The sequence below is a fragment of the Schistocerca serialis genome, chromosome 3 (genome assembly GCF_023864345.2).
Source record: "Schistocerca serialis cubense isolate TAMUIC-IGC-003099 chromosome 3, iqSchSeri2.2, whole genome shotgun sequence".
In the NCBI taxonomy this organism is placed as follows: domain Eukaryota; kingdom Metazoa; phylum Arthropoda; class Insecta; order Orthoptera; family Acrididae; genus Schistocerca; species Schistocerca serialis.
Window position 1 is genome coordinate 70,968,369 of NC_064640.1, and position 72,089 is coordinate 71,040,457.

A 72,089-nucleotide genomic window follows, 5' to 3' on the forward strand; every position below is an offset into this window, starting at 1 on the left:
GGAAACTTGTTACAATTTTCTTCAATAACAATGTTATTAAATCATGTTAAAATGTTTGTGTATTCTGGTATTGTAACACATTCTTTTTCTAAGTAGTGTTTGTTAACTACATCTTTTGCACCAATTGGATTATTTACATTAACAAGTCCTCTATTTTTATAACCAAATTAAACCTTAGTTATTTAAAATTAATATAAAATTTTTTTGAAATTGTTTAATTGCATTAGTAATCCTTGGATCTATTAATAATTGAAGTTATTTAATACTATTTTCAATTTTTTAAATTTTTCCTAAATTGAATATAGGTGTATTCATCACTTGTTCATTTTATTTTTTTTAATGTATCTTATATTTAAAAATGTCCATTTATTAGATCTAAAACATCTAAAAATTGCAATTCTCACATAACAATTTTAAAACTAATACCCATAAATGACCACATATTACATCATCAAAATTTTGTTTTCTTTCTGTACTGCAGTATAGTTAATTTTTTCGTAAAAAGTTAACTAATTGTTTTGGTATATTACCACCAAAAGAATCAAGAAACAAATTTGTTATCATTATTTTTAAAATAACAAATCTAATGAGTTCCAGGATTATCAGATGTATCTAAATTGACTATACCAAATTCAATTTTTAATGCCTTATTTGCTAATTCATCAATTGTGTAAGCATCCCCAAAAATGTTTAATATTTAATTGTTTGGCAAGTTTTTCTATATCAAAATTACTTAATCTACTAGGATATTTATCAATTAATTATTGAAATTTATTGTTTTCTTTATTCCAATACCAATCTTTTTTGCATTAACACCCTTTATTCCATATCTAAGATATGTCTTTTTTGGTCTTCTAAATCTTTATCATTTTTTTGGTGTAATACTGCATTTGCAATTGCTGATGATTCTCCAGCTATTGAACCAATTGTTGCTAAATAAGGTAATGCAGCTAATAATAATGGTAAAATCAACCTTCATGTTGTGTCATTCCCATAACATCATTTTTCTTGTTACATATTCAATAATTTTTTTGACAACAGTAATAGCTATTGTAACGAGCAAATTTCCACAGACTTTCGTTTCTTTTTTGCTTTTTTTGAGAAACTGTTAATACTGGTTCAATTGCATTTAATTGTTCGTTATTTCACTTTAATTTAGTTAACTTTGGTTTAGTTTTAACACTAGGTAGCAAAGTATAATCAATTGTATAATTAATCATTTATATAGTTAGCAATTTTATTAAAATATGATATAGTTGAATATTTATACAGTTAAAAATTTATAAACCTTTTATACTGTTTAAGAAATGTATAAAGATTTTTATATAGTTAAAAACAATATAAAAATTTTATATATATTTTAAAAACTTATAAAGACTTCTATAACCCCAACCATTTTCATCAATATTAACATTAATTTCCATACCTAATTTTCTTTTTCCATCCAACAGTTGTTACTGCAACTCTTTCACCAAAGATGTCTCATTTGCATACATTCTTCCTTTCGCAGCTAATTGAAGTTCTTCATCAGCTAGCTATCTTTCTTCTAAATCTTTATTATCTATATAAGCAATATCTTGTTTTTACTAACTTCATCTAATTGATTTATATCTTTATCACCTTCAGCTAATCTATCTTCTAATTTTGTATGTGGACCATAATAATTAAAACCTGGAAATGGCATTTCAAATGGTAATTTGTTAATTAAAGTGTTTACTAATAATTTTCCCTATTTATCACTTTTCCAAAATGTATGTGGAAGTGTATTTAAAAATCTAATTAAATACGGAATTCCTTTTGGATTATCAATTATAAAATCACTAAATTTATATGTTAACATTAGGGTGATACTAAAATTTTTCATCATCATAATTTTTATTGCCAGCTAGTTCATCACCATGAATTACTGCTAATCTATGGATTAACTGTCTAATGTCATTTAACCAAACATATTCAATTGATTTATCTGTATATTTTTCAATTAAATCTCCATCTATTTTTTGTTTTGCAGGAGAACTAATATCTGAAGAAATTATAGTTGATTTTCTTCTTAAGTTTGGAAAATAACCATAAACAATTGCTTTTATTAACTAATTATATTTATTATCTCTACTTGAACATATTTTATTCTGGTTATTATCAGAATAAATTGTTCCTGAATTATATAATATATCAGCATTATTTGATCAATCTACACCATCAAACTTTTCATTTAAATCATCTATAGTAATTTATTTTTCAACGATAAGTCTCATTAATCCATTTGTACCTTCATATCTTTTTTAACCAATTTTTAATTTATCACCATTAAATTCTACAGTTAAATTACCAACACATTTAACATACCTTCAGGTTTTAAACCAAATACTTTATCTTCACTATGATTAATGTTCTTAAACATCCTTTGACTAACATTTATCTTCTTAGTTTCGTTTATTATTTTTACTTTCTTTTTCTTCTTGGTATTTATTAAATGTATCTTGAATTTCTGTCACTTAATGTATAATCATATTTTCCAAGAATATCATCAAACCAATCTGTTAATTTTTTAATTGGTGATTAATCTTCAAAATCTTCTATATTCTCATCATATGGAATCAATTGTTTTTCAACTTCTCTATTTTCTTCAATTGCTTCTCAGACATTATCACCTTCAATACCTTGTTTTACTTTTTCAATAGCTTCAATACCAGGTTGATCTTTCTTTTTCTATTTCCCATATTCTGTTCTAGGTTTCTTTTTCAATGCTTACATGTTTCTTTTAGATTTTCAGCTTTCTTTATATTTTGTTTAACTTGTTTAACAAATTTTTCATCATACTTTGCAAACATTTATTGATGAAGAAAAAACATTAATTTTGTTTATGTTTATGTTAATGTTAAAGTTAATGTAAATGTTAATGTTAAAGTTGAACTTAAAGCTAATGTTAATGTTAAAGTTCATGTTTAATGTTTTTATTTAATGTTTGATGTTTTTATTTAATGTTTATGTTGTTAAGAAATGTTGTACTTTATTTCTAAACTTACCTTTTTTTGATCTTCTTGACATAACTATTGTTAAGAAACCAAAGTCACCATTCCAACATTTATTGCATATTTCTATAAAAGTACTAAACTTTAAATCTCCACCAACAAATTCGTGGTAAATATGATTTAAATTTGTATCATCTTCTCTAAAAATATTTAAAATATTAACATTGTAACTAAGAGTTTTGGTATTTTTGAGTAAGATTGTGCTAAATAAAAACAATCTGTATCCTTGTGTCTACCCCTAGTAAAATATTCTCTTCAATATCTTCATTTTCTAAAATAAAATCATCAAATATAACAAATGAATATCTTCACATTAATCTAAAGAAACAATTTCCCCATTACTTTCAAAAAATACAATGTTTTCATTAATTTTAACTTCAATTTTTTATACTGTTTTATATATTCTTGATATTTTGGTTGTTCTAAACATTTTGAATAAACATACAAATGTTTAATTTTATTCCAGTTTAACCATCCTGCACCTACAACATATTTATCAATCATTACTGTTGGTTTTCCATAACCACTTGGTCCAATTAATGCGCATCTTATAGAATTTGGTAAAAGTTTACCATGTTCTTTTTTTTTAATTATTTTCTGGAATTCTTACTTTAGGTTCCCAATCTGTTTTGTTGATGTGTTAATATTTTTTCCTTTATTAATAATTTTTCATTTATTAATATGTTTTACATGTATTAATAATTTTTCAATAGTAAGTGAGTAGATTATTTCAACTGTAACACTTCTAACACTAAATGTAACTGGGTTTTCCCTTTTGATGCTAGTCAATTGCCAGGATGAGCATTACTGCAAAGGGCATTTGATTCTAAAACATTCTGTCAGGGTGAAAATACTAAATTAATTAATTTTTCTCTCTTAACAACATGTGGGAAAGGTGGGTTCTTCCTTGGCTCAGGTATGAGGTAGAGTGAAACAGCATTTTTACATAATATAACTTTTGTTGCAAGCTTCGTACAACTGTTTCCTTACTTGATATTCTGTCTCGGAGAACGGCAGCTGTGTCGTTTGCCATGCCTTCTGCTGTGGCAGCGGCGGCGTCTGATTATGCGTGGCAGTGTGTATCTCGTGTCGCCGTCTAGCCCAGTTGATGGGAGATGCGCAGTACGAGGTGGCCGTTTAATTATTGCGAGCAAAGTCGTGTATCGTATGGTGATACCTTGGATGTGGTGTCCCTGAGTTTCTCTTCTCTAAGCGGCCGCATGTGTTGTGCGTCGGCCAGCAGAGCGGTGCGGCGGGGTAAGGCCAGTGTCCCGGACTTGAACAATGGACTCCCGCTTGCCAGTCTTGGGCTGTCAGATCTTCTTCCCAGCTCACAGGTGACTGCTGATGTGAGGCCGTCTCCTTCCCGTCCTCACGAGTCACCCGGGTACGTAAAAATCAGACTTCAAATACCTTTTAACTTCTGTCTTCTGGCGCCGAGGCTGCTGCTTGCTATTCCATTAAAGCGGCGGACTTGGTGTGTCTGTGTATGATGTAGTCTCTTCTTGCATGGCGGTCCTCAGCACCGAAACTGACTGAAAACTACTGCTACTCTTCTTCACTTCTTCGTCTTCTTCTTTCTTGTCAGGCCCACTGCGTCTCGCATATTTATTCACTTCAGTTCACTGGAGGTGAAATAACTTCACGGTCATTGCCTGGTCTGTCACATTGAAAAGCTTCTCGAAGAATCTTCTTAATGTCGGTCATTGGCTCTTGGAATGTAGGCGAGGGCCTTTGCTCACATGTGACAACTGAGAAACACGTGAGCTGGTCGGGCGATGCCCTGAGGGCTGAATCGACAGTGTCCGCTTCTGTGGAACTTGCTGACTTCGTGGTCATTGTCTATTCTGCTCAGTTCTGCCCGCAGTTTGCCAGTGTGTTATTTTTCTAAACTAAAATAAGTTTTTCATTTATATTCTAATTTCTACTTCACTTTGATATCACTAATTTATTTACTTAAGTACCACTCAACACAACTTAGTGATAAATCTTCTAAACTTACAAAAAGATTAACTAATGTTTCATAAGTTGGTATTTACTCAACTTTTTTAACACCAAGTATTACAACAAAAAATAATAAACTTTATTGTGATGGAGAAACAATAGAAATACCTTTAGGTCAATATAGTTTTAAAAATTTTAAAAAATTTATACATTTGAAAAAACCAATATACACATTAAAGCACATGAAATTTTAAACAGAATTGTTATTGAGAGTGATCTAAAATAGTATATGGATATAACAGATACTATTGAAAGTTTACTTCGTTTTAATAATCAAGTTGCTGAAGCTAATGAAAACGTTACAGCTAAAGATGTTCCTAAAATAATTCCTTTTGAATGAATAGATATAAATTTTAATCTTGTTGCTGGAATTTATGTAAAACGTAATGATCATTTTCATAAAGAAACTAATATCATTCCTTCATTTAAACATAATGCAAAATTTGGTGGACCAGTAATTTATGAAGCAAATTACTCTGTAAATGTTCCAGTTTTTAGTACAATTCAAGATTTAGAAGTTACTATACCTGATGATAATGATAATTTAATTGACTTTAGTGGTGATACCGTAACAGTTATTTTAAAAATATCTTAATACACATTATTCTTAATAAGTAAGTTATTGCTAAAACAATAATGAATAAAATTGAATGTTATCAGTTTTGTTCATTCCTTGTTAATGAAAAAACTAAAATAATTTAAATTTTCGTAACAAAGATACAGAAATTGAAATAAATATTTGTGAGGGTTGGCTTCAACCAAATTATGCACAATTACACATGAATTTTAGTATTATTGAAAATGATGGTACAGATTATCCAACTTATGATGGAAAATCAAACAAAAATTAATTGATAGTAATGTAACTAAATTCTTTGACTTTATAACAATAAAAAAAGGAAATAATATATTATCTAGAAATGAACATCCTTTTATTTCATCAACAGTTTTACTACATTTAATTTCATCTGTTACTGACAAAATAAGTTTAGAAGGGCATATTCTTAATACAGGAAAAATAAATAGAAAAGAAATGAAGTACTTTATCCATTGTCAATGCTTGGTGGACTTTTTAAACATTATAGAGAAATTATGTTTGTAGGGAACTTAACTAGTTTTTACGTGTAGTTCATCTTCTGGAGATGCAATTTTACCTTGGTTTCATAAAAATGATACCGGTTTTGAAATAAAAGATATTCTTCCAAAAGAAGGAAAAATTATTACAGAATCTGGGGAAATTCGTGTACCAGTTGTTAAATATGAACCAAATTATGAACTTGAACAGAGTGAAAATATTTTTAAAAATCCTAAAATTCTTATTTCTTTTTATGAATTTCAAACAGAAGAAATTGCTGGTTTATCTAATAAAAATAGTTTTGACCTAGATATAAGAAATGTCGATAACTCTACAGAATTTGATATGCCATATTTTGTTTTTGTTGTATTTCAGACAAATCGTACAAATTATCAATTAGTTGATGCATCATTATTTGATCATGTTAAACAACAGAATATATATTTAAAAAATAGTAAAAATGAAGTTTTTGCTCAAGAAATGTGGAATATTAATCCACCTTAAAATTTTCTAAAAGCATATGATGCATTTCTAGATTTTAAAAGAATTACTTTACTAAAATCAGATATTGATATTAATCCATTTAATTTTATAATTAATTATCCAATTTATTTAATGAATATGACTTGTAGAAACAATGTTATAACTAAACAAAAAACAAATATCAAACTTTGTGCGACTTTTTATGATAAAATACCAAATGATACAATTGCTTTTGTAATTGTGTATGGAAAAAAGTATCTTATTAACGATCCACAACGTAGATTACTTAGTGAAAATTTTTAATTATTAGTATTTGCTTCTATATAAATGAATGAAAAACTTAAATAATTTATAAAAGTGTTAACTTCTTGCTTATATACATTTCTGAAAAATTTTAAGGATGATAGAAAAAATATGAACTGAAAATTTTAATATTATTTACTTTTGTTAACTAATAAATTTTAATTAATTTACTTACATTCACAATGTAAAATTTTTAAAATAATGTACTGCTCTTAACTAATACATTTTGATTAATTTACTTGTGTTCACAATGTAATTTTTTTAAAAAAATAGCTTACTTTTATTAACTAATACATGTTATGATGCTACAATCACGTAGCAAATTAAATAATGAAGTTAGATATCATCTGTTTATTGTGTTTAGTTATGTTATTGTAAAAATAGTTATTTAGTTAACGTTAATAAAATCGTTTGATTTTATTAAATATACTGAATTTTTTATTTAATTTCTAAAAATCGGTTGTTTTATATGTAAAATACAGAATTTATTTTAACATTGAGTTAGTTAGCCAGAACATACAAAATTATTCTTCTCATTTTGGTCCGATTGTTCATCACTGATCCTGACAGGTACCATAATTTCGTGTTTAACTATTTTCTTATTTTTCCCTGTGGCTACTATAATATTTATGCAACTCACTGGCATTATAACCACATCCTTATTAGCACTATCCAGTAAAATAGGAACTTTCTCATTAAAAATAGCAACTTCTATTATAGGCTGTCCTGCAGCTTTTTCTTTGGCTTCAGAATAAGGTTCGCCTACCAAATCTAGCACTACATCATGTCTATTGACTCCCAGACCTTCTTTGGAAATTATGCACGTATTCACGGAGTCTTCTTCCTCTCTAACGGTGGAAGCTTTAATTAGTCTGTCCACTACTGACAAATCGCAACAATTCTCCAAACTCTCTCCTTCCTTATGAATAATATCAGATTTTGCAACTTTTCCTATCGTGTTGTCAGAATTATCAAAATGGCCCCCTGCTTTCTCCACTTCTGTTCCTTCTTCATCATTGTCAGAAACTACTCCTTCTAATCTTTGTAAAACTTCCTCTGCCCTTTTATATTCTTTCTCAACTACTTCTTATACCGTTTCCCCTATTATCATGCTAATCCCACAGTTCACTGTAAGCCCCTTATCTGCATTTCAGTGCTGACTCACACTAATATCCTGTTTTATCTCCTTATTTTCTAATAACGGTTCATCATTATCCTGGTTCCTGGAATCACCTTTTTGATCTTTTCTTTCGCAAAAATCTACTTACTCCCCAGAAAAACACAATTTTTAACAGTGTCCCTCTCCCCTGTAATATTTGTTTCTACGATATCACCTCCAAGATGTTCAGCTGATGGCTTCCTTACGAAAGGTTTTGCTAGCAGATTTAAACTACGCTGCTGCAGCCTGCAAGCGCTAGCACCATTACAGACTGCCATTGGTTTTCCCCTCTCCCGTATGTGGTCATTGCCACTGATATTCCTTTTGGCTGGCGGTCTGCGCCACTCATCCCTGTCAGCGGATTGCTGCTGTCTATATTCAGTGGTTCGATCTCTGTTATTATATCTACTTCCAACAGGACCCCCTCGCCCTTTGTATCTGCCTCTGTAATTACTAGGTCTTTGCACTCCTATTCTGTTTACATGTATCTCAGCTCTGGTTTCATTTTGCCTAACAGGAGGCCTATAATCCTTTCTAGCATTCTCCTCCTCTTTTAAAATATTTTATACCCTCTCAAGGTAATGAATAAATCTATCAATATCATCTTTAGGTGCCGAGATTATTTTATTACGCCAGTACAAAGCCAACTTATTCTCTATCCCCATAATGATCTTTTCTGTCTCCACTTTAGAGCTGATATACGACAAAGTTACGACCCATTTTTGTAAAAAACTCTTAATAATCTCTTTCCTTGGATCATATTTTCACCTGACCAGAATTTGTTTAAAACTTCCATCTGTTTTCGTTTGCCCGAATATCCCTCAAAAATGACTGTTTAAAATCCCCTATGTCGTCATATTTATCTACTGCCCCATTTCCCCAAACTCTAGCTCCCCCCTCAAATTTGATGTAATGAAACTAATTTTTTGTTTATCATTCCATGATTTGTGCAAGACGTCCTGAAAATCATCCCAAAATTCCTTAGAATGTACATTTTTATTTGGATCGAGTTGCAAAAACTGCCAATGTGTCACACATGCAATTTCTGAAGATTCTACCTCACCACCTTAGATATTAAATATCCACTATTGTTAGGAACACTTTGTTCTACTCTTTTTAGTCTACCATCATGGTTACTCAGTTGTTCATCTACAGCTGTACTAAACTGATTTATGTTAGCTTCCAGGTCAGAAAATTTAGCAGCCACTTGCACACCAAATTTCGCACACACATCCTTTCCTTCCTTGATTTGATTTTCCATTATAATGTGACTGTCCTCACATTGTTTTCCCACATTATTTACTTGTTCCTGGATTTTATTTAAAGCTGTATTTACTTGTTCATCTGTTTGCTGCCAACAGCAACTTGCTTAATCCGAGACGTCAATTCATTTTTTACAGTTACAACATCCTTATTACATTCTTGTTTTACTTTACTAATGTCACTTTTTGCACTGTCAGTAAACAAAGTCATATCGTTTTTCCATGAATACCTTAATTTAGAAATTTTGTTTTCCATACAGGATTCCATTTCTACTGACAAGTTATTAATCCCTTGATTAACATCAGAATGCAACCCATTCGTTTTAGTGTTCATTTCAGAACCCGATCCATTAACTTCAGTATTCAAACCATTCATTTTAGTGTCAATATCAGAACCCATTTCCTTCATATGTATCAAAACATTCGCTAACATTTCTGAAACATCATCTTTCTGTTCAGAAGCAATTGGCAATGGTTCCTGGTTTATTCATGTAACAGTAACAGGCATAAACTTGACATTGGTTTCCGCCATGTTTTGTTCATTGTCTCTCTCCCCGCAGGTGTAGTTTCTGGGTCCACACTCCGTCCTCTACTGCCAACTGCTGCAGACACCCAGCTGCTGTTGCTCGTTGTCACGCGATGTTCAACTGTTGCCGACATCATTAGCCACCTTCTCCACAGGTTGTTCTAGCCGGTAAATCTTCCACTTCGCTATTGCTGTCCTTTCTGAATCACCTTTCCCTGGATCACATGGTTCCTCTGTCTTCCTATTAAAGTTCATTTATGCATGTGAGGGTCTTTCTTTTATTGGGTGAGGACAGTCACATTATAATGGAAAATCAAATTAAGGAAGGAAAAGATGTGAGTGCGAAATTTGGTGTGCAAGTGGCTGCTAAATTTTCTGACCTGGAAGCTAACATAAATCAGTTTAGTACGGCTGCTTTTAAGGTTAGCACTCACTTGAACTTCACATTTCCTGGACGCTAAATGCACCAATTGTGGTGGGGCAGTGTTGCTTGTCTTTGTTCACTCTATCACTTATCGAAAGTCCACCTACCTCGATATTCCTTCCTTTCGACGTCCCTTCACTCTGTAGTAGCAGATACATGCTAGGCAGTGTAAAGCAGCCTTGATGAAACCACTACCTAATACCTACCACACAGAGGCTGCATAACTCGAGTTGAAAGTCAGTTCCTGAAAGTTTATATTTAAAAAATCGGACGTTCGGAGGATGCAGTCTACTTCCAGAAAGCATTTACAAATTATATTGAATCTGCTTTTTTATTCATATGGAAACACATGAAATGGCTATCAAGTCCGCATTTAATATGGTAAACTTTATCCTCCAAAATTCACTGTCTGTAGAACAAATTTTCACTCGAAAAGCAGCCAGAATTTTTGCAAGCCAGACCTGACTAGTTTTCACCATCTAACAGTCACAGACCCACCACTCTTCACGAGTTAAACATTGGGTTGTTTCAGTGGTCTTCTTAGCAAGAAGTGATCACCAAAGTATTCCTTACAGAGCACGAAATATGCCATATGGAATTGTTACTATAACCAGAAAGTTCACATGCTCACAAATCTCCAGTTATTTAATTTAGAAACACCAAACTTTCATTAAAATGTTCATAAATCCAGTCATCTCAGTCACGACATGTTCTAACCAAACTGAACTCACTAGTTCTTCATCTTACAAACTATTTTTAAGGAGCTATCTAACATGGTGTTATCCATAGGCCGGTTAGCAAGCGACTATCACGAACTATTATATTCACTGCCCACTCCACTATATTCACATGGGAACAGCTTAATTCTGTTGGCTGCTGATTTAAATGACCAATCAGAATGTTCCTTCCAAATCATTCTCACGGCGAAACTTGCCTTTCCAATCACTAATCTGATAGTAATAAATGTCATTAAAACTTCAATTTCTAGTATATTGTTTAATCAAAATAAGAAAAGTTCAAAATATTCTCCTAATTGATAAATAAACTTATTCTGCCTCTAACTTTCATTCTGGCTGCTTTTATACAAAAGCAAGCTCACACTGACATACGTCATCTGAATCGTGGTGGCACCTTAACTTTCCTACGGTTCGTTTGTACAAGATCTTACATAAAATCACATTAAGTTTTAACATATGTTCCACATACACTCTCTCAATCATTCTCATGCTCTCACACAAAAAATTATAAGCAAATAATAATTTTGAGCGATTTTTGTATTATGTAACATAAAATAACTAAAGTTTTGAAAAGAAAATTCAAATTAATTGATTTTATCCACTGAAAACTTTGCAATGGCTTCAAATGATAATGAAAGGTTTTAGGTCTTTTAGGTAATTTTTATTATCTCCAGAACTATAATAAATAAAAATCTGAAATTTTGACAGCATTATTCCATTAATAACAGAAGGCTGTGTGCCAAATTTGAATAAAATGGAATAGTAACTAATACGGATTATTTAGTTTCGTAGAGCATATGAATTTTCATACCGACTGAATGTTGCTCTATACAGTTCTCACGGTAGGCAGTGCCAATTGCGCTGTGAACGATGCAAAAAAAACGTAGCCATCCTGCAGCCACCATACCAAATGGCTGCATGCCTTACTGCAACAAATGCCATCTTGTAATAACTTGCTACATTACAACGAGTGTGCAATATTTCTTGCCTCAAAATGACATATTTTGGATACATACACTCAGTCCTCGGTTACGGACTCATGTTTTGGGGAACAAGTGATGGAAATATTGAGTCTGTCTTCAAGGTACAGAAAATAGGTGTACGGATAGTAACAATTGCAGAAATTGGGCCCATTGTACTGATTTATTCAAAAAACTGCAAATTCTGACTGTCTCGTGTGAATAAATTTTCCAAGCTGTAATGTATGTAAGTAAAAATATTCATTTATATGCTACAAACAGCTCAATAGATGGCCATGAAACTAGATCCAGCCACTGCTTGTACCTAAACAGGAAAAACAAGTCCAACACACAGAACAGTATGCTATATAATTACCTAAAACTGTACAACAGACCCCACAAGAACTAAAAGGTGTAAATGAAATTCATATTTTTAGCCATAAGCTAAAGACATATTTTTTTAAGAAAAAGTTTTTACTAGGTATATGAGTATTTAGAATAATCGTAGATAGCTATTTAGTAGACACAAATACCACATAGGTCTATATAAAGTGACAGATTATGGCATAATTATAAATACTGTAAGAATTGACCTTTAAAAATTGTAGGAATTGAATTATGAATATTGTAAGAACCCATGCATGTTTTTAGTACATAGGACACAATTAACAGCATCCATACAATTTGTATTGTTGTATGGATGAATAAACATATCATATCAATCAATCAACAGTTTCTATCCTCAATTTGTTCATCAAAACACAAGCTACAATATGTCGAAGATCGTCACTGTATTTTTATTACATCCCATGTATATGGCCCATCATTGAGATAAAAATAAGGAGAACTGTCATGATGTCAAAAAGTTGAAGTCGATGTCTCTCATATTAGTTGCCCAAAACATTACCTTCAGGTACGATGTTGCAGTGCCTGTATTGTTAAGAAGAATGATGCAATGTTCCTTCAGACATTCATGCACGTTTGGAGGAACAAGCACTGAGGCGAATACAGCCATTATGAAATACCTACATGAAATGTAATTGCAGTTGCGAATATGAAGAAACATCAGCTCTATGGAGGAATGACGACAACGAAAATTCATGCCAGGTAGGGACTCGAACCCGGATTTCCCGCTTTATGCGAGGGGTCCCCTTAACCGCTTTGGCTATTCTTGCACTACTCACGGATAAATTCGAACTTCCATGTGTCGTCGTTTCTACGTCACAGACTGTGCTCATACACAAATTATGTAATTCCCATACAGTGGAGTATATTTTACTTGAAAGTCTCTATGTGGTATTGGCGGATAAATACGATGTTGCAGTGCAGTGTGTTGTTAAGACGAATGATGAAACTGTTCCTTCAGACATGCACAAATTTTCAATGTCGTCATTCCCTTATTGCAACGTTTTTGTTCGCATTCGCAACTGCAAATACATTTCATGTGTTTCATAATGACTGTACTCGCTCCACTGCCAGTTCCTTCTTCTTAACAACAAAGGCACTGCAACATCGTATTTATCCGCCAATACTAGGCAGTGACTTTCAAGTAAAATGTATGGGAATTACATAATGTGTGTACGAGGACAGATTGTGACGCAGGAACGACAACATATGGAAGTTTAGATCTGACCGGAAGTCGTGCACGGATAGCCAAAGCAGTTAAGGCGATTGGTTGCCTAAAGTGGGAAATATGGGTTCGAGTATCGGTCCGCTGCAAATTTCCAATGTTGTCATCCTTCGTACAGCCGATGGTTGCTCGTATTAGCAACTGTGAATTCATTTCATGTATTATCTTTTGGTGTTTTGATTGTTTCGAGTGGTGAAAGTTGCTTGATCAAAAATACCAGCTTGCGTCGTTTATGGGTGTGCTATTCGCTCTGATCGCACCGTAGTCTGAAGTGTAAAAGAATTACATTTCATTCGTAAGTGGACTCGTTCAACCGTTATTTACTTTCATATACATGAATTTTGGTTGCGCTGTTTACTTTTACTGTAGTGATTTTATTTCTGTCATTTGGTTTTAGATATCTTATCAGTTCAACTCGAATAGCTATCTGGGCGAACGCTGTGAAAAACATAGCTAAATATTTTCTCAGGTTTTTCGGCAAGAGGACATAGACCGAAAATCAACTTTGTCAGGCTGTATTAAGGAAAATTCTGGATTACAAAAGCAGCCTTTTCACGTCACATATTTCTCTTCTTAGTTATTCGTAATGTCTAACAAAAGGAAAGGTACATTAATGAGGATCAGTTAGTCATATTACTGATTCAAATGTGCATTCAAGGCCAGAAAAACGATCGAAAATATCTTCCTGACGTTGGGTTACTCAAGGAAGCATTATAACATTTTATATCTAAAACAGATGTTGCGTGCACACAACACAAATTAAGAACAAGTAGCAATTATAAACAGTGGTCTGCTAATGTTTTGGGGCACCTAACATGGCGGCGCCGGCTTCAAAGCAACGTTCAGCGTCTGTAGCGCCATCTCCCCTTATTACACCTCTATACGGCACACAGTCTCATGTTAGACTGTGACATCGCCTGTGATTAATTTATTGATTTTCTCGATTAAGTGAAAAATGAAAGATCTATGGTGGGAGTGTCACGTAGTAGCAATATCTTTGTTTTGTGCAAAGGCAATTGGATGGAACCGCGTTTACATCAAGCCGATGGAGTTGTCATTCTGTGTCTGAAAATGTAAATATTTGTGATAAACAAATGAGACTATGGATTTTTCATATTATGGCATTGAACACTAATGCTCATGACTGTACAACACTTCATACGTGGTACTTCAACACTCTTAAATGGGTCCCTGTGCTCTTCATATTTACGATCGTCGTGCATGCGACTGGGTGTGTTATGCACACGTACTTCTGATGTGTATATGTGAGTATAAGTTTCATTGTGATGTTATCTTAGTTACCTACCTAATGGGTTTTCAAATATCCATTTTTAGAGTTCCTACTGTACATGTTTGTTGTAACTTTAAGCGAAACTTTGCGGCAGTAGTCGTGTTATGACGTTTAGTATTTTCAAACGTTAATCGGGAGTGTATTCCAAGAAATTTGAGATAGTAATTCGTAATTTTTATTAACTTCGTTGCTCCAACATCTTTATGCGTCCTCGTAAACAAAAAGCATATTAAGAATGTCACAATGGCATTCTGCTTGAACATGGTCACAATGGCAGTCTGCGAGAACATGGTATTTATAATACTTTCATTCTACTGTCTTACTTAGACTTTGTTCCACCAGTGCTAAGTAGTACATCTGGCTACAGGTTTCCTTCAGCTGCCAGGATTTCACCCTCCACCCAGTTCACGTCCATGTGTGTTTCACATTCATTGGAAGACTGCAAAAGCATTAATAATTCTGCTTCTGATGTCCGCATCTACATCCCCGTTGTTACAGATAAGGCTGCTGAGATACGGAAATCACTGTACTATTTGAAATTTGTTTACACTCCATAAAAGATGGAAACATGTTTTGAACAACATTCATGTGTATTCAGTTTAGCTCAAATTCTCGACTTTCGCTGTTCATTACATCTTTTGGTGCTATAGATTGTCAGTGTATTATTGTCTGTGGTGTATATCACACACTGAAAGTTATCTTGAGCTAATTATGTACATTTCTGCTTTGGAGACTTGGCAGGGAACTTTGCTCACCTAATTAAGTTGTGGAGCCTTTTTCAGCTCAAGAATATGTATAATAAATACTCTACTGTAACATGCATTTGTAAAGTGATATGTGATTCCATAGCGGTGTTGAGTCTCTGTAACATTGCACTGTGTGACAATAACAGTTGTGTCAACAACAGAAGTGTGAGGCCATATGAAGTGAAGTGAACCAATAAGGGTTGCTTGACCATTTATGAGTTCTGTGATGACTTTTTTATTTGTTGATATACAGTAAATAGCTAGTTCAAAACAGCTTTTAAAATTTATCATCTTGAGCCTTTTCAGAGAGACAGATATGTCTCTTGAGCTGCGGGGTCACATTTGAGGCTTTACAGACATTTATGATAAATTAAGTATCCTCAGACAGGGTAATGCTACAGGAATGAAACACACACCATTTTTATCAGAACATTCTTTCTATAGTTAAAGTCCAAAAACAATAGCATAAAACTAATCCTAGTTCAAGAACATGGGTACCAAACTTTTAAATCACGATTGAATAAAATACTGTTTTCAAGGGTTAAAATTTCAATGAAGGAGTAAAACACCACAGTTTATTTTCATAGCACATTCAAATATGTTACACACCATGACACTGACAGAGTCCAAAATAAATCTCCCTCATTTTTTAAAAATTTTTAAAAAATCTTAAAAACAGGATTATTTTTCACATATGTTAACATATAAAAAATCAAAAATGGTCAAGCAATCCTTACAATATTACTTCATATGGATTGACTCAAAAGTGTCAAATCATTTTTGATTTTCAGTTAAACAGAATATTTAAAGTTCCTCACTGGTCCAGAATATTTCATGATTCTTGCAGTGTTTCTTCACACACTTTATTAGAGAAATAGGAGCCTTAACATTGATGCTGTCTTGACACTATTTTATCACATTGAACAATAATCTTTATTGAGTTAAGCTGGCGTTTTCACCTTTATGGTCTAACACACACACACAAATATATCCATTGGTCCTCTAAGGGTCTGTCTCTCTTGTCAGCTTATTACCTTTTCATGTTCTACATTTATGCTTCGGGTTCATCTTCTGTCAGTGACTTCACCTTTGTCGTATTTACTTAGCTCTTGAATGTTTGTAATTTCTTCATTCTCATTTCTGATTGTACATCTTGCTGTATCAGCCCTATTTAACTTGCCCTGTTGCAGGAACAGGTAGATGGAGGTAATTGAATGTAAAGGAATAAACAGGAAATTTGATAGTGTGCATAATAATTTGATACTTGCTGGTCACAACTATTGTGAAATACACTGCTGTGTTTATATGTAGAATTATTATTATTATCCTGTATGACAATGACTGACTGTGTAATTATTCACAATTTTGTCTGTGCAGCAGAATTTCATAGGGATTTGTCTGTAGCATTTTTGTGCATTTCGTGTGCAGCTCCAGTAGTAATAAAAAAAAAAGTGGTGGGGGGGGGGGGGGAGGGGAGGAGTAAGATTAGAGTTTAATATCCTGTTGTCGGTATGGTTCTTAGAGGCAGGAATGAGGATCAACCAAAAATTGTGATTCCACCGGTCTGCTTTGATCCGGGGCATAACTGTTGTGTGACATAATGGCACAGTGCCTTTGAGTTGGATAGTGTTTGTATACGGCTTGTTGCAGTATTTGGTTGTGCTTTCGTGTTGGATGTATATGTTTCAAAGTTGTTCATTAGGTGTGTTACTGAGTCGTTTGACATTGTGAGTTGAGTTTATCAGGTTGTTATTGAAAGTGTTTGTTCTGGTTTGCTAGTGAGTTACTTGGATTTTATATATCATACGTGATGGATTCATGTTTGAGTTCGGAACTGTTCACGCCATGGTGATTCTTATTTATTTATATTTATTGTTCTTCTTCTTCTTCTTCTTCTTCTTCTTCTTTTGTCAGTTGTGTATATGACACAGATATATGGGTCATTGCTTCATAGCAATGGACGTAGATATCTGTTCTTGTAGCAGTTCACGGCAAGGGTCGGTACTACCTTGCAGGTTCATGAACCAGCTACTTGTGTCATCTGGAGCCTCATGTCTGAAGATGGCCCCATAGATTAAAACTGGTTACCAGTATCAAAAATAAATAATTTATTGTAATTTGGACTGCTTTTTATTTTTAAAAAAATTGAAATTATTTGCCAGAGTTCTCTTTGTCTAACATTTTTTATTAAAATTCAAAAGTAACTTCCATATCTAATTTCTTTATTTCATTTATTTTATGATCTATCATCTAAAAAGCATGAATCTTAAACATTCGAAATACTTTACTGATGCTGCATATTGAAGGTACTAAACATCCTGAAAACAGCACCACACCAAAGTGGTTCTGAAATTCCTCATCTTTTTTATCATATCATTGACCTATGTGAACAAATAAAAATGAGGAATTAAACAAAGTTGGAATTAGTAAAAGGCTATATTATTCTAAATAACCTGTACATAGACCTTCCAAATCATCAAAGTCTTTGGAACAATGTGGAAGGTTGCAGGTAATTCCAGAATGTATCAGAATATTATAGAACAGTCTGGAAAATAACAGAAGCAAAAATTAATAGAACTATTTAATATGATGTGTTGATTATTATTTTATGGTTTTAATTTTTAAATAAAAATATTTTTAGGTAATTTCAGAGTATAACAGCATCTTCTAGAACAGCCTGAAATCATCCATATAATTCAGTGTGTTTTGGCTAGAAGATAAAGGTGAAGATGTAGGAGTCAGCAATTTAGTTGTCAACAGGCAAACAAACACAACATTTCAATTTATTGTCAAACAGTACCAGTAAGCTTTTCCGAAAATGACAGTGGTTGAATTTTAGGGCGTTTTCTGGGAAAGATTGTGTTTTTAGGGTGTTTTGCAGGAAAGATTGTGTTAGAAGTGTATTCTGAATGGGGTCACAGGATAGCATCGTGTGCTGATTAATTACATATCCATAAAAGAATGATGTAGATGGGTGTCAGGAACTAGACTTTCTTCAGGTTGTGAATATGTGTGCTCATTTCAAGACTATTTGAAAGTTAAAATATTTACAGTGGTGACTTAATCTGTGTTTAAATGCTTTGACAGAGTATCAGTGACAGTGAGCAGACAAGAAGTAGACTCCTGTGATGTGGGTGATACAGATTTCATGTCTGCAGAAGAATTACATTCCCTGAACTAGTGATTATAGAGGTTGGTGTTACCTCTGTTAGGAAACCATGGTCAGTTAAGTCATAATGTGTATCCATTAAGGAAACTGAGAGAATTTACTTACTCTTTAGAGATGACACCAAAATGAAACCGACCAAGCTCTTCAGAAGAAGATGAACCAAAAGAAGCTTGCGCAACTTTTCAGGGATTCACATCAAACACGATGTTAGCTGACAACATAGTTTTTCATGACAACGTTCTTGGATGAATAAATAAATAAATAATGTTCCGCTGATTTTTTGCTGCGTCAATGAAAGTGAGTGAGTTCTTACTGTTGCCCAGTGTCCCTTGCAAAGAAAAATATTTTTTATGCCATTCCATCTGTGTACATGGTGGACAAATCTAGGTGCATGGTAACTGCAGAGGAATGTTTGGAGAACCAGATCCTTACTATGGTCATCCTGTTAACAAAACAAATGTTCAAACTGCATAGCCATATTAAATGAAAGATAAATGGTACTGTTTTGACCAGAGTGCCAACAAAAATGACATTGGAACAGTTGCAGGAGAAAAAGTGGTAAAAGTTAAAAGATACATGACCCGCAGTATTATAGAAAAATTTGCCATATATAAGAAGAGACATCCAATATTCCACATTCGAATAACAAAATCTTATGCACTACAACCTAAATTGGTAACTTGGCATTCATCTAGAGATATCTGTCTATGTGTGGATTGTGCAAAGTTTGAACTTTGAAGAATTTGTTTCAAATTGTCACATATAACATCTCAGTTGGATGTGGGAAGCCATTAGTCTTATGTAATGTACTGTAGAATAAGAGACTTTGTTTCAAGAGTGTGGTGATTGCCCTGGACTCACCTTAAAAACATTTTGTCGAGAAAACATAACAGATTACTCTTCTGAAGTTACATGTGTACTATGGGACGAGAATAAACTTGCTAAGAAAACTGTTGTCATTGATACCTTCTTTGGTGAACTGAAAATGGACAGTGAAAGCAGTAACACACAAACATCTGAAGAAATTGCAGCAGCAACAGCATATTTCAGAAGTGATGGGACATAGTGAGGCTTAACAGGCGTGTTTAGTGCTTCAGTATGATTTTGCTGAGTAGCGGTCTGTGATTATGCCATAGGAAGTACAGGGGTATGACTGCAGTAAAGACCAAGTTTCAATATTTACAGGAGTGACATATTTTCAAATGAGCTGCATCCAGAGACAGAAAAGATCATAATCATTTCTTATCGTGTCCCTTACCATTTCAAAAATCAGTACCAGCTGTTTGAATTAACATAGTCAATAGTGCCAGCTGTAGGCTGGATAATGTATTATTGGTCGTGGCAGGGGCCTTGTAGTGAAGTAGGAGGTCGACTGAAGTACAGTGCTATGAAACATAATCTTTCCTGCTGAGTACAGCTGTAATTCAGAATGCTGAGGATTTTAGAAGGGTGGTAAAGCCATAGGCCCAACACATCAACAGCCATCATCCTGTTGCCAAAAGCGCACCTTGAAGAATTCTGCCAACAAAAAATAGAAGAATGGTCCAACCAGTCTACCTGGGAACAAAAATTCAGAAAAAACACTTCTGGATTCAAAGTAATGGTGACTGAACGTAGCCGGCCGCGGTGGCCAAGCGGTTCTAAGCGCTTCAGTCCGGAACCGCGCGACTGCTACGGTCGCAGGTTCGAATCCTGCCAAGGGCATGGATGTGTGTGATGTCCTTAGGTTAGTTAGGTTTAGGTAGTTCTAAGTTCTAGGGGACTGATGACCTCAGATGTTAAGTCCCATAGTGCTCAGAGCCATTTGAACTGAACATATGTTGCACAAACTTTAAGGAGCAAGAAATAAGAAAATTCCATTTGTCCAACCAAGATCTCATAAACAACTGAAGAGTGTTCACATTCACAACCTACAAAGATGGATTTCATTGACCTGTGTGTATCATTGTGATTGGTGATTTGCAGAAGTTATAGATATCAGTTACGAGTTGATTGAAATCATTATGAACTTAAAGCTACTATGTAGACCAAGTGCTGTATGTAGATTTGAAGCTCCCAGACAGCAACGATACCTCCAGTGCTCACTTCCACTCTATGGCATTTTGAAGATTTCAAACACCCCAGTTCCTGTTGGTGCCACAGGAAAGCATCACTGAGTGTCAAAGGAAGATACCGACCCAGTTGAACACATGTTTAGTGTATTGAATTGCTGATTTCAATTTTAAATGCAGTGCACAAAGGTGTTGTTGTTTGGAACCTAAATGTTTTAGGATTTCAATATATATTTTGGAAGTTTTTATGATGTTTGAAAACTGCCTAGTGAATATCATTAGGAAGAATTAAAATGCTATGTCAAAGAAGACTAGGTTTTGATTTCATGGTATCAATATACTAGAAAACGGTAGTGGATGTTTAAAAACCTCTTATTAAACTGAAAAGTGGAAGTTTTCCTTTTTAAGGAATACTGTACTATGTGGTACTGATAAACATTAAAAAAGACTAATTTATTATGATTGGCAAGAAATATGTTTTTTTTTAATTCTAATTAAATATGTGGACACCTATAGCAGATGATCTTGGACACACATTTCTCAACCAAGGATACTGTTTTAATGATAAAATTGTTATATGTCACATTTAAAAATCTCAAACCATTCCAGAGATGGAGCATCTTAAAATTTTTTGCACATGATGAATGTTTCCAGATTTGCCATTTTTGGCAGCCTGTATATCAGATCAGCAGTTTCTCCCCCCCCCCCCAAAAAAAAGTAAATAAATAAATAATATTATCTTATAATGTTGGCCTGAATTTTAATGTATCTCAAATCCAATAACATGTGAGACTGTGAAGGGGAGAATTTTTTCCTTTGCTTACATGGATTGATGTGGATTGAGCCAGCAGCATCTTCTGGACTGCAGCATAAATAAACTATGGAAACTTAGTAATAATATAAGTTTAAAACAGAACATAAAATAATTAGCCATGCACATTACACATGGTATTTACTAAGAAATATTCCGTAACTAACATCTGCAGCATGAAAATGTGGTTCTATTATTCAGAGACCATTTATTGATTTATTCAGAGTTCTGAATCTAGGGGACACTTGGCATCTGATATCCTTGGCCATTGAACATATCGGTAGATGCAGTGTTTACCAGAATTCATGGCACAAACTTTGATTACAGTAGTATCGTAGGAAAAATGTAATTTTTTTCATCCATAGAATTTTCTAATTAATTACATTCATATATTACTGATTCATAAGTAGCAAACAACTGGAGAATGAAATGAACTGTGAATTATTCGTGTGGATGACATACCATTGTAGTGGGGAAAAAAAATTAGTATTGAGTCTGCTTCTCATATATTAAATTTTGTTGCTCATGCTTGTGATTTCTTTTGGCAGATTATCAAAAACAGGCTCTCAATTTTGCATTACAGATTTTTTTTCTGTTGAATATTAATGACTAAGCTACCTTGCAAATAATGAAAGTTACAGAATGTTGGAAAAAAGAATATTTTGTATCTGGTATCTGATAAAGCAGTGACTTCATACAAATCCCACTTCCTTGAGAGACTCTTGAGAAAAGATGAAAGTTGTTGTTGTGTTCTTCAGTCTGGAAATTGGTTTGATGTAGCTCTCCATGCTAGCCTTTTGTTCTCTGCATAACTACCACATCCTATATCTATTTGAACAGAAATGCCTTTCTTGCTATTGTGAGTGTACATTTGATATAGCCTCCCTATTTCAGTAATCATCAATTACCTTGCTGCCCAGCTAGCAGAGCTCCTCTACATCTCCTCACATCTGCCAGTCTAATTCTCACAGCATCTGATTTAATTCAGCTACTTTTCATTACCCTTGTTTTACTTTCGTTGGTGTTCATCTTAAAATGTCTTTTGAAGACACTAAAAATTCCATTCAACTGCTCTTCCAAGTCCTTTGCTGCCTGTGACAAAATTACAATGTCATTAGTCAACCTCAGAGTTTTTATTTTTCCTCCCTGAACTTCAATTCCCTTTCCAAATTTCTCCTAGGTTTCCTTCACAGCTTGCTCAATGTACATATGAATTACACTGAGGATAGACTGCAACCCTGTCCCTCTCCCTTCCCACACACTGTTTCCCGTTAATCTCTGTTAACTCATAACAGCAGTCTGGTTTCTGGACAAGTTGTAAATAACATTTTGGGTCTTGTATTTTATTCATGCTACCTTCAGAATTTCAAACAGTGTATCCTGGTCAGCATTATCAAAAGCTTTTTCTAAATTTACAAATGCTACAAACATAGGTTTGCCTTTCTTCAACCCATTGCTTAGGATAAATCATAGGGTCAGTTCTTCCTTGCATGGTTTTTTTTCATTTCTCCAGAACCCAGACTGATCTTCCATTTTTCTGTAAATAATTTGGCTCAATAGTCTGCAGCTGTGACTTATTAAACTGTTGGTTCAGTAGTATTCACACCTAACAGCTCGTGCCTTATTTAGGATTGGAATTATTACATTCTTCTTAAGTCTGAGGGTGTTACACCTGTTTCAGATATGTTGCACACCAGATGGAATAGTTTTTTCATGGCTGGTTTTCACAAAGTTTGTCACCTGAGCTCTTTTCTCCAAAGGTCTCCATAGTTTTCCTGGGCATCTCTCTTTCCCCTAGTTATGTGCGCTTCTGCAACCTTGCCTTCTAGCCATTACTGCTTTGTCATTTTGCACTTCCTGTCAATCTCATTTTTCAGACATCTCTGTTCCTTTGTGTGTGCCTCATTTGCTGCATTTTTTGCATTTTCACTAGTCCTCAATTAAATATAATATCCTCTGTGTTATCCAGGGATTTATAGTAGGCCTTGTCTTTTTGCCTATGTAATCCACTGCTGCCTTCCATATTTCATGTCTCAAAACTACCCATTCATCTTGTGTTGTATTACTTTCCACCATTTCAGTCTAACATTGCCTAATGCTTCCTCTGAATCTCTCAACAACCTCTTATCCTTTCAATTTATCCAAGTCCCATCCCTGTAATTTCCTACCTTTTTGAATTTTTTTCAGTTCTCTGCAGTTCATATGAAATAAATTATGATCAGAGTCCTCATCTGCCCCAGGAAACATCTTATAGTGCAAAATCTGGTTTCAAAGGGTCTCTCTTACTAGTATATAATTAATCTGAAACTTTTCAGAGTCCCCTGATCTGTTCCATACAACCTTCTTTCATGATAATTAAATGAAATGTTGTTGAATCAATTATTCTCTGTGCAAAACTCTACCTGGCAACTTCCTCTTTCATTTCTTTTCCACAGTCCATGTTCCCTTGCTATTTTCCATATTTTGCCTTCCATACTACTGAATTCTAATTAAATTTTCATCTCATTTAACATCTTTCCTTTGCTCATCACACTTTCTTCCAACTGTTTGTCATCTACAGAGCTAGTTGGCATATAAACTTTTGGCTTCGTGTTTGTCATTTTTACAATAATGCATTCTCTGTGCTTTTCTTGGTAGTGTACCCCCATTACTGTTTTATTATTCATCATCAGATCTTCTCCTTCTTTACTCTTATTTCATTTTGTATTTATAACCCTGTACTCACCTGACTAGAACTCTTTTTCATCCTGCCACTGCAGTTCAACAATGCCTACTATATTTAATTTCAACCTGTCCATTTCCCTTTTGAATTCTCAAACACACATATTGGATTAAATGATCTAACAATCCACATTCCAACTAGAATGCCAGTTGTGTTTTTACTAGGGAGACTATTTTAACTCTAGAATATTTCACCCAACAGGGTGCCATCACCATTTAACCATACAGTAGAGCTGCATGCTCAGGGGGGGGGGGGGGGGGGGGAACTAACAGATGTGCTTTCCCCTTGTTTTCAGCTGTTCACAATAACAGCACAGCAAAGCTATGTTGGCTAATGTTACCAGACAAATCAATCAATCATCCAGATTGTTATCCCTGCAACTACTGCAAAGACTCCTGCAGAAACCACCCCTATATTGTGGTTGCACTTACGGTACAGTTATCTGTAATGTTGAGGCGCACAAGCCACCTCACCACAGCAAGGTCCATCGTTCATGAGAGGGATGTAAGTTATCCAGTCAAATATTTTCGGGTCTGTTGTGTCTAGACAAGACAGCCTAGACACAATGAGAGGGAGCCGAAAGGCACGCGCTACGCTCACGCGGATGGTGTGAGGTCTGAAACAGGATACGTAATGAATGCTATAAAGAAAAGTACGTAGCTTCTGGAATACTTAACTTTAATCCATCCTTGTTGTATACATCGCTATTGACGATATAAGTGAGACTCTTTAGATACATGCAATGTTACTAATGGCGCCTTGCTAGGTCGTAGCCATTGACTTAGCTGAAGGCTATTCTAACTATTGGCTCGGCTAATGAGCAATGCTTCGTCCATGTAGTCGCTAGCAAAGTCGTCCGTACAACTGGGGCGAGTGCTATCCCGTATCTCGAGACCTGCCTTGTGGTGGCGCTCGGTCTGCGATCACACAGTGGCGACACGCGGGTCCGACATGTACTAATGGACCACGGCCGATTTAAAACTACCACCTAGCAAGTCTGGTGTCTGGCGGTGACACCACAGGGTCATGCACCATCATGTAGAGAAAATACATCAGAACAACATATGTATACTGGCCAGTGCTTGCAACAGGGAAATGGAACAAAACTCTCTGTCCAAATGTTGCCCATTTTGTTATGAAATGTTAGAAAAGTCTTTCTTTCTATCCACTTCTGGCAACATATTCATGGGAAGTGATCATGAGTACTCACTCATTCAAACGATTGTTAATGCCAAAAAGGAAATACAGTGACCCCATGCATAAAATACTGCATTTCTTGTTAATTGAAAGGCAGAGTGTTTTGTATGCCTTGAAAGAGTCATTCCTGTGCTTTTGGCACCTAAAAGGCTATGTCAGTATCTTTTGTCAGTAGGGTAACATCAGAAATTGCTTTGGCAAATATGTCACAGCTGAAACAATTGTCATCTTGGGTATGCCCAAATGACACATTGGAAGTATCTAACACTTCACAGTAAAATTTTGAAAAATTAATTTAGGATACTTGTCCAGTAAAACTTCACATGTTGTCATCACAGTTATACCTCTACACTCGTACATTTAGTTTGATTGTCACATGAAGGATTATGGGAACTCTTTGGGTAGAGTAAAGATGTGCCATATTTAATACGTTCTTTGAGTGGCTGAGGAACTGCACAGGGCTGTTGTATTATTCCTTAACCTTCTATGTGAGTATGACGGATATGTCCATCCCTGCTCTGCAAATTTACAATGTGTTGGGTGGATATATCTGTCTGCTGCATTCTGTGGCTAGTAGCTGGTGGGAATGATGGAGTTATCAGCTTGCTGTTGAAGCTGTGGTATCAGTTGAGTTTTGTCCACTATATGGCAGCTCTCTTCAGGCGACAAAGCATATTCTGGGCTAGTTATAACACTTTCCACTCAAGCATGCATCGACAGTACGCACCCTGTGAAGCAGCTGCAAAAGCACAACTTTTTTGTCTGTTTTTCCCACTGTGTTAGTGGTCTTTTGCAATGGCAGAAAGAAGTCATTTATTGGATTCAGAGATAGAGCAGCTGCTTTTAGAAAGTGATGATAATTTCAGTGACAGTTCTGAAACTTCTCAAGATATGGATCTTGAGGCTAGTGAAGGTGACTTCGATTCAGAAACTTCTGGTGATGAGGCACTACTACAGCAGATGGTACCTAGTGCATTTGAGCATGCTAGTTCAGTTCGTGATCAATATTTGTGCAATGGTAGCAGTGGTACAGTTGTGCCCCTAAAACAGTATGCTATGACAAGCTGTTTTGTGTGTTACATGCATGATGCTTAGTGCAAAGTAATAGCTGAACAGATAAACTTATATGCACAACAGTTCATAGCTTCTCTCCACAATTTAGCAGCCCACTCCACGGATTGCCATTGGCAGGATACTACAAGGGATGAGGTTGCCTGCCGTCATAAAAAAGGAAAAACTGAAAAAACGAGAGTACATAACAGAGTACAGAGGCAAGCAGATGATAATGAAATGGAAGAACAAAAGAGGCATTGTTGTGGTCAGCACCTTACATGACAATGCATCTTTAAATGTCAACTCGAAGAAGGGAATCCTTCAGAAGCCACATGTTGTCACTGATTGCAACAAGAATATGGGAGGCATGGATAGGTGTGATTCTAAGTTGCAGAATTATCAGATGGCTAGGAGCAGACAGAAAAAATATTATCATGTTTTCTGCCACTTGCTGGAAATTGCATGCTTCAATTCATACATTCTGTACAAGAAGCATGGTGGCGAACAAAGCAGAATGAGCTTCAGTGGAGAGTTGGTCAAATCCTTCACCACAACAAGGGCCATCAGTGGGACGCCCATCTTGAACACCAAAAACACAACACCTTATAGCCAGGCATTTTCCAGACTTTATGCCATCCACAATGATAAGAAGATCAACAAGGAGACGTGTAGCGTGCACAAGAAAAGGCCTTCACAAGAGACTATACTGGTGCACAGAATTTGAAGTTTCTTTGTGTGCAGCATTTTGCTTTAAAATGTTTCACACTGAAAGCAACTTGTAATATCATGAAAATAAATTTTCATTAACTTGTGCAATATATTTTATTCATTTCTACCCAATATCAATTTGAATTCAAAAATGAAAAGGGGCACACTGGTGCAAAGTAGCCACCGAGGAAGAGGCATGTGCACATGAAGAGGTTAATAGTCTTTGCAGTAGTTTTATCTGAACTCATGTGCTGCTGTTAACAAACAGATCCTCTGGTTATTATAAGAACAGTAATCACAGTAACATTTTTTTTTATCCTGTTGATGTGCATTATCTTGAAGGTGTCCCCATTTAAGGCAAGCTTTCTAAGTCATTTAGAATTTTGCTACTGTTAGTGGGCAATACAGTTGAAGATCTTTACTTAACTCTAAGAGTGTTTCTATGTTTGCGTTTCAAACATACAACAAACTCCCAGTTCTGCAATTGTTGAATAAAATATGAAGTGAAGGCATAATTATTCTCTTACTATTAGCACAAATGTTTACTTTGAGAATACACTGTTGTGGCGTAACAAGCTAGCTACGCCACACTGAGAAGGGAGCCGAAAGGCACGCGTACACACACACCGACTGGCGTCAAGTCTGGAACAGGATAAGTATTGAATTCTAATAAGAAAAGTATGCAGCTCCTCGAATACTTATCTTTTATTCTTTGATGTGAATTACAGCATTCTTGATGAGACATTTCATACGATAGCTATCAAACTATGTAAGGCTAATGGCGCCTTGCTAGGTCGTAGCCATGGACTTAGCTGAAGGCTATTCTAACTGTCTCTCGGCAAATGAGAGAAAGGCTTCATCAGTATAGTCGCTAGCAATGTCGTCGTACAACTGGGGCGAGTGCTATTCCGTATCTCGAGACCTGCCTTGTGGTGGCGCTCGGTCTGCGATCACACAGTGGCGACACGCGGGTCCGACATGTACTAAATGGACCGCGGCCGATTTAAGCTACCACCTAGCAAGTGTGGTGTCTGGCGGTGACACCACATACACTATTATGCATTTGACAAGTCTTATGGCCAGAAGATGGTGTGGATCCCAATCTGCCATTGGACATCCATGAAATATTTTTCTATTGTTTTCCATTTCTTCTCCATGTAAATACAGTGACTTGTATGTGGCCAGTTTCTTCTTCCTGTATGTGTTTGTTTAGCCATTTCACTAGAAGCTAAAAGTTGATAATTTCCAACTCACTTAAAGCTGGTAGTAAAAGAAAATGATTTAGGTTTTCTTCTGACATATTTCCCTTCAGAATTCGTGCTGTATATTGATATAAAATGAAATCATACTGTTGCCTAGTGTCAGGAGGAACTAACTGTTGATCATACAGCTGCTGAGTGATCTCAGTAGTAGCTTCTAAAATGGATCATTGACAGTGAGTGTTACTTGTATCATATTCTTGTTGTTGTTGAAATTACAAGCTAGGAAGATGACATATAAACACAAATGTGTTGCTCTAACCATCAAAAAGGTATTAATAGCTATTGATAAGTTAAAAAACAGATAATCTGCACTGAAACTTTTTCAGACTAGACAAATGAACAGTGAGAGACTTAAATAAAAATAAAGAAAAGCTGTCATACTTTGCAACTAAAGCTGACAGTAAAGGTAGACGATCATAGTGCAATTGCCTGATAACTTCAACTTAGTCAAAACTAGCTGATGCACTGCACTTGTGATTCCGACAGAAGAGAGCAAAATATGGTCCCATATCTTTTCTTATGTTAAAAGAGGAAGCAGGAGGGTTCCAGGAAACTCATGAAATTGAAGTAAAATTTAACACTTCATCACAATGCCCTACTTGATTAAATATTGTTTAGGGATTTGAGAAACAAGGTGAGAAACTTAGTCCTAACAAAGATACAGCTGATGCTTTTTACAATGAATTCCTTCAGTTACATCAGATAGAACAGTTCTCTTTGAGAACAGATTTGCATCACTATTGAAATTGGACTATACTGAAGGCCATCCTCACACAAACATTAGCCTCTCAGGCTGGAGCTCATGCTACCTGGCATAAGCCTAGTACAGAAAGCCTGACTGTTCTTTTCTGCAGCAATTCAATGGGTGCATGCAAATCAAAAATGCTGTGCGCATTCACTGGAATAACAAACTTGCCAATATATTGCAAACATCAGGATAGGGCCCAAATGAGCAGTACTGTCCTCAGAAATTGGTTCTGTTCTGCATTTGTTCCTTCTGCGCATACGTACTTTGAGTGGAAAGGTTTATCTGCAAGGGTTATTCTTTTGATGGACAATGCACATTGTCACCCTGCAAAAGATGTACTTATTTCAGATGACGGATTGATTTTTGAGAGGAACCTCCAATCTAATGTTGTGTCGCTTAGAGCCATTGGATCTAGTTCCTTGGAGAAATCCGTGATAAACACTGTGCTGTCTTATAATATATTTATTCACAACTGGTTTTGATCTTTGATCATCTTCACAGTGGAAAAATATTGTGACAACTTCACATTTCATACATACTATTTAACAGAAAAGATGCCATAACTGACTTGGAAATATCAGAAAAAGGTACTTCACACCATAATACCAGCTTAAGCAAACAGAAAACATGGAAAAATGAAACCATGTGTTAGCAGTAAGTGCACAGCGCCATTGCTCAGGCACGACAACATCCAGTAGGTTAACTCACAAGTCTTGACGTGTGTGTTAAGTACTAATTTTCGCCTTTTCTGAATATTTAACATAAAAAATAAATACTGTCTTGTGCTTGAAAGCTTTTATCTATGTAAAAAACATTAGTTTATGGATAATGGGAGTAGATAATTCTGCTTTACGATAAAATGGATGTTAAAAATTCATAACCTAAAAGTTGAGTTACACCAGACATTTGGTTAATATTTTGTAGCCTAAAGTAGGCATAGGGCCCAAAGCCATTAACTAAGACGCCTTTTTTTTAAAAAAAAAAAAAGGATACTGATGCACACTTTTCCATAATTTTGTTAGGGTTAGTAATAGTTGTGACATCCCCCCCCCCCCCTCGCCGCTCTCCCACCTCTATATATGAGAGTCATGGTAGCTGGATGGAAGATGATAAGATGATCTAATTGAACTGGATAAAAACAGTACCATTGCAGGTGTACGTAAACACTGTCAAAAGAGGAAAACAAATGACATCAGAAAAACAGAGAAAGTAATTATGGACAGTCTTACACAACAAGAAAGGGAAAAATGGCTGCATAAAAATCATTCAGCAACCATAATTGAAACTGCAGAAAAAAATATTTTTCTAACATTTCAGAGCAAGGATGAATAAATATGTCTGAATCTTTCAAAAAATAGGGCCTCTCTCTCTCTGCTCAGAATGGATTGTTATGTGGCCTAATGAAACAGAAAACATCACATTAACAAATATCAGTAAAAATAAAAAATCAGAGAGAACATTTTTCACGGGACCATAGACGGAAGAAGTAAAATACTTGGTAAAAAATACGTCTGGCAAACACTCAAAATCTCTGGTAGAATGGTCAGAACCATAAAAAAGGTAAAACATGGAGAGCCTCCAGATAGATAAATGAAGCAAGAAATTTTCTGATAATAAAACTCCAGAGAAAAAAAAATTTTGATAGTACATGCTTACATAGTATCATTCCTGTGTTATTAAACAGGTTATACTAGATCCCACAACCCAAACAGAACATATTTATCAGAATATTTGAACATTCGACTGCTATATAATTTGTACAAAGAACGTGTTGAAAGTTTTGGAATAGAGCCAGTTGCAAGACACATTTATCATAGAACTTTGAACAAAAAATTCAGCTTGCTTTTCCATGCTCCTCACAAGGATATTTTTGTACAGCTTGATACTTTTGCTGATAAACCCAAACATTCAACAGATGACCAGGAAAAGGTAAAGTTTCAGCAGGACCATGAATTGCATTTATGCACAACTGAAAAAGCTTGCAAGTCATTGAAAATGTGTTTGAAAAGTCAGTTTCTGGTAGGACCTACTATGTCTTCCCTTTTAATTTAGGACGTTTTTATAGACCGCAACAAATGTCACAGAATGTTTCAGGGAAGGTCTTGAGTACATAGGAAATAAATATCCAAATTATCCATTAGTTATAGGTGGAGACTTTAATCTGGTATCCATTGACTGGGAAAATTACACGTTTATCACAGGTGCAGAAGTAAAGACTCGTGTGAAGTTATTCTAGGAGTGTTCTCAACAAACAACCTTGAGCAATTGGTTAGAAAACCAACTTGAGATGGGAGCATATTAGATATCTTGGTGACAAACAGACCTGATCTTTTTGAGGAAGTTAATCTAGAAGAAGGTATTAGTGACCATGATATCATTGTGGCTTCTGTGTCAGTGGGAGTTGGGGGGGGGGGGGGGGGGGGGGAGACCAAAGAGACAGCATAGAGTTTTCTTGTTTGGGAAAGCAAATAAAAGTGTCATTAATGAATATCATCATAGTCGACTCCAAGCATTCACTGCGAATATCATCATAGTCAGCTCCAAGCATTCACTGCAGGACACAAAGATATTGAGAATCTTTGGTCTGAATTTAAAGGTATTGCCCACCACGTGCTAGAGAAATATGAGTCTAGCAAAAATATAAGGGAGGGAAAGGATCCACCTTGGATCAACAAACATATTAGGAAGTTTCTGAGAAAGCAGATAATTTTGCACAGTCATTTTAAATGTAGTCACTGCCCCACTGACGAACAGAAATTATGCAAAATGAAAGCAGCTGTCTAAAGATCAATGAGAGAGTCTTTTAACGACTTTGAAAGCAATATTTTATCTGCAGATTCTAAAAATAACAAAAAAATTTTTTTGGTCTCATAAAATCTATGAATACTACAAATAATCCAATACCTTCTCTTGCTGACAGTATGGGTAATGTAACGGATGATGATAAACAGAAGGCTGAAATCCTAAACCTAGCTTTCAAAAACTTATGGTAGAGGACTGCAGCACCCTTCCCCATTTCAGTTATCGAACAAATGAAGGGTGGCTGACTTAATGTTTAGTGTATCTGGGATTGTAACACAGTTAAGATCCTTAGATGCCAGGAAGGCATCTGGCCCAGACGGTATCCCCATAAGATTTTATGTTGACTGTGCTACAAATATAGCACCATTCTTATCCATCATCTATCAGAGATCACTGGAACAGTGAAAAGTTCCATGGGACTTGAAGAAGGCCCAGGTCATAGCAATCTATAAAACGGGTAGAAAATCGAATGCACATAATTACCAGCCAGTTTCACTGACATCGATTTGTTGTAAAATCATGGAACATATTTTGTGTTAAGACATAATGACCCTTCTAGACTCTAGAAGCTCATCTGCAGAAAACAGCATGGTTTTAGGAAACAGCAGTCATGCGAGACACAGCTGGCCCTCTTTGTGCGTGATACAACAGGCTCGAAATACCTGCTCCAAGGTTGGTGCCATATTCCTCGACTTTTGAAAGGTATTTGACTCAGTTCCACACTGTTGCTTGTTCCAAAAAGTGTGCACTTATGGGCTACCTGAAGGTATGTGCGGTTGGATGGAAAGTTTTCTAACAGACAGAGAGTAGTGTGTTGTCCTGAATTGGGAGACTTCAACAGAAATTAGCGTAACATCAGGTGTGCCCCAGGACAGCGTAATAGGTCCGCTGCTTTTTACGATTTACGTAAATGATCTGGTTGATGGTATTGACAGTGGCATTAGACTATTTACTGATGATGCTGTAGTGTACAGGAAAGTAGTATCACACAAAAGTTGTGAACAAGTCAATGAGGATTTACAGAAAATAAATACATGATGTAATGACTGGCAGTTATCTCTCAGTGTTAGTAAGTGTAACCTACTGTGTATAACAAAGTGAAAATCCCCATTAATGTCTGCGTACAAAATAAATGTCCAGTCTTTGGAAACGGTAACATCCGTCAAGTATCTGGGTGTGACTATTCAAAATGATATCAAATGGAACGATCATATTACACAAGTAACGGGTAAGGCGAACTCTAGATTGTGGTTTATTGCTAGAATCATGAAGCGACGCAGTCCTTCAACAAAGGAAATTGCTTACAATATGTTAGTTTGTCCAGTCTTAGAGTATTGTTCGTATCTGTGGGGCCCTTACCATTTGGGTCTGATTCAAGAAATTGAGAAGGTCCAAAGAAGAGCAGCAAGATTCGTGACTGGTACATTTACCCATCGCGAGAGTGCTACAAATCTCATAGAAAGTTGGAAGTGGGACACACTTGCAGATAGATGATGTGCTAAACAGAAGGGGCTGTTCACTAAATTCCAAAATCTGATCTTCGCCAAGGATGTAGAGCATATATTATTACCACCAACTTTCATATCGCGCAATGATCACCATTCAAAGATAAGTCAAATTAGAGCTCGTACTGAGGCGTTCAGACAGTTGTTTTTCCCTCACGCAATCCGCGAGTGGAATTGGGGGGGGGGGGGGGGGATAATATGATTTTGGCGTGACTACTGCCCTCCGCCACACGCCGGTTGGTGACAAGTGGAGTATATATGTAGATGTAGAATTTAGAAAATTCTATACTAGGATTCAAACTTGGGACTTTTGCCTTTCACAAAAAGAGCTCTATCGACTGAACTATCCAAGCCCGACTCACGACCCACCCTCACAGCTCCTCTTCTGGCTGTATCTCTTTCAGTAAATTATATACTTTTTGTTGTCACAAGTTCTCATTAGTATTAGGATTCATGTACTGCTGGGACAGTGTGCCCTAACAGAATGACGTGGGAAGTAGCTGTGACATTAATAAACTAGTTTTAAGTGAAAAGGATAACACTGAAATCATAGACCAAAAGTTTATGCAAAGTGGGCATTCCTATCTACCCAGTGAGGATGATTTTGGCTGGAAAGGAGATTACAGAAAGACACAACATGTATTTTGACACAATCATTGGTATAATATTATTGCCAAGTCAAGGAAAAATATCCCTTTCATGTCTCTGTAATGACAAACAGTGACTTCTTGTTTATGGTAAACTTGTTGGAGTCAGTCACGAAAAGGAACACTGACACTGAAAAATCCAGTACCGTGACTGAAGATGTGGTGGATTCAGTACAGAAGAGTGAATTCTTTCAAATATTTCCAAGGAAACTCTTTCAACGGACATGCAATTTTACAAGTTGAGTTCGAGCTGGTATTTAAAAAAGGTCACTCAGTTTCTCTGGCTAATATACCACAGGGAAGGCTGCACTCAGGGACATGGGTTGTTACAAAAGAAGAGGACTACTTGGAAGACCTTTTGCCCTTCATCCCACTTGTTCATCACCAGTAAATTCAGAGTCTTCTTTCTGCTGATAATGCTGAAGACATTGGGCTGCTGAAAGGAAATAATATTGCTGGTGAAGTGTAACAAAGATTATCTAGAATTATGTATGTACAGTGTTGTTGATTGCCATGCATATTTTTATCATAAATAAACTCCTTTACCTGTTCACATCACAAGTCGTGTAATGTCGTTTGGAACCTTGTGTAACAGGATAAAATTTATTAAAATTGTTAATTGATAATTCTGTTTAACACTCTTCATAAGCCATTAAAAATCTCAAAACAAGAATAGTGTGAGCTGCGCCACTTGAATTTTATGAGGCTCATTTATAGGTAATGCATTACGTTCAAAGATTATTGTATGCTATTGTCAGACCCCCCCCAGTAAAAAAAAGATTTAAATGGTAACTAACAGTTATTGGCCAATTTCACTGTCAGCATATTTTTCTTTAAAAAATATTTTAGCATCTGTCTAAGAATGTGACGAATAAGTCACAGTACGCATTACTGGACTACTTAGCCAGTGAAAATGTTGTGTACAGTCACAAACCTAATAAATAAATTTTAATGACATAGTAGCACAGAACTGAAATTTTTCTATATTTTGTGCACCTGTAAGAATCAGAACATTATGTTTTATGATGTCAGTAGCACACAGTCATCTTAAAATAATTCCGTTAGTATGTATGAATAATAGTCTTATGTCTGGATACAAATCATTACAGGTGTTCCAAAGGGTTCAATACTGTGTAGACTACTATTCTTATTATATGTGAGTAACCTCTTATTGTATATGCATAAAGTATAATTAACTCTCTTTGATGATACAGACATCATAATCAAGTCTCCTAAGATGTGCCATGAGAATAAAATGCAAATGAAATCAAAAATAAAATTATTAGTCTTCTGTAAATAGTCTGGCTCACTTACAACAGAACACTCATAATTCATGTACTTTCGTACAAGGCAGATTGAACTTTGGAAGTAACATTATAATGTGGTGTAAATGTAATTTATCTACATGTACACTCCACAAGTCAATTTACAATGTGTAGCTTAGGGTATATCTTACCAATATTGATGGCTTTGTGCTATTCCATTCACATATTGAACCAGAGAAAAATTGATGTTGATATCTCTTTATATGCACTCTAATCTCTCTTATGCTGTTCTCATTATTGGTGCTGCTGCTGCTGTTGTGTTTGATGATGATGATGATGATGATGATGATGATGATGATGATGATTGTAATCTTCAGTCCAAAGACATATTTGATACAGCCCTTCATGCTAGTCTATGTTACGCAAGTCTTTTCATGTGCATCTTTATGTTTTTGCAGTGCAATGACTGCTCCCTCAATTTTTTGGGTGTGTAGCTGCATAATTTCCACTTATTCTAACATTTTGGGTGTATACCACTGAGCCATCTTCAGAGTGAGCCAAATGACTGACACAACAGCACATGCTCCATCCTTTTAAACTTATAGACCATGCTGTTACACATGCGGCAACAGATACACAAGTGTCAGAGACACTAATTGGTGGCAATGAAGTACACATTTGCATGACTTAGGTCTGTAACTACCAGTCGATCCACACTGGGAAGTTGATGTATCACTATTAGCAGCACTGTGCCAACATCTTTGCAAGTTGATTAGAAGAAGCACCTACTTCCATGACTTATCCAAGCTGATACTGCTGTCTCTATTAATTAATTTCCTTGCCAAATGAATTTCAGCAGTTTCTTTCACTGTCAAGTCCCAAAATGATGAAGACAATACTAGAATTTTGACATTTTCGTACAACATAGCTGGTCATTGGGGCTCAGTTCAAAGTGAGACTCATCACTGAAGACAATTCTAATCCAGTGAATGAGATTCCAGGCTGCAGATGTGTCTGGAGATGCCCAGGACAGCAGTGGGATAGCAACCTGACTGATGGCTGCCATACAGCTCTGACAGCCAGGATTGATGGCCTGGGGTGCCATTTCTTTTCATAGCAGGACCCCTTTGGTTGTTATCCACAGCACGCTACAGCACAGTGGTACATCAACAGCATTCTATGCTCTGTTTTGTTGCCTTTTAAGGCAAGCCATCAGTTTAAATTTCAGCAAGATAATCCCCACCTGCACACAGCCAAATCTTGTACCAATTGAGAATGTATGAAGCATTATGAGCAGGGTCCTCCAACCATCTCATGATTTTGTTGGTCTAATGTGCCAGTTGGACAGAATTTGGTGCAGTATCCCTTAGGAGGACACCCAACAACTCTTATCAAACAATGCCAAGCCAAATAATTGCCTACATTAGGTCTAGAGATGGACCAATGCATTATTGACTGTCTCAATTTTTGAAGCTCTTTCTCTTGAATAAATCATCCATTTTTTGGAAATTTTCATTGTTTGTTTGTCTATACATGTACACCTCATCTATTGATTTCCATGCCACATGAATAACTCCTTTGTGGTGTGTCTTTTTTTAGAATGTTTGTTACCCTGGTAGGTTCACAGTTCCAGAAAGTATATTCAAGTCAACATTGTCAAAAGCTTTTTCAAGATTTAGCAGTATTCAAATGTGGGTTTGTCTATCTTCAAGAAAAGCCAGGAGATTATTCCGGAACTTAAACTAATCTTCCCCCAGGTTAAGTCTATTGGTGGTTCCATTCCTCTATAGATAATTTGTATTGTGTTTCTCCCCCTGTCAATTTACCTGAGAGAGAAATGTTATAGAGGCAGCAAATCATCACACTGTCTACCTCAAATACTGGTTCTCTAAATTTACTTCATTTTGTCTGAAGAATGTCATTTTTTCCATAGATTACCATTTAATTTCCTAAATATGTATGTTACAATTTTGTGTTCTCTGCACTGTCCTGTTATAACCCTAGTAGTGTCTCTTTCTAATTTTGATATCCACCGGCATGTGTCCTTTCTGACTTGCACTCTCTTTTAAGTTAAACTAATTTTTCATTTTAGTCCTATTTCGGATTGCTGCATATCTTCCAAACTTTTTCTTGTGAGTAGATTTAGTCACTGAGCTACAATCCTAAGAGGTCTGTGCAATATTAGTGTACAGCTCTCATACCCTCTTTCTTGAACTCAAAACATTTTCCAATTACAAATTTCTATTACATTTGATGATATGCAAAAAGTTACAAGGTGCCAAATTGTACAAATTTGAGGAGAGGCAGGAGGAGATAATTCCAGCAATGCATACAAATCCCAGAGTTTTAAATTTATGTTGTGTACTAGGTGAGAAGTAGCAAAATGGAAGTTATTTGAGTTATTTGTCAACTTACTAAAAAATATAAACAGAGTTTTGCCGTTGTGAAACCACCTTTGTAGGACGACGCATTGTCCTGAAAAAATATTTTTATTTGTTGTAATAATTCAGATCTCTTTCCAAATGTTTTTCTGTCCAGGCAGTTCAGAAGACTTGTGTAGTAGTTTCCAGTTATTACTTCACTGCAGACAAGGCATTCAGTAAGAAGACTGTCTTAATTGCATCGTATAAAACACTGACAATAACTGTCTGTCAAAACACACTTAGACTTCTTTGGTGCAGGGCCACCAGTTTTCACAGAGTGCACTGTATCAGTTGGATTCTTTTGAAAATGCCCCAGACATTTACTGAGAAATTAATTTTTAAATTTGCTTTTGGTCAAAAGTCCACTGATGTGCTATTCATATTGTGCAAAGCTTTCTGGTAGTTAATCCTTCATGTAAAACTTTACATGCCCTTTCTTCTGAGGAACTGGACATTCCATACACCTTTAACTACTATCATCCTGCACCAAATTATGCTCTTCCTCAGTCTTCTCATTTCTTTTTGAAGTGCTGGAATCTCCTTCACATGAATCATCTTCAAGACAAATGCAGTCACATTTGAATCAACTGTTGAAAATCAAAAATCATACTCCTGATAAGCAATCATTTATGTCCACAGCAAACAGTCAAGAACAGAGACTTTTATAAAGGAACAGCATTCCATTCATGTATATGATCATAGTCATTATTATCATTTCTCTGCTGTAGCAAGTTGGATGTAGGTCCTTGGGGTATACATAGTAATTTATCTGTCCATAGTAGTTTGTATATTTGAACAGCTTTGGTGTGTGTAGTAATAGTTGTTGCAACCAATCCATTCATCTATATAGTTATAAAAATCTGTTTTGTGCAGGCTAATCTTGGAAACCTGTCAAAGTATTTCATTCCTAAGTACCTGATGTACTGTATGTTAGGACTTGGTATTATCCAAAGGGACATCATTATGCACTGTTAGTACTGAAAGTTGTCCACCTATCTCATCATCTCCAAGTCTTAGATGGACTGTTGGGGAAAATCTGCTCAACACTAATGTCACAGTTTTGCTGATTTTGAGACCCACTGTTACAAATTCTTCATACCAGAGATCTAGTTTAGTCTATACTTTCACGTCTGCCTCACCGCATTCTGTAGTATCACTGGTTAAGAATAAAACATTAGGTATTGAAACCTTTCTGTTGAATGCTTTTGGAACGTCATCCATTACTGTTATGACAATCAAGGGAGGTGAGATAACTCATTCTTTTAGACCTCTTCTTTCCTCCCCCTCTCAAACAAATGTGATCTCCCTCTGGTGTGCATCTGTATGCGACTCTTGAGTCTACAAACTCAGCTATGATGTCCTTAATCACTGTCATATACCTCAAATAACCCAATACAGTGTGTTTAAAAATGTGTTACGTATCCCTACAACAGTATAGTATTGGTCAAAACTAGAAGAAAAAAGTTCCTACAGTGATTTCTGAAAACCAATACCTTTTGAGGTATTGACCAATCTGTCCTCTCATGTTGTAACTGAATGTTACTATTAATTCAGCTCAAACATCCACAGTAGCAGAAAACAGTTTCCCTGCTATGGTTACTTAATGTTGGCTGATATTGCACACTTGCAAACAAACACTTGTGCAGTAGGGCAGCACAATAAGAAATAACTACAACTACAACTACAACTACAACAACAACAACAACAACCACAACAGTAATAGCTTCAAAAATAAATTGAAATCGTGTCTCCTTGACAACTCCTTCTATACCATAGATGAATTCTTGAATAGGAATAAATAAATCTATAAATATATTATATGCATTTTGTGCCATTTAAGGGAATGGGGTAAATAATAGAAATATTAATCTTTAACTCTGTATTGTAATATATATATTAAAAAATTTTGTTTCATCTGTGCATTTCTTGTGCATGTGACACGTTCCACATAATAATGGCTACCGTACCGTACAATTGATCAATGGAACAAGCAACCAACTAACTAACAACAACAGCAATAATAATAACACAATAAGAAATAACGAATAACATTTATTAAGAGTAGGTTATAAAATGGTGCTATGTTATAGTTTGATGTGTGGCACTTAAGGTCCTATACCTAATATAGTGGTATCTAAAATAACTTTACAATTTTAAACATGGCTGTCTCTCATAAACTGTGTAATAAGTTTCAACATAGGAATCATACAACCAACCGCTTGCAAATAACTGTTTGGTACATTGATCTACTCGTAGGTTTTGACATTTCTGAGGATGTCTTCATCAGAATGAAATTTTAAGAAACCGTAAAATTATTGCGAGAATGCCATGGTCAAAGTTTAGATCAGATATGCTCAATTGAAAAATTAAAATTAAACTTGTTACGGCCTTTAGCATGTATTCTTGCTAGGAATATCATCAGACGATTTCGTAAAATTTCATTCTGTTGAAGACATACTTAGAGATGTCAAAACCTAGGTCAATGCACCAAATAGTTATTTGCAACTGGTTGGCTGTGTGATTCTTTCATTGAAGAAAAGTAAAATAACTTTGCTGTCTCTTGGCAAACTATATATTGTCAGTATGACTGATGGTAATGTTAGCAGACACTCTGCTACTGGTCATAATTCTCCGTAGATAGCAATGACTGTGTTGGAAGGTACTGCACTGAGCTGACCATGGGCACTGAATAGTACTGTCTAATTGCGGATACAGAACTCTGTGTATTCACAGCACATCATGTTTTGTCACCTGTCAGCGAAAGGATTTCCATGCTCACCAGCACAAGGCAGAAGCAATGTAGTCCGCAGTTCACAGTACTCCCTATTGGTCATCCACAGTATCAGCAGACATAACAATGCGCTGGAATTAGTGGTGTGGAAGCAGGAAGAGGTCCGTGTTTGTGAGTGCCATCTGGAGACTGTTTTACGGAACTGAGAGATGCCAAGTGAGTGATAGAGCCTGGGTGGTGGTGGCGGCCTGTCGCAGTATTTGTTGTGTACCTCTTGATTGGTACACAATAATTACGTAGAAGTACGCACTACAGATATTGCAGTTACCACACATACTTCAGCCCTTCTTCACAGTGAATAAACGACTCTATCAAATACACCTGGCTACATTTGGATCATGCATTGGTTACACATTCCTGTAATGTCTGCACATTGTTGATGCATTAGGAATTCACCAATTCCTTTAAATGTTCCCACAGCCCAAAATCCAGTGGATTCAGGCACAATGATTGGGGAGGCCATGCTACTTTACATCCTGGACCAAACTGACACCCATGAAACATTGCGTTGGGGTAGCGTCACATGATCCGTAGAAAATTGGATGATTCGCTGTGGTACATAAACCACAGTCATTGTTTCTCTGTAAAGGTAATGGTCTTCAGTAGTGTTGGTAAGTCATCATGCAGAAATTGGTGATACATAGCACCTGTTAATTTTTTTTGGTAAAGTGTATGGCCCCATGAGTCTGACACCGGCAATTCTGGCCCATACATTGACACTGAAACAATTCTAATATGTCACCTCGATGATTGCTCAATGACTTGCATTTGCCCTCTCATGCATATTGTGGTAATTCACTTGCCATCTCTTGTGAATCCTACCTCATGCTGAACACTACACACTACTCGTCAAAAGTAAAACAGCCCATATTTCTACAGGTATTTGTTCCTAGATATCGTATTATAGGAACTTTTCTTCTTGTTTCAACCAATACTACCATATGTAGGAATATGGCACCTTTTTTTAAACCACCTTGTAAATGTGGCACATAATCCTTCATGTACAAAACAACTTTTAGGAGCATATTCCCCCCTCAGCCGTGAGTAAGTACAAATCTGCAAATCCATATGTCCAGTGTTCACCTGCAACAGGACCATTCCTGGGAAAGCACTGCAGTATTCAAACCACTCTGCAGGTTGATGACAGCTTTATCTCTCATAAAACATTCTAATAAAAATTATGTCAGTAGTTGACCTTTGAAGCCAAAACATAGCCATTTTTCGTGGTGTGTATGTGGATTTCTTTTCCCACTTTTTTTAAGTAGTAGGCAAAAGGCTATCCATTTCGAAGTGCTCTGTCTCTGATAACATCATTGTCAATGGGATGTTAAACACTAATCTCCTCCCTCCTCCTCCTCCTCTTCCTCCTCCTCCTCTTCCTGTTCAGAATGCTGGATATTGGAACAACTTTCAACATTCTCTTGAGCAGCCTGTACAACCATTTCCTATCAGTCCCTCAAAGTGTTCAGTTATGTGTACACCAAATACAGCTGCTGCACTCTTTTACAGTTTATCTAGTGCTATCTTCACTTCCAATGAGGGCACCTATCTGCTTTTTTACTACTATCAGAATCATGCAGCCTCGCAGTCAAAGGAATGTTGTTCCTTTTGTACACTGTTGGCCATTAAAATTTCAACTCCAGGAAGGATAGCAAATAAAAAAACTATACATATACAGTATAGCAGAAAGAATACAGTGTTGAATTTGTACATGAATTGAAGATATAGGGGATGAGAAATTTAACACACAAAGTTGCTATGTCTGACAGCAACAGTGGCTCCAACCCGGCTGGGCATTGAGTCAGAATGATATTAGTTGACAGGTACAGGTATGTCACTCCATGATGCTGCTTCAACTACAGTCCACAGGTCATCAGCCATAGTGGCTCATGCATGGTGGCATATCAGTCTTTAGGTAACCCGTGATTGGTCTTTATGAGTAATGAGAGATCTGGAGAACGTGCTAGCCATGGCAACAGTCAAAATGTCCTCTGTATCGCAGGAGGTCAGCGTGGCACAGTCTTTGTACATCTCATCACAGAAACGTCAAGGATTTGGTGTGACTCCTGTTCATAGTAGTTTCATTGGATGCACCACTGTCAGCATACCTCTCTGCGAATGCAGCAAGGGAAGCTGCAACACGTCATGATGACAGTTCATGGTGTTTCAGATGTCATCACACTGTCTGTGTTAATACCAGACTCATGGTACCTGATGGGACTGTATGGTCCTGTGTGACAAATTGAACAATATGTCTGTCCTCTCAGTTGCTAGCCACACGAGGCCATTGAGATCATGCACGATGTTGGATATGGCCCTCTTACACCCATCTACTCCTGAACAGTGCAAGCTGCAGTATTGCGGAACGATGGAGGTGGGCCACAGTCCTGCCAATATCAAATGCCAACACATACTGTTAGACATTTCCCCTAAATACACGAGGCATAATAAAGTCTTCTTGTACACGAGCTACACTCAAATGTGGTTTGTTAATGAGAAAAATCCTGTGTAATATTTCCTTATATGTATTTGATATTACTCCTAACCACTTTATGTGGTTGCGTTTGTAATACTTGCGTGAATTCAGAAATATTTTGCTGTAGAAAACATCTGGTCACAAGGTAATACATCAGTAAAATCAGATGTGTTGAATTTACTGAAAAATAAACTTGCTAATATCATTAAGATTAAAGAAATGTTGACTGTGAAAGTATTACCTAAGTATAGATAGTTACCCAATTTCATAATTGCTCAACACAGTTCCCACTACTGTTGCTATGTTATTTATAATAGTAATTTAGAAGCTGAGTACATGTCAGGGTATAGAAAAGTGCAAGAGTAGTGTTTAAAAGGGGCAATAAAGCTTCATTCATGTAAGTTACAGCGGTTTTATAAGTGGTTGCCAGACCAGTTTGGACATGCACTTACATTAACCATATGTTCATTAAGTGCAACTTTCACCACAATTTTTTTTTATATATATATATATATATATATATATATATATATATATATAGAGAGAGAGAGAGAGAGAGAGAGAGAGAGAGAGAGAGAGAGAGCAGTAATGAAATTCATTATTGAAACTACTTCCTCACAGTAATGTGTGCTACTGTGATTCATTAATCGTTTGTTAATCACTCGGTGACAGTGCTGGTAAATTCACACAGGAATGGCACATTAAGTTAAGTCACAGAAGTACTTAAGAAACTGCAATTTCAGAATCATTAACTGACTTATTCATAATATTTTCTCAAATTATGAGACTATCCAAAAAATGAAATTATACTTTTGACTCATAAGTTAAAGTAGTAAAAACTTAATCATCTGTGTTGTTTGAGCTTGCTTAAAAACTTCTCATATGTAGTGAACAATAGAATTTCTTCAGACGTTTGACAATTATTCTTAAATATTTTTCCCATACAATGACACTAAATCCCAAAGTTTATGAATTGGGGAAGGAAACCAGTTTGAGGCAATATGAACTTGGTCAATCACATCCTACACGTGCACTTGAAATAATACAAGTGTATTTCTACATTCAAACCACATACTCATCCGTGCATTTATGATACTAATTGGTATTTTGCCTGTAGGTTGTAAGATTATGTGCCAAGTTGGATGTCAACATTTACACAGTCTGTGCAGCCTCTTTCCATATATGGCTTTTACATTGCACCCATCTAGGACCATATTTCAACTGTTTATACCAGTGCAACCACTTGCTATGTACTGTGGAGCCCACTTTGTCTTCTTCTTATACTGCAGACACAATTATATCATTTATGTGAAGCAATTTCATCATTTTTCTTACACCATGTTATTTTCATCCTGACACCATGTAACTGTTCAGTAACTTGTATTTGACTGTCTCTGTGATTGATTCGCGTGTTCTCTCATGGAGCCAACCATCTTTTCCTTTGGTGCCTTTGTGCCCCCTAACCACAGAGATACTTTCCCCTTGTTTATCCTTACCTAATGTTACAACCTCTTTGCTATGAATCGATCCTGGACGGGAATCAGTCATTTTCGATATGTGAGAAAATATTCATATAAATCTTAACATTCATAGAGTATAGTGTATGTCTGACATAATGTGGTAGTGTAACACACTGAAATGTTAATCATTTGCATTCCATCTTCATGGTGTTACAGTTTTAATGACCAGTAGTGTTGTCCAATTGTGTGTCAAAGTACCTTTTGAAACTGCTGTGATATTATGGGGTCATCATTTGTAGCATCTCTGCACTCTTTCATGCTACAAATGTATCTCAAAAGTTTAGAGTGTGGTTTTTTTTTTTTCTTTGAGACATCAGCATAATTCATTGACATGACCATATAATATAACAGAGCGAAACATTCAAAGTTGTTTGTTTTTTTACGCCAGTTAGGTGGTACAGTTGTTTGGAGTCAGGACTTGTACTTGTTGGGAGGAGTTAAACTTAAATCCCTTTCTTGTGATCCTGATGTAGGTTTCCCTGAAAAGTAGGCCAATTCAAGCTTGTTCACCATTTCTAATAGCATGTTTAGACAGGATATTAAACCCTAATCTTTTAATTGGAGAGGATGTACTATGAAAAGTCACTGTAACTACCTTAAAAATTTTTTGGTATAATCTTTTGTTTTTCTTGTTGAAAATGTTATATAGATAACTTTTTAGCATTGCACTGATAGCCACAGTTAGTTGTATGTATGGTATATAATCTTTATATATATGGATCATATGTGAAAAATGCAAACTGTGTATGGTACACTTTCATCTCCAGAGCATGGGTTTTGCATGTTATGCAGTCTGAGCGTATCACTCTCATTGGTTGTGGAATATAAAATATTGTTTGCCACTATTGCTGTTCTGTGTGGTGATTACTGTTACTCAGTTGGCTGGAAAGAGTTTTTCTTTGAAATACGTTAGCATTACTTAGGTTAAAGCCTTGTTGTACAAAAAGTATGTCCATGGTGATAAGTTCATATTTATGTTGTTAAAGAGATCAAAGGTAAATGGTCCATGACAGTAAAACACTGTTATGCAAGTGAAAGGTCAAAATGTAATTTATTTAGATGTCTAAAGAAGTTTAATGAGTGGAGAGAAATTTGGAGGAGGGGGGAGGGGAGCACTGGGTTAAGATAAGAAATGATAAATGGGCCCTCAATGAATAGCGCAATAAGCTACAAGAGTTTGATTCACTATGGGCTTCTTGACAAACGTCAGAATGGTTGCCACATTATCACAAAGCAGCCAGTAATTATTTGAATTGTGTCGTCAATTTCCCTTACAAGATAAGAGAAATGTTGAATCACCTGGAAGGTGTGAGGGATGTTTTAGGAAAAAGTGTTTTTCTCCATATCCTGTAGAGTTGCACTGCTGAATTTTAATCCTCTGGTATGAAATTGCATATGCATTTCTTGCAGTGTATGCAGGTAAATGTGCATGCAGTTTTTAATGTAAATAAATTGAAATACCATTCTGTCATGTAATTAATTGCAAAACTACATCGTATGCATTTTTGGGGCACCATCCAGACAGGTACTGGTTATTCTTCATGTTTTCATTTTATTTGAAAGGATGTGTAGCATTTTTATTTTCATGTGCAACCATCATCTTCTGTCCTTTTCTGTATTATACAGAAATTTGGTTGTAGCTGGTGGAAATATTGTGACACCTAAACGATGGGATTGCCCTTGCGACATGTTCCATAGATCATTTGAATGATTCTTTTATCAAAATGGTTTGGAGTGAGTCAATTTATAGGACATGTACACATGCCTAGTGTTAACTTTAATGTAAATATTACTTCCTCCAATTGTCTCTTCCGTTTCCTTGTGGTATTTAGACAGGGATCCTACAGATTGTTCCAGCTACCCTGGGTAGCTCAGTTGGTAGAGCACTTGCCTGCGAAGGGCAAAGGTCCCGAGTTAGAGTCTCGGTCTGGCACTCAGTTTTAATCTGCCAGGAAGTTTCATATCAGAACACACTCGGCTGCAGAGCGAAAATCTCATTCCAGTTTAAATTTTGCCCATAATTCCTCTACATCCAAGTGGTAACCACTCACTTTCTAAGTGGGATGTTACGCAGCAGAAATACTCTCCTAACATTCTTGATGGATTTATTAACTTTAGTAACCACCGTTTCTAAGATGGAAAACCAGTCCCGAGCAAAGAAGGTAAAACAGAAAGGTGGAAGGACTATATAGAGGATCTATGCAGTGAAGATGCAGTTGAAGGCAATATTATGGAAATTGAAGAGGATGCATAGGAAAATGGAAAGGGAGGTATGATACTGCATGAAGAATTTGACAAATAACTGAGAGACTTAAGTCGAAACAAGGCCCCCGGGAGTAGACAACATTCTGTTTGAACTACTGTTGCCTTGCGAGAGCCAGCCATGACAAAACTCTTCCATCTGGTGAGTAAGATGTATGAGACAGGCAAAATACCCTCAGACTTCAAGAAGAATATAATAATCCCAATTCCAAATAAAGCAGGTGCTGACAGGTGTGAAAACTACTGAACTATCAGTTAAATTAGTCATGGATGCAAAATCCTAACACAAATTCTGTACAGAAGAATCGAAAAACTGCTAGAAGCCAACCTCAGGGACAATCAGTTTGGATTCCGGAGAAATGTGGGAACACATGAGGCAATACTGACCATACAACTTATCTTAGAAGGTAGGTTAAGAAAAAGCAAACCTACGTTTATAGCATTTGTAGACTTAGAGAAAGCTGACTGGAATACTCTCTTTCAAATCCTAAAGGTGGCAGGGGAGAAATACAGGGAGCAAAAGGCTATTTACGATTTGTATAGAAACCAGATGGCAGTTATAGAGTCGAGGGGCGCGAAAGGAGTGAGACAGGGTTGTAGCATATCCCCGATGTTATTCAATCTGTATATTGAGCAAGCAGTAAAGGAAACAGAAGAAAAATTTGGAGTAGGACTTAAAGTCCAGGGAGAAAAAATAAAAAATTTGAGGTTTGCCGATGACATTGTAATTCTGTCAGATACAGCAGAGGACTTAGAACAGCAGTTGAACAAAATGTACAGTGTCTTGAAAGGAGGATACAAGATGAACACCAACAAAAGCAAAACAAGGATAATGGAATTCAGTCAAATTAAATCAGGTGATGCTGAGGGAATTGGATTAGGAAATGAGAGATTTAAAGTAGTAAATGAGTTTTGTTATTTGGGAAGAAAAATAACTAATAATGGTCGAAGTAGGGAGGATATAAATGCTAAAAAAAGTGTTTCTGAAGAAGAGAAATATGTTAACATTGAGTATAGATTTAAGTATCAGGATGTCCTTTCTGAAAGTATTTCTATGGAGTGTAGCCATGTATGGAAGTGAAACAGGGATGATAACACAGTTTAGACAAGAAGAGAATACAAGCTTTTGAAATGTGGTGCTGCAGAACAATGCTGAAGATTAGTTGGGTATATCGTGTAATTAATGAAGAAGTACTGAATAGAATTGGTGAGAAGAGAAATTTGTGGTACAACAGGACTAAAACAAGGGATTGGTAGGACACATTCTGAGGCATCAAGGGATCCCCAATTTAGTATTGGAGGGAAGTGTGGAGGGTAAAAATCATAGAGAGAGACCAAGAGATGAATACAGTAAGCAGGTTCAGAGGGACGTAGGTTGCCGTAGTTACTCGGAGGCTTGCACAGGATAGAGTAGCGTGGAGAGCTGCATCAAACCAGTCTTTGGACTGAAGAAGTCGACGACGATGACAACAACAACAACAACAACAACAACAACAACAACCATCATTTCTGTGGTGACATCATGATTACTAATCACTGTCTCTGTAGTGACACTGTCGATAAGGTCAGGTCTGTTTGTAGGTACAAGATCTGAAGTATTTCCATTGTGTGTGGACTATGGAACTAGCAGGTCAAGACAGTTTTCTGAAAACATTTTCAGAACTACTTCACAAGACTGTCTGTGTCCATGCTAGCTGCAATGAATCTATAGATGTCCCAGCCTATACTCAGCAGGTTAAAATCACCTCCAACTAATATTACATGCTCTGGGTTTTTCCACGCTACCGATCATAGAAGCCCTTTGAATGATTCTGAAACTGTCACAATAGACTCAGGTGGCCAATAAAAATCCACGATAATTAGCTTGAGTTCACCTACACGTATTATGCACGCCCAGATAACATCATAGTTAGACTCAGTTTATCACGCTATAGACACACTACTTATTTTGACTGCAGTGAACACTTCCCCTCCTACGGCATCTAACTTGTGCTTTCGATATATGTTGCCTGCCTCGCTAAATATTCGGGTGCCTTCTACTTCACGTTTCATTCACCTCTCAGTTCCAAGAATAATTAGAGCATGACAACTTGCCTGTGGGGCACTAAAATCAGAAATTTTGTTACAAATACTTCAATAATTCACTGTTAAAATTTTGACAGTCAAAGTGTCGTTACTTAGTACACCATCTCATTTTGCTCTCTGTGTATTGAGTGGCGAGTATTCATCAGAGGGCCTCAAACTAGTGCCTAGCCTAAAAAAAAACTCATATGCACTCCACAAATACTCTGCTACCCAAATAACTGCTTCCTTTGTGTAGTGCGCCCCTGACCTGTCTAGGGGAATTGTACATTTCTTTGCTCCATAACTCAGGTCCAAAAATATGTAGCCAAGACAGTCACAATAGGACCTTTGGTTGAGCCAAAGCAAAGGACCCTGATCAACTCTGGCAGCAATGCTTCAGATTGTGAGCTCTGCTTGCACACCACGAGCAAGGCCAGCAGTCTTCACCACTTCTGCCAGATGTCCATACGAACTGAGAATGGCCTCAGAACCAAAGTGACAGATATCATTGATGCTGATGTGAGCCACACTTGCACATGACTGCACCCTCCGCACCCGATAGCTGTAGGTACCCCCAGCAGCCATACTGAGTTCACATTGGATTTCTTTCCAGCCCTGGATGCTATTTCCCTAAAGGACATAATCACACACCCAGCATTGAAGCTCCTGATAACCAGTAAACACCCCCACCCCCTCTGCCCCTGCCGTGTGCCTGCTCAGTTCCTGTTGAAGGATGAAAGAGCAAGTCCACACAGCCAGCCTCCACATTGACACTCTGCCTCAGGCAACACCACTTACCTTGTGATGAGGATGATGGATCCCTCAGGTCACATATCCCGCAAGGATGCACTAGATTCTCCACCACTGCTACACCCCGAGGCATTAGCCTGAAGATAGCTGACCACGGCCAAAAGCGTCTTCAACTGTATGCAAACTGTGACCAGCTCCCCCTTTGTGTGCACACAGCATGCACACATCCTGATACTACCAACTTAAGAATTAACTTTAAATGCATATACATATGATGACAGCCAACTTCTTGAATGTTTATGGGATGATTTTTTTGGTTGGTTTCATAGTACATGTGGATTGAGTCTGGAGTCATAAATGTATTTTATGAAGACCATTCAATATGATCTTTTTACATGGAGAGTGACTTGAACAGGTTAGCACTTCGTCACCATCAAGTAGTACAGCTCACTTTATTTTGTGATAGATGTTTGTATACATTAAATCTTGTGCTTTTTCTATTGTTTTATGTGTAGTACATCCCACTCACTTTCATCAAATTATCTTTCTCTGTTAGAAGATTTTGTTATTGTATGTATTTGAGCACACCTGATTTTCTAGAATTTGTTTATTCATTGCATGTTTTAGGGGAGTTATCAAAGATTAATGCATTGTCAGTGTGATATGAAGTGATTGACACTGCATTGGTTGTGAAATACTGAACATCCATAGACGTTTCTACTTTCCTTAGACTCAGATCTGTGCCTACATGAAATTTAAAGTAGCCTTAATGTATTGTGTACCAAAATATGTGAAAAGCTTTTTTGAAAATCATGTTTATGCATTGAATTTACCAGAAAGTACTCATTGGTTGATACTTTTTGGAGAAATGAGTAACTATAATCTTGAGCAGAGTATCATTAGAGTAATTATAATTGGGGTTTATCTGAATTGATTTGTGATATGTATCATCTTGCAGGTGCAGTTGCATACATCCGACATACCGTGCCGTAGACAACTGAAAGCGACCAATATCTCTGTGGTCATGAAAGGTGTACAAGCAGCCTGAAGATGTCACAAAGACCCAAGGAAACTAGTGACGAACAAAGAGAGAGAAACAGAGAACGGATGAGGCGTTATCGTGCAACACGAACTGCAGAGCAGGCAACCATTGACCGCCAGAGACATGCTCAGTATGCTAAAATACGTCGTGAGAACATGTCACCAACTTCCAGGGCAAAAATGAGGCAGCGGGCTTGTTTACGGGCCAGGGAAAAGAGGGCTTCATTATCTGATGAAGAAAAAGCTGTGTGGCGTGCAAAAAATGCAGAATATCAAAAGCTTAGACGATCGCGATTGTCTGATGAAGAGAGAGAAAGAGTTAGGAGACGCAATGCAGAGAGAACAAGAGCAAAGAGAGCTATAAATGCTGCACAGCCGTCTGTGGACACTGATTACTCCAACCAGTATGCAAGTACGGTAGTACAGTCAGATCCTGGAAAGAATGATATGTGGGAACAATCTGATTTTATACACCCAAGTTTTGCAATGCCAACTGACGATTTTGACTATTTTCCTTTCAATTTAAAGACTGAAAATCATGACGACTGTGAGGGGAACCAGTTTTGGAACTGTTTTGGCCTTATGAGGCATGTTAATTCTGATGAGGTCAGAGTCAGGTGTGAGCCTTTGCCAACAGACTCATTTTATTATTCATATTGAGATGGTTGTATTGGCTGTGCTTAGAGTTCACACCATGTCATTAAAGTTTAATAGACATCGTATACAGTATTGTGTCTTTTGTGACAAACAGAACTGGTGGATTTTCTGTGGGTTACATCTAGAACAAAATGATGAAGACTGTTTCTTGTTCAGAGTGAGATATAGTTAATTGTGTTTTCTGTAAATTTTTATACTGCAAATTAAATTAGCGAATTGAATGTGAAACCTGATAATTGCATAACTGTTTTCTGGTGAGAAGGGTGAGCAGTGGTTTTGGTTATCTACACTGTTAGATTGTCGTGTCAACTGAAAGTAAATGTAACAATAGATTTTATGGTTCTGAAGGAAGATTAATGGTGGACTACAGAGGTAAGTCTATAATTGAACTTTTTTTCAAATGGAAGACAAGAAATAAGCCAGTGCTACTCATTAGAAGGGTTTAGTTATAGGAAAAATAAGAGCTCTAGAAAACTACATAATTTATATATTTGATTGTAGTATATTTTGCAATGTGGCTTCAAACTTTGAGGAATCTTTGTGTGTGTGGGGTGTTTTTTGTTTTATTACCCAAAATGTGTAATTTAAAACCACAGTTAGCTCCTTTTCAGTGTAGGTGAGAATTTTGAGAGTGCTAGTGAATATTACAATGAGTTCTAACACTTTTCTCTCATACACATTAACTCGATTAACCCATACTGGTTATGAAAGACATGTCTTCTACAACCTCTGAGTATTTTCTGAATGATTCTGGATTCTATTGATGTTCTAATCTTATCATAAACCATATGTTGTAACAGAAGAGGAATATATTAATCTTACGGGCCACTCAGGCCAAAAAATTTCTGATGTTAGAGAAGAGCAATCTGCCAGTGTAAAAATTGCTAGTATGCATCGTATTACCACCAAAGTGACCTAGAATAGTACAGTAGTTAAGACAGTTAAGGACTGAGATTGAGGCTCACACATGGTAGAAGATATACTTTTATTTCACACTAATATGTAGTGACAGTTGTTGACCCCATTGCAGGTCACAATGATGTTGCAGGCTTGTAGACAGGACAATGAGCACAGAGCGTCAGCTCCTCAGCCACCGTGGAATCATGCTAAAACTAAACTCCATCTGAACAAGCCTCAGAAGGCCCAATGGTACCGACAGAAAGCCGTATCATCCTCAGCTGATTGGTGTCATTGGATGCACGTATGGAGGGGCATGTGGTCAGCATGCTGCTGTCCTGGCTGTTATCAGTTTTCGTGACCAGAGCTGCTACTTCTGAGTAGGTCCTCAGTTGTTCTCACAACAGCTGAGTGCACCCCACTTGCCAACAGCGCTTGGTAGACAAAGACAGTCGTCACCCATTCAAGTGCTAGCCAAGACTGACAGCACATAACTTCAGTGATTTAGGCGGGAACTGGTATTACCACCACAGCAAGGCCATTGGCACCATGGAATCATACAGGCAGTGAAAATAACAACAGGTTTATTTTACAGAAGCTGTAGGCATCATCTTGATGTAGTATGTACCCCAGTGGCATGTGGTGGCCCTGGGCAGTGGTGCGTGCTTGGTTCAGCATGCAGCAGCAGTAGGCGACCACCAACATGAAGAGTCCAACTGGACAGGTGGCCACATAAGCAGCAATTTCAACACCTCAGCAAGTGTAGACCTGCAAACGCAACCACACAGTGGCAGTAAACTCCAGTGTAAGTCGACCACGCCGTTAGGCATAAACACAGTGACCAGCCAGCAACTAGCGGTGGACCTGGTGCAGGAAGCACCCAAACAAAGCTGCAAACCAAGGATCCTCAGTGTAGAATGCAGCTCAGTAGCATGCACACACAAGTCTGTGGTAGCGGACTGCATGTACACAGGGTGGGCGGTAACTGGGCAAAAGTTGGGTGCGGCTGGCACCTGAGCGTGAGTGGTAAGCTGTGGACACAGGAAGGCACCCTGGTGTCAGGTGATATCAGACTGCAGTAGGCCTCCAGCTGGAAGGCACCAGTTCAGCTCCTGGCAGCATCAGGAATAGACATGGCCTATAGACCAGTGGCTAGCTGAAGGAGCATCTGGTAGTACAGTTAAAACTGAATGACCATCATCAGGTTGACAATGGGCATGACATACATCTTGGATGTGGTACTTGAGGCTGCTGAACATGGCCCTTTTGTGTTGATCATATAGATTCCAGAAGCGGCACAGTGCCAGGCTCAAGCACAGTGTAACCCGGTCACCCCTGTGGTGTCCTGTCCATCTTACAATGCTGCATCGATAATGTTCCAATCCCGACAGCAGGTGGCATGGCTAAATGTGTGGTAACTGGTTTATTCTGGTGCCAAAGTGGAGAATTTCGTCATTTCATCTCAGCCCCTTTCCAGGTTCTGGCAGCGAAACACGGTGGCAGCCTTCTAGCTTTACTTGTTATGGATGTCAGTTTAGAAAGATAGTGACGTAACACATATTTTACATAGGGGTATATACTTTCAAATACAGCATAATAAACTGGAATATACTAATCTGCTTCCTGTTATTCATGCGTGTGTGACTCAGGACATGTAAGGCCAACAGAAAAACTTGGCAATGTAATTACTGTCCTCTTTATACATCTGCATTATTGGAAATGGTAGGCTGGTATCTCAAAGGTATGGGGACAAATCCTTTAATCATATGTTCTGATGTGGACAAGTGTAATTAGACTCTTTCCTTCTGTTGCACAGCAATACTGAGTTGTCCATGGAGTTTTGTAGCGGATGACTTTCTGTATGGAGAAAAAATCATATTGAATGGCCAGTGTGCTCCCAGGATTCAAATACTTTTAAAATATTTTGTATTCACTTGAAAAATCCGTTATAACAAGATTAGAACTCTTATGACTTTTCCTAAATCTACGGACTGCTCCTTTGAACACTGGCAAAATGTACCACCACAACCACAATTTTCCATTTTGCAGAGACATTTGAGTAATCTCTACAAATCCATGCCACACAGCCAGATTGAAAGAGAGCATTTAGACAAGTTAAGCAAAAATTAGAAAGCTAAGTCAAGGGATTGCACCGCAGTAAAAGCATGTCATTTCTGTAGCTTGTTTTCTGACTATCTGTAACAAACCAGTTGAGTTGGCTCAGTGCTCAAGGCACTGAACTCATGTACAGGATGAGTGAGGGTCAAATCCCTGTCCAGCCATCAACATTTAGATATTCCATGTTTTCCCTAAATCACCCCCTGCCCCCCATCCTCTTGTAGCAGATATCCTATAAAAGGTGTAAAAAATGTATGATCATAGTTTAAAGCAACATTCCTCATCAATAGAGGAAGAAAATACGTTATATAGATATGGGTTCATAAACACGTTATTTCCATGTTAGAGCTCAGTTTCTACTTCTCTTCTTAATTACATTAATCATGAGAAACATGTAGAAACAGAACATATCAGCATTACCTGAAAAATTTTCTTATGTGTTCAAAATACCCTTTTGGTTAGAATGTACATAAATTTAAATCTTTAGGCTCACAGCCAGTGTCTGTTGTTCCAATTGAATGAAGGTAATGTTGACATGTAATACTACACTTCATTGCTTTAGTAGCATCAAGCACATAGTATCAACAGTTTAGGTTGAGCTTCCACTGGAACTATATTGTTCCAACTAGTTGGAGGCCACACATGGTCGACTAATCCCAAGACATGTAGCAGCTTGGGCACATGCGCACTGCTTATGACCAAGTTGGCCATTAAAAGCCGGCTGACAGAGGGATCCTAGTGAAATGTGTTTGGTCAGACATAGTCATTGCAAGTGAGCACCTGTTATTGCTTGCTATTGGATTTGTTTTGTACTTAATTACCAACTATGGATGTAGAGAAGCTTATATTGTGAATGAGAGCAGGCCACTGTGAGATACGGATGACAACATATCACCTCCATGAGCTATGGAGCAAACTGCGGTTGAAAGCTGCAGAAGACATGAGGGTGGAAGGTAAGTAGAACCGCTGATCGTAACTTTGCAAAAAACATAATATTGTGCAATCGGATTTATTGAATACATGTCTTGGGACTAATTCATTTTAGCCAGGAGATCTTTGAGATTATCTTGTTTCCTCTACCTCTCAACTTCAGATATTTGCCTCACAGTGACTGCTCTTTAACATCACCCTCAAGATTCATGTGACTTAAAGATTGGAATACTCAACAGCAGAGTACTGTGTATCTGCCTGGCTTAATGGTCCATTTGTGAAAAAGATAGACATATAACTTAATAAAGCCATATTTTTTGGCAGTGGGTCAATAAGATTCCTTTCACATACTGGTTACCCATTTTGAGTAACATTCCTCCTGATGCCAGGCAGAAGTGTGTGTGCTAGTATGTGTTTACAAGAAGATTGTTGATAATGTCGACCTTTCAGTATTGAATGATGTAGTCCCTGTGGAGAGACAAAGATTAAGATCAAGACGTGCCACTCTCATCACAGCCAGCATTCTAACTGAAAAGGAATTCAGTGCCATCGATGAATGGAAATGCTGGTGCCAACAAAACTGTCCTGCACAATTCCTGATACTGTCCTGCATTGAAGGGAGAAACCCCATAGATTTGACTAGACTCAAGTAATCTGAACTATGGTGAACCACATCCGAATGGGCCATGGAAGATATGGAGACATTATGTACAAGTGGAACAAATCTTCATTACCGTCTTGTGACTGTGGTGCAGAACAGCAGACGGTTGCTCATGTTGTATCAACATATCCTGCACGTGCCTGCAAGGGTTCTTTCAAAGATTTCCTGACAATGATGAGTGGTGTGATAAACTATACAAAAGACATTGATATTTTCCTATATCTGTCATCATCCGTGTTATATTATGCTGGAGACCTGCGTTGATATGTTGTAGTTTACTAATGTTTGTGCATTTATAACTGTTCTTTGAATTCAAAACTCTTAACATGTGCCATACAATACGTAAATAAGTATTGAATACACGACTTTTTACTGGGAACCTAGTAATGACTTATGTGACTTAAAGTGTGCATTCAATAAACTGGCATTTCTCACCCTAAACCTTCTACCTAAAGTAATGTACTAGTGTTTAGAAAGAAGCAGCAGTTGCCACTAAACTGCAACAGACAATGGCATATGCTGTGTGACTCTTTCCCAGCATAGGCATAAATGTTGTTAAGATTGTTGGGTTTTGCATCAGATGGTGTTGCTGAAATTATAAAATATTTACAGAGAGCTCTTACGTATCACCTTCTGGCAGGGTTGCCAGATGTCCTGGTTTTCAGGACAGTCTTGGTTTCAGAGTAAAGAAATTGGTATAATGAAAAATACTTTCCGGGCAGCAGTTTGTCCCGGATTTCAGAGAAATGTGCTCTTATTATCTATTTTTGCTCCAAATTCTTGCATGGATCTACATTTCAACTCCAGCTGTTAAGCTAAATAATGGCAGTTTTTATTATCATAACTGACTGAGTCCCGTTCAGGTTATTATTGCATGGTGTTTGTGCAGTGACGTTACTGGGTTTCTATCATTGTCCCTTATCTCAGTTCAGTTTAAGCTTTGCAGCAACGTGGTTCTCTGTTTCTCTGTCTGCGTCGTATTGCAGTTAATTTGTTATTTAAGTGTTTGATTGTTTCAAGTTAACTCAAAATGCCAAAGAGGAAGTTTTTCATGCCAAGGAAAATATTCAGAAGAATGGTTCTTCATAAAACAAGCAAAAAGTGACTATGAAGCAGAATGTGTAATTTATAAGTAGTATGTTTCCGTTGCACCAGGGGGGAAGAGCAGATATTCAAGGATCATTTAGCTAGCATAAAGCACAAATCAAATGTGTACTCTGCTAGCACTTAAAAAAATGGACAGTTATTATGTTTCACATTCATTTAAACAGGGCAAATTAGTAACAGAGTTAGCAACATACTTTCATGCCATTAAACACCACATGCCTTTGAAATCAGTGGCTGTTCTTACAGCCTAAGCTCCAAACTTTTTAATGGATCCAAAGCAGCAAAAAAAATGATGGGCAGAACAAAATCAACAGCAATTGTAAAACCAGTCTTAGCACCCGACACTGTCAAAAGAATATCTGATAATCTTTCAAAGTTCCATTATTTTGTTATAGCTACAGATGCTAGTAATCACAAAGCCAAGAAAATATTTCTATTGATTGTTCAGTATTTTATACTGAAAAATGGAATTCAACTGAAATTATTTAAATTAACTTCTCTACCAAATGAAACTGCTTCTGTAAGAAGTATGTTTTGCATCACTGGCTTAGAGGAAAACAAAATTGACAAAAGTAAATGCATAGTGTTTTGTGGTGACTATGCCAACACTAATTATGAAGGAATACGACTAGCTGGTACAATGTTTCCGAAAAATATAAAAGTGAAGTAAACAAAAATCTTGTAGAGTTGAATGCCCTGCACACATATTACAAATGCTGGCCATGTGGGAAAATTTGTTATTAAACTTTTCAATTAAATTTCCATATACACAGTACAAAAGGAGTGTAAAAGAATGTTTTGGGTTTGTTGGCATAGAGTGTCATGCATTGTTGTCACGTATAAAAAAAAGGTGGTTATCTTTGTTGCAGAGAGAGAGTACTAAATTCTTCCTCTCAAAAGATAAAGCACCTTAATTTCTGAAAATTGTGTTTCAGAATCCAGTAAGTGAGCCATAATTATGGTTTTTCCAATGTCAGATGAGAGTATTTCATAGGCAAATACATAAACTTGAGAAGGCAGATAACAGTATTATAGAAGTAGTTGTGATTTTGGTAGATGTTGTCATAGCTATGGAACAGTGTAAAGAGGAAAAAATTTGTCCATTGAAAGTGGTATCTATCTTGCAGAAAACAGAGGTTGCATCAGCTAGGGATGTTCAGAAATTTCGTTCTGATATTGAACAGTTTAACGAAACATGCGGATTATTTAAAAAAAAAAAAAAAACTGGTCAACAAACTTCAAGGACTCTTCCACTCTTCCATTTTGATATGGATGTAGCTGGACTCATAGCCAATTTGGAATGAAGTGACAAGGACAGTAAAATTTCTGCAAGATAAAGGATTATCAGTAGATGATAGTGCATTGTTTGACCAGTTTTGCTTTCTCAACCAGTTCACTGAATCACAATACAGCAAGAATAGTGATAATTGGTCTAGCAGATCATGTCAAGAGAAATCGACCAATTTCTTTGAATGGTGTGGACACACAGGGCTGCACTGGAAATTACTAAATATTGGAGAATTCACTGTTAGTGTTTCAGAACATAGTGCTGATGTGGAAAGAATGTCCTCTCTCATGAATATTCAGTTGGCTGGGGAATGAAATAGATTACAAGTATCAACAGGTGAGGCAATAGTAAAATTTGTTTTTAATTATGAAGCGAGCTGTTCTGACTCTCTTATGATTATGCCATTCAATGGCAGGATCTTCTCTCTAAAGCTCAGAAATCGTATAAATACCAAATGTAGAAGAGAGCAGAAAATTTCAAATGAAATTTTGTTAGTTGTTTACAATCAAAACTCTGTATTTCAACATATTTAAATATTTAATTTTGTGTGTCACAATGGAAAGATGTTAAAAAATGTAACTGGGTGCCTTATTAATGAGAGCATTCAGATAAACGTACATCAGGCAGTTCCTCAACTCTGCGCCTGACTTATCAACTGTAAAGCAAATCGCCTGCTACTTGCATCACACACAGTGAATGAACTTACAATCAACTGATCAAAAATTGCAATGTAAACAGTGTACCGCTTGAGTGGGCCCACTAATATGAATGCCCTAGTAAGGAAGTGTGATTATTCTGACAATAATGGAATAGTGCCAGTTTTAAAACACACACTGCTAGGATAGTGAATAACTATCTGCACTGTTTCGAGGCTACTGCATTTGAATCTGTAAAGCTTCATATATCTGTCTAGTTAAGTGTTTTTTTTATATATATATTTTGGGAAAAGAAGAGAATTGGAAAAATACGCAGGCCTATTAGTTCACCAAAAATTTTTAAATTCGTGCTTCATGAATGTGAGTACTTCTGAGTGCAGATAACAGGTAAAACAGCAAATGTGTAACTGCACCTTTATATTCAATCTTTTATGCAGCTACATCCTGAACAGTCTTGTAACAGTAATGTGTTGTCTCTGCAGCTTTCTTCTCCTCCTCTTCCCCCTTTTCTTTTCCACAGCTACAACAGTTCCTACTTCTTCCCCCTTGAACATAGTGTGACTCATTGGCTGAAGGGCAGATGTTATCTGAGTTGCCTACTGTGAGCAGCAAGCTTCAGTGGTTCCCAATGTCCCAGCAAAAAGGGGCGATTTGCTTGCATCTTACACCTTCTGCGACCTTAAGAGAAGTCTCCCTGTTTCTGCTTCCCAAATTATGTCCATTTTTAAGTCAGTTTAAGAGAAATTATGGCCACCGTACCTTCAGGAGATGATGCTGACTGTCAGTTTTATCATCTGTAAGTGACCAACAGGCACACCATGGATATATTATGTAGTTTGAGTGTTACCAGTTGATGTGGTAAAGAAGAAATGGCATACTGGAGAAATGTTTTTCATAGAAAATGCATACAAATGTATACAAAAGAGTGAAGACATGGCACCTCTAGAGAACATCTCATCATGACTACACTTCCAAACTGTACTATTTTTGAATGAAACTGAACACAGAAGACTCCATGGGGACATCTCAGTTTTTGAAGAATAAATATCACACATTGCTGACTTTGAACTACAAAGTGGTTTTGCATTTTATGTATCACAAGAAGGTGAACTTACATCTGGTACATCACATGCATCTTCAGTGAGGAATCCACCATTGCTGAAGGTTCAGTCCAACAGATGCTCCTCAGTCACCAACTTCTATGCCAAGAAGCATGGAAGCACCGCCTAACCTGTCAATGGGAAATGTCGGCAACAAACTTGAGCTATGTCAAGTTGAATGTGATGACCCATTTCTATCAATAGACAAGGAGAAACCGAAATTTTTTTCCAGCAATGCTGCATTGAAGCAAGACGGCAATTACATGTTTTTAATGACACTGCTACCATTTTTAAAGAACATAACTACCCACTGGAAACTTGCAGTTTTTCCCAAACTGCAACAAGTTCTTCTTGATGAGGATCAATATGCTGTGTCTACCACCATCATATCCTATAGTATATCTCCTCAGTAATCAAGCAGTGAATGTTCGGGATACAGACTACCTGTGAGCTCTTTGTTTGAGAGAGACAGTCTATTCCGAGATATAGTGATACAAGTTGACAAATGTCAACTTCATTGATGTAAATGAAACAGTCCCTATACCAACTGTGACCACATACTGTCAAATTTTGTGGAGAACTGTACAGACTCATAAACAAAATGTTTTATCTGTTCCGTATGCGAGTACTATGATCTCTCCATTGGTACATATTTTTCATAAACTGTGTTGTAATACACTTTTGGAATATTATTATAGAACTAGCATTGTACAGTATTTTTTCATTTGTGGCCATTAAATGTATGTGCAAGTTATGCCAATATGAAACTCAAACATTCCTCAGGTTGTATAGTTTCCCTGAAATTCAGCTGTTTCATAATCACAGGCTGAATAGCTGTAAGGATATACTGAAACGTTGCTGTGTTAATCGTGTAGTAGCTGAAAAATTTTCCTGTTCCCTATTCAGCCTTCTTCAATTGTGTAGTATAGGGCTGACCCGGAACTTCGTTCGTTTTAGTTTGGTTCTTTGACTCATGAAGAATACATTTGCTAGGAATTACAAATCACTTTCCATTGTCCAATCAAGCAATTCAGTTGCCCCATGACTGACTGTGTCAGAGTTTACTCGGCTGAAGTGGACGAGTTTCAGTAGTCGGCCATAGATGTATGACCTTGTGGGTAACTTGTTAATCAGACGAATATGGCCCCAGTGGACATCCAGGCCATGTTCATCATCAACTGTGCAAGCATGTAGCATCAACTGTTTGGTGTTTTTCATGAACACGGTTTCCAGTGCAGTGCAGTGGAAGTGTACTCAAATGTGGAGTTGGCAGTTCCACATTTGTTGTATGGAGTATCAGATGGTAATGGCTGTGGTGATCAACATTTGTATCAGGAGAGATTTCCAGAATGACAGTGCCCTAACAAGACGACATTTGAAATAACTGATCTTTGTTTTAGGGAGTGTGGTACGCTTAAGCCTACTACTTGTGACTCGGGGAGGCATAGAAGAATCAGGACATCTCAATTGGAGGAGAAATTTTTTCATGCAGTTGCACCAATGCTAGTGTCATTGTAAGACAATTAGATACAACAAGTAATGTGGATCACATGACTGTGTGGAGGGTGATACAGGAGAACCTGCTGTATCTGTACCACCATATGCAGTGAGTGCAGGCACTACCAGCAGCTCATTTTCTTGCAGAGGCATACTTCTGCAGATCGTTCATTCAACATGTGTCAACCCTCATTTCAATACATATGTGCTGTTCACAGATGAGGCTTTGTACAAAGTAGATGATGAATGTGTTGAAGAGATGTAGAAACATAGCTCTAACATGAAAATAAAGTGTTTCTGGACCCATGTCCATATAACATAGTTTTTTCCTCTACATTTGAGGGCTGTTTCCTGAAAGTTTGGCCATACCTTTTTCTTTCACCCTATATATGTATGTATGAAGAATATCTAAAGCTGCCAAACAGGATAAAGCAATGAGTTCACTATGCCACAATCAAGCATGTTTGTTCCATTGTTTTGCAGCAGTATGAGCTTTGCGATTCTGTGGAAGAATCTCTGCAGCTTGGGTGCAGTAAAGACAAAATCAGAAACTGTATTTCAGGTCTTAGTTGATCAACAGAATGCATTTTATAAAATCAGCTCCAATGCTGTAAAGAACTGTCACCTGCAAAAAGCTCCAGACTGTATATCTAACCCTGACCCTTTCCATTTATTGCACATTACAATAAACACAGTGAGAAAAGCAATAATGAGCATTTCCTCTGAAGCGATAGTCAGTGACTATATCAGCAATAACATCATCAAGAATGTTGCAGATAGCTTAGTATGTCTTGACAGGCATATCTAATTTTTTCTCTTGTGAAAGTGATGTACCCCACTTGCATTGTACAACTTGTGCTGAAGAATGAAAACTAACAAACAACTTGTGATTAACAGGTAATCTTACCCACTATTTCCAAAGCCCTGGAACAGCCCTCAGCGGCTCAGAATTTGTTTGCTGGGTACAGGCTCAGCAATCCCAGGGTTCCTGAGCTGGGGACTGACACGTGCCGCCAGTCCTTTGTCACTGTAAGCTCTGGGCATGCTTCAGCAACCACTGTGCACCATGGCAGTGGAATGTTGTGTCACAGGCAATGGGAACCTTGGCTTGACCACCCAGATTGTGAAGATGATAAAAACCTCAAGCTCAAGGTGTACTGCATGCCAGTGAGATGTATGGCTGTTGAGGTGGGACAGTAGTTAGTGGGCTATCTCTGGGGAACCTACCACACATCAATTGTATAAGTTTTACGTAGGCACATGGGACTCTGCCTTGGTGGAAATTTATTTTCCTAGCTGCTCATGGAACCCTCGAAATCTTCTTCTCGTCCTCCAAACGGAATGTGTGAGCTGCTAGTAGGTACCAACGTGCAGTCACTCAAGAGGCCTCGTGATGAGCCCTCCAGATTCTGCAGCTGTTAAAGGTAGTTCAGTATTTAGTAACAGAATGCATGCTGCAGGTCAGATTGTATTTTTGATAGTTAAGAGAGGGAACCTCTGAGAAAGTCTGAGCTTCTTACATTCAAAAGTGTTTTTAAGGCATCACAGGGACATTAAAATCAGTCAAGCAGATGTGCAGTGGGATGCTGTTGGTTGAAACCTCTAGTTCCCAACAGGCAATGAACCTGCAGAAAGCGAAAAGCTAGAAATATGCCATCGAAGCTCAGCTACGCACCATGTTGAATTTCAGCAAAGGTGATATGACATGCAGGGATCTGATGGACATTTCTAAAGAAGAACTGAAAGCTGAGTGGGCTCAGAAAGGAATTGTTGATGTGCTGAATATCATGAAAAGGCTGGATGGCAGTTTGATCACACCAAACTTGTTTATACAGATTTTCAACAGCACGAAACTTCCCGAGCATGTCATTGCTGATTTCTTTTGACTCAACATGCGTCCTTATGTTTCCCAACCCAGTGCAGTGTTTTAAATGATACCACTTGGGCACGTGAGTCTTGGATTGTAAGGGAGAAGCCACTTGTGCCAAATGTGATTAGGTCGGCCATGAAGAATTGGTTGTTCATCTCCTCTGAAATGCGTAAACTGCTCTGGGGATCGCCCTGTCTGGAGAATGAACTGCAGTGTCTTCCTTGAAGAAAGGAACATACAGGAGATAAATACAAATAAGCATGTCTCACATGCTGAGACCAAAGAGCTCTATCAGACCATGCAGCCCCCAGTGTTTGCTACCTCCTTTGCTTCTGTTCTCAAACAGCTTGTTCAGAAGGTAGATGCTTCTACACAAAGGAAGGTTGCTAGTGTCAGCGTTAGTACCTGTGTTTGTTACTTCCTCCCAGAACATGATAAGAGGCCTTGGTTGCCAATGTTGTGCAGCCCCCCTGCTCCTCCAAAGGTTCTGTCTGGTCCAGCACTGCCACTACCAACTTCACAGTTGTGGCTCTGAAGCATCCCCAGGCAAAACAACATAAATCAGTGAAAGGCAAAGAGTAAGCCACTTAAAGAGATGGTACTTAAGTAGTCTAATGATGTCAATGTCCCTCTCAATGAAATCTCTCATGATTCATCTTCGGAGCTGATGGCCCTTAGTGTCAGACTGGGGTACACATCTCGCCCGAACATTGAGGCTCTGCCCTCTACAGGTTCCCTTCCCCAGCAGAAATACAGGGTGAAAGCACAACCGCTGTGATAAATAGGGCCCGGATTTTAATTACCTAAAAACAGTGAAATATGCAAGCATTTATCACCTAAAACTTACATAAATATGACCTTAAAAATAAAATATGACTTAATAGAAGTTTATTTAAAGCATTCTTGTATGTTTATTTAATTTCTTATTCACCATAAACTAATACAAAATTTACTTCTCAAAATATTGTAAGTATAGTTCTTTATTTCTGTAGGGTTTGTGGCTAATTTGCACCTATTTTTTTAATGTCAGAATGTTTTATTTTCTAAACACAAAGCACAGTGAAAAGATCATCTATCGAAACAGTAAAACAATGTTTTTATTTCTACCTAGTATTTAAAGCATTTCACATTATTTAATACTGTATGTCGATCTTCTGTATCTGCAAAGATGCATTGGATTACAAGGTGCATTTTCAGGTTTTGCATTCTCAAAGATCTACGGTTGTCACTGAGGATAGTTTTGTATCTGCAAAAGCTCCTCTCCATTTCACAAGACGTCACTGGAGCGTATTTGAAGGCAGCCAGGTCACTGGAGTTCAGCTTTGTTTCAGTATCTTCAAATGTTGCGGCATTCCCTGAAAGACTGTCACTAATTTTGCACAGTGTAGAATATCCAGGATTCCGTTGGAGAACACTTTGCAGTTTGCTTTTCACTTTGTCAGCCACATGACCACGAGCTCGACCCAACTCACTCTGCACATGTTGCACAATACTCAGGGCCTCACATAGCTGAGTGCCAACAGCTTCCAGTCATTTGATGGCTTTTGATATCACTGAAAAATTGACGTTGATGGATGCCAAGTTTCGAAACAATGTATCAGTAAAAACTTATTTCACAATTTTGATAGCAGTTGATTCATCGCTATCAAGCTCACAGAAGATTGTCTTTATTTGGGTGTAGTTGGTGTAGTAATACTCAGCAGCATTAAGCCAAGAACCCCATCGTGTAAGAACAGGTTTAGGTGGGAGGGGCGTTGAAAGTGCTTGTTCCTTGAATTTCTGCACCTGTAGCGGAGCCTTCACATAGATTTTCTTGCCACAGGAAATTAATTTGTCCACGTCAGGGTAATTTGATCGCACCTCTTTGGCAACTCTGTGCAACGCATGTGCAAGGCAAGTGGCGTACACCATACTGGGATAGAGAATCTGAAGCCCTTTGGCTGATTTAGCCATATATGAAGCACCATCTGTTACAAGCAGCAAAATGTCTCTTTTCGCACCATCAGGTCACAGTAGCTTCAGAGAGTTGTCAAACAAAATAGCAATCTTCGAATTGTTTACTCTATCGAGAGCTTCACACATTAGTAGGAACATATCTCCAGGGCCATCAATTTTTAGCACACCAATAACATCATTTGCAATATATCACCCACTAATAGCCATAGTTACATCTATCGACAGCCAGATCTTTTGCTCAGCAATAGTAATTCATATTTTGTTGAGCACATCATTGTAGCATACGGATAAATAGTTCTTTATCAGTGTAGATTCATCTGAAACTGGATGTGTTGTTCACTTCTCCAAGAACCATCTGAAGTGTGGATTCTTCAGCTTTTCCAATGGGATGTTGCAAGACACCATCATCTCACACAAATCCTTGCAGAATGATTGCACGGTTGACGATTGACCTGTCTGTTCAAATAACAGCGTTTGCCTGCTGTTATTTTCAGCACTTCGTTTCACACAGCTGCTGTGTTTAGCGGTATTACAGTGTTGTTGCACATTAAAGCACTTTTCTGCACTAACTTTAACTTCACACAGTTTACAAAATAATATTTTCCCATCAGTACTAAAGAACTTCTTTCCAAATTCTCGAACATATCCTCACAACTTCACGCTGTCGGAGCAATTTGCTTTAGGCATGTTGAACAAGGCAAAGGCTGTATTCAAACTGGTTACTGGGAACACCTGTGCGACTGCAATGATTATTACGGCAGAAGCCGCCTTTGTTGGCTCTGAGTGCGTATTGCCGACTCTGCGCAACAGTGTTTTACGTTCGCGAGACGACTTTTGTGGTACACCGATTGTCTGCTACAGTCCTGAGAAATAAATCTGTGTACTAATTTATCTGTTTATCTTTCATAATATCACGTTAAATATTGTCTCGTGAGCAACATATTCATTTTCTTATTTGTGTGTCCCTTAAGATACAAGAAAAACGGTATATGCATTTTTGGCAAAAGTTGACGGAAATATGACCTATTATGTTAAAAGTTAGGCGCAGTATGACATATTACTAAAATTTGTTGAATATGACTTTATATGCACAATCAAAATACATTTTTTGACACTAAAATGCCTAGATTTGTTTATAAATTGTTCTAAAATTCACCCTATAGTTCAGAAAAAAATATGACTCGTCATTAAAATCCGGGCCCTAGTGATAAATGGCTCCCTTGCTACAGTGGAACATTAATGGGTTCAGGACACGTGAGGAAGAACTAGAGGTCCTAGCACAGAAATGCTCCCTGTGCTTGTTTTTTCAGGAAGTGCATTTTATAGCATCTGATGTCCCTGTTGCAAGGATCACCTGCCTTGGGAAAGGATCAAGGGAGGGGTTGCTGCCGGCCGGAGTGGCCGAGTGGTTCTAGGCGCTTCAGTCTGGAACTGCGTGGCTGCTATGGTCGCAGGTTTGAATCCTGCCTCGGGCATGGATGTGTGTGATGTCCTTAGGTTAATTAGATGTAAGTAGTTCTAAGTTCTAGGAGACTGATGACCAAAGATGTTGAGTCCCATAGTGCTCAGAGCCATTTGAACCATTTGAGGGGTTGCTGTGTTTGTCAATAACAAACACCATTTCTCTGCTCTCTCCTTGGTTACTGATCTGCAAGCCATAGTCATTGCAGTTCATGTGGGTCAGACACTCTCACAGACCTTATTGAACAACTCCCCTGCCAGTTTCTCTTACTGGTTTATTTCAATGCCCATAATGTATTATGTGGTTTAAACTATATTTGCCGTGGTGGTCAAGTTTTGGAGAACACCATGATGTCTCAAGAGCTGTGAATACCCAACACAGCTGGTGCCACTCATTTCTTGGCTACTACTGGGCCATCCTCAGCCGTTGACCTCTCTTTCTGCTCTCCATCCCTTGAAGACTCTGCTCATTGGGAAGTAACTGATGAACTTCATTCTAGTAATCATTTACCACTGTGGATCTACCTACTGGATGGAGCATTACTTGGACAGAAGTCGCCGAAATGGATGGTCAGCTGGGCTAACTGGACACTGTTCACCCAGGTTGCTGTGTTTGAACACTGCAGCGCAGTCAAGGAGAAGGTGGACCACACCCCAAAGTTCCTTGCGTGGTGGGAAAATGGCTATGTACGTAAAAACCAGTATTCCATTTGAGTCCATAGATGTATCACGGCACTGCACTGAACAGATATTTGAATGTTGTGCAGGAGCAGTTGAAACTAAACTTCTAATTGTTGTTGTTTATAGGTCCCCTGACTCTGACTTCAGAGCATTTCTGCTCAAGCTAGCGAGGGTTCTTGATTCACTTTGTAGGAAAAACCAGAAATTAGTTATATGTGGTGACTTCAATATAAATTTTGTATATGATGGAGCAAGAAAAAGAATGTTGGTAGAGCTCCTAAATTTATATGATCTGATGCAGACTGTGTTTTCTCCAACTTGGGTGCAGGGGAACAGTAGCACAGCCATAGGCAATATTTTCATTCTTTCTTCATTACTAGATGGCCATTCTGTCAGTAAAAGGGTGCATGGCCTTACAGACCATGATGCACAAATTTTAACAGTAAAAGGCTTTTGTACTCAAACAAATGTCACATATAATTACAAATGATGTAGGAAAGTTAATCCAACTGCAATAGCGAGTTTTTTAAACTTTGTCAAGGAACAAGAGTGGCAGGATGTTTATAGTGTCGATAACATAGATGATAAATGTAATGCTTTCATTAACACATTTCTCATGCTCTCTGAGAGTTGCTTTCCATTAGAATGTTTTAAACGGTGTACTAGCAGTAATAGGCAGCCCGGGTGGCTGACTAGTGGGATAAGGATATCATGTAGAACAAAGCTGTAATTATATCAAAATGTTAGAAATAGTTACAATCAAGCTACAGTAGCCCATTACAAACGGTATTGTAAGGTGCTTAAAAATGTTATTAGGAAGGCAAAGAGTATGTGGTATGCAAATAGAATCGCTAATTTTCAGTATAAAATTAAAACCATATGGTCAGTTGTGAAGGAGGTGTCTGGTCAGCAGCACAAGGTCGATGATATAACGTGAGTTCATTGTAAAAATATTTCTTCTTCGTTTGCTTGTGCCTTATTCTACAGTTTTCACAGGGTCGGCATAGTTACGATCAGATTTGGCATGATTAATTGAAGGGGTGGCCAGATGCCCTTCCTGCCGTCACCCCGTACCCCCCAGAACGGAATCAGTGTACACCAGCTGTCTGTGTCTAGTGTAATCCATGTAATAGTGTAAATATATTTCAAATAGCTGCGAGTCGTGTAACTGAGGTAGGACATGGGGACCAGCCCAGTATTCACATAGGATGTGGAAAACTGCCTAAAAACCACATCCAGGCAGGCCGGCACACTGGCCCTCGTCATTAGTCCGCCAGGCGTATTCGATCGGGGGTCCGCACGTCTATCCAAATCCAGGAAGCAGTGCATTAGCACTCTCGGCTAACCTGGCGGGTCATAGTGAAAATATTTCTGTTACTGATAAATCAGATATATGTACAGTATTTAACAATCATTTTCTGAACATTGCTGGTGAATTAAATAAAAAACTTTCTTGGCAAATACCTTTCTGAGATTGTTGTCTGAAATACTCCTCTGTGATACAGACAAGGGGAAGATTGGGCCAATAATTAAATCACTAAAGACTAAGGACTCTCATAGGTTTGATGGAGTGCCTAGCAGAATATTAAAGTACTGTGCTGCACATGTTAGCCCTGTATTTAGCCATATTTGTAATTTTTCCTTTAGGAAGGGTCAGTTTCCTAAAGGATTAAAGCACTCAGTAGTAAAGCCGCTTTATAAAAAGGGAGAAGAGGATGATGTAGACAATTTGAAACCTATTTCTATGCCATCAGTGTTTGCTAAAGTTATTGAAAAGGCTGTGTATGTAAGGATAATTGATCATTTTATATCACACAATTTGCTGTCAAATATACAGCTCAGCTTTAGAAGTCGTTTAACAGCTGAAAATGCTATATTCTCTGTGAGGTACTGGATGGGATAAACAAAAGTTTTCAACCCCCCAGGGGGCTCGCCACTCTTTGGCGGGTTCGTGCTTGGCTACCACAGGGCCTCAGCCTTTGCAGCACTTTTTCCCTTCCATGCTGTATGTCTATCCTCTTGCTATTCTTTTTCCCCTCCCTTGGGTAACATGTCTGGGGTATTATTGGGAATGTTCTGCATTCTGTCGCTGACCTGTGAACAGTCTCAACTTTCTTTTTGGCTCCATTTTCCTTTCCATGTTTCCCTTCTCCTCCGTTTCGGCGTTTGAGGATCCTCTTTTTTCTTCTTCCTCCCTGTGCATTCCTGAAGGCTGGCCCATGCGTCTGACACGTAAAAGATGACTGGGTAACGCCTAATTCCCAGCCCCGGGTCGACAGGTAGGGTTCGCACATACCCCCTGGTACAGGCCAGGCCCAGGGAGGGGTGACTGCCTGAGCTGTAACCTTCCTGACTTACCAGTTGGTCCCTCCGTCAGGTGTTCAGGAGGTGTGACCTGATCACCTAAGGTGGGTTTGCCCTCTTGTGAAGGGGGCCCCCAGTTGGAAGGAGCACATCATCGGAGACGCTGGCAATCTTGGATAATTTGCTCGCGATGAGTCAATCGTCCTCCCCATCGACGTCGACGAAACGTAAGCGTAATGAGGCTACTGATCCACAGACCTTTCCCGCTGCACCGTGGTTCCTTGTGGTATCACATACTGGAGACTGTCAGTCCTTTGCTGTGGTCAATCCGTTTATTATTCAGAAAGGTGTTGATGCCATTGCTGACCCTGTGAAATCCTGCTCTCATTTACACTGTGGCACTTTGCTTTTGGAGATGGCTTTTGACTCTCAAGCACAACAACTGCTTGCTGCCTCACTTCTCCACGGCTACCTTGCTCGTGTCAAAGCACATAGAACTTTGAATTCTTCCCATGGTGTAATTTACACCAAGCTTCTTGACGGTCTAACTGAGGCTGAAATACACTCATACCTCTCTGATCAGGGTGTCATTGCTGTCCATTGTGCAATGAAAAAGGTCAATTCCTCCTTGGTGCCCACCCACACTCTTTTCCTCACCTTTGATAGGGTGGTACTGCCTTCCAAGATTAAAGCAGACTATGAAATCACCACAATCCAGCCATACATTCCGAATCTGATGCGCTGCTACCAGTGTCATCGTTTCAACCACACTTTAACATCTTGTCGACACCCAGCCAAATGCCTAACCTGTGGCAGGGATGCACGCGAGGGCGAATGTCCGCCTCCTTCTCCCCACTGTATCAACTGCAATGGTGGCCATGCTGCCTCCTCCCAGGATTGTCCCGTGTATCTAGATGAGCGGGGTGTTCGAGAGATTCGGGTAAAGGAAAAAGTGCCGTACCCAGTAGCTTGCAGGTTACAGGCTAGTTGTAAACCCTGTGCTCTTCCGTGTGGCACCTATAGTTCAGTTCTTGTTACACTTCGCTCCATGAAGGACAAGGCCACACAGACATGCAACCTCAAATTTGGCTCTGAGGTTGTGAAGTCGCCCAGTGTCAAGGTAGCATTGCCGACTCCACGTCCCGCAGAGAAACAAACTGGTAAACTCTCACCTAAAGGGGTGAAGCTACCCGCTACATGACCGGCAGGCAGGGAGCACAGGAGGAGGATTCCCGAGAAGAATTCCTGCGTCCCTCCAGCCAAACAACACCCAAGTCTTCCTCCAACCAGAAGTGCTCGAAAAAGTCCACTAAAGGCAAACAGTCTTCTCCTTCGCCTACTCGAAGATCCTGCCCGACAGTGTTGCCACGTGGTCACTTAGCCCGGCCGGCCTCTGTCTCGCCGGTGCACACCACCAACCGGTTTTCGCTGTTGTACTCCACAGACTGACTGCACAAGCACACCGATGCTTTTTGTGGACCCCATGGAGCAGGATCCTCCTGCTTTTGTGCCCTGTAGTAGCGACTCCAGACTGGCTGTCCATCGGTGGCCGCCGAGTTGACACCCCTACATCTCTTCCTCCTCATGACTGTCCTCCAATGTAATGTTCACGGCCTTTGGTCCCACAAAGAGGATTTATGGCTGCTTCTGGCATTGCAGCATCCCCTTGTACCCTGCCTTCAGGCCCTCAAGACTGCTTTGAGCTTCCACATTAATTACTGATTCGTTTTGGCTCAAATGGCTCTGAACACTATGGGACTTAACATCTGAGGTCATCAGTCCCCTAGAACTTAGAACCACTTAAACCTAACTAACCTTAGGACATCACACACATCCATGCCCGAGGCAGGATTCGAACCTGCGACCATAGCAGTCGCGCGGTTTCGGACTGAAGCACCTACAACCACTCGGCCATTGCGGCCGGCACTGATTCATTTTGACCTTTCCCCTGAAGTCGGTATTCCACCTCATGCGGGTGTCATGCTGCTCATATGTGATGACCTTCATA

At 37.7% G+C, this 72,089-nt stretch overlaps 1 protein-coding gene across 1 annotated transcript; it reads left to right on the forward strand.

Moving 5' to 3' along the window:
- The first annotated feature begins 14,526 nt into the window (after positions 1 to 14,526).
- On the forward strand, positions 14,527 to 51,783 carry LOC126469722 (uncharacterized). The gene is made up of 2 exons (XM_050096914.1): positions 14,527 to 14,859; positions 50,816 to 51,783. The coding sequence occupies exon 2, from the start codon at positions 50,908 to 50,910 to the stop codon at positions 51,556 to 51,558; it is 651 nt and encodes a 216-aa protein (XP_049952871.1). The 5' UTR covers positions 14,527 to 14,859; positions 50,816 to 50,907; the 3' UTR covers positions 51,559 to 51,783.
- Positions 51,784 to 72,089: the final 20,306 nt, after the last annotated feature.

What these genes read in the sequence shown, in the direction of transcription:
- LOC126469722 (XM_050096914.1), top strand. Translation starts at nt 50,908, where the DNA reads ATGTCACAAAGACCCAAGGAAACTAGTGACGAACAAAGAGAGAGAAAC.